The following is a 72,089-nucleotide window of genomic DNA, read 5'->3' as shown; positions in this document are numbered from 1 at the left end:
TTTCCCTTGTGCTGTTCTCATGATAGTGAGGGAGTTCTCATAAGAACTGATGGTTTTAAGTATGGCACATCCTTACCTCCCCCTCCACCCCTGTCCTGCCACCTTCTGAAGAAGGTACTTGCTTCTCCTTTGCCTTCCACCATGATTGTAATTTTCCTGATGCCTCCTCAGCCATGGAGAACTGTGAGTCAAATAAACTTATTTTTTTAATAAATTACCCAGTCTCAGGGAGTATCTTTATAGCAGTGTAAAAATGGACTATTACAGGAAATTGGTACCAGGACAGTGGGGTACTGCTATAAAAATAACCTGAAAATGTGGAAGTGACTTTGGAACTGGGTAACAGGCAGAGGTTAGAACGGTTTGGAGGGCTCAGAAGAAGACAGGAAAATGTGGGAAACTTTGGAACCTCCTAGAGACTTGTTGAATGGTTTTGACCAAAATGCTGATAGTGAAATGGACAATGAAGTCCAGGCCGAGGTGGTCCCAGATGGAGATGAGGAACTTATGGGGAACTAGAGTAAAGGTCACTCATGCTATGCTTTAGCAAAGAGACTGGCAGCATTTTGCCCCCACCGTAGAGATCTGTGGAACTTTGAACTTGAGAGAGATGATTTAGTGTATCTGATGGAAGAAATTTCTAAGCAGCAAAGCATTCAAGAGATTACTTGGCTTATTCTGAAAGTGTTCCATTAAATGCATTCACAAAAAGATAGTTTGAAATGGGAACTTATGTTTAAAAGGGAAGCAGAGAATAAAGGTTTGGAAAATTTGAAGCCTGAACATGTGATAGAAAAGAAAACTCATTTTCTGGGGAGGCATTTAAGCTGACTGCTTTACTTATTAGCATAAGTAATGAGGAGCTTGTGTATTTGTTAAGTGCCAAGGAAATGGGGAAAATGTCTCCAAGGGATGTCAAAGATCTTCACAGCAGCACAGGCCCAAAGGCCTAGGTGGGAAAAATGGTTTCATGGGCCAGGCCCAGGGCCCTACTGTTCTGTGAAGCTTTGGGACTTGGTGCCCTGCTTCCCAGCTGCTCCACTTCCAGCTGTAGCTAAAAGGAGCCAACATACAGCTTATGCCATTGCTTCAGAGGGGACAAGCCCCAAGCCTTGGCAGCTTCCACATGGTTTTGGGCTAGTGATGTGCAGAAAACAAGAATTGAGCTTTGGGAACCTCTCCCTAGATTTCAGAGGATGTGTGGAAATGCCTGGATGTCCAGGCAGAAGTCTGCTACAGGGGTAGGGCCTTAATGAAGAACCTCTGCTAGGACAGTATGGAAGGGAAATGTGGGGTTAGAGCCCCCACACAGAGTCCCCACTGGAGTACTACCCAGGGGAGCTGTGAGAAGAGGGCCACCATCCTTCAGACCCCAGAAAGGTAGATCCACCAACAGCTTGCACCCTGGGCCTAGAAAAGCTGCAGTCACTCAACGCCAGCCTGTGAAAGCAGCCTCAGGGGCTGTACTCAGCACAGCCACAGAGACAGAGCTGCCCAAAGCCACCCCTTGCATCAGCATGCCCTGGATGTGAGACAGGAAGTCAAAGGAGATTTGGGAGCATTAAGATTAAATGAGTGCCTAGCTGGGTTTCCACTATCTCCCCTCAGCATTATATTCAAGAGATTTATTTATGTTCATCTGTGCAGCTTTAGTTCATTTATTTTCATTAATGTATAGTATTTCATTTTATGACCATGTGATTATCTATGCATTCTTCTATTAATGAATATATAGATTGTTTTCAACTTCTTGTGATTACAAATGATGCCGACACAAACATTTTGATATATGTTTCTTATGTGTATACCTAGAAGAGTTGATGGGCCACAGGGTATGAACAGGTTCTATTTTACTGGGTATCACCAAGTTGCTCTCCAAAGTAATTGCACCAATTTATACACCCATTCCAGCTGCTATTTATTAGTAATATAAATGGTCAACTGATTATGGGATTCATTATGCACCAAATAACTTCTGTACATACATTAATGTATTTCATTATCACAAACTTATGAGCGCAGGATGATTGTTATCCCTGTTTTACAGATGAGAACACTGAGACGTAGAGAGAAGAAGTATCTTTCCCCAAGTCACAAAATTAGTGACACAGCCAGGATTTGAATCCATCAACCTGAATCCAGAGAAAATTCTGCATCACTGCACAACACTGACTCCTTTTTCTCCTTTGAAAACATGGCAAGATGCAAGAGAGAAAGGAAAGACTGAGTGGAAATCAGATGTGTGTCCTGCCCCCCTCCCACTGCTTTCCTCATCGAGACATTCTTGGGACTCCATCTACTGGAAGATGAGGTATAAAATCTTATCATGTAGGAAGAAAATTTCAAAATATGGAACAGTTCTGTGTAAATGGGGCTTCTGACCAGAGTCATGCCTACAAAGACACGATGCAATATCCTGAAGTCAAGTCAATCTCAACTTCTTATATTCCACTGCTAGCCAGGTGATTTTCTTCAGCAAGTCTTTTACCTGGTCCAAACCTTAGTTTCCTCATCTATAAAATAGGATAATGATAATATCTACTGAACAATATGAGGGTCGGTTGAAATAAGTGAAAACATCTGGCACTGAGCCTAGCATCTGATGGACACTCAGTAAATGCTGGCTAGTTGAATCCTTGGACGTGGGAGATTTTAGAACCTTATACGTTCTATTCAGTCTTTGAGATCTGAGGAAGCCAGCCCTCAAGGATGTGTGTGACCATTCATAGTAGGAATGGTCCAGCACTGTCAGAAGGTCCCAGGGGGGTTTACCATGTGGCTCCAGGCAGCAGTTACACAATTCAGGAAAGTGTGAGTCAGTCACATGGCACATGTGGCCATGGAACTCTGAGCAAGGAGGTGAAATACCAAGTGCTGTTAGTCCCAATCTGTGATCCATGTAACTCCAGCACAAAGAGATCAGATCCTCCAACACACAGGAGAAAAGCCATGGATATGGTTGTGCCTTATCAAGTAGGAAGGGATTCAAAAGCACCAAGAGCCAAAAGATAAAGTCATTGACATTTACTTCAGCCCGAAGTCAGAGATATGCTGACAACGTCCACAGGGCAGCCAGAGTTCAACTTATAAGGCAGCTTCTGAAAGACATGACTCAGAAATGCATACGTGCAGCTTTGTCCACTTACTCTGCCAGCAACCTCTCCTTAAAAATCAAGGTAGGCTGGGGGCTAGATCAGGCTAACTCCCCTGCACCAGTTCTGTGCTTAGTGCCACCAAGTCCAAGATAACCAAGCCCCGATCCTGGCTCTTGGGGACCTTGACTCAGGCTCTGTCCAGCTTCCTCTGCAATGGCATTCCACAGCTGTGTGCCCCTCACTCCAGTACCGTGGGTCTTGTTATTCCCCAGGACTCCTCCCCTCCTGGAAGAATCTAATCTCAGAAATAAATCCCGGTGAACTTGCAAGATAAATGGCCCATTATCTTGTCCTGGCTAAAATATATCCCCTCATTAAGGATCACAGCTAACACTTCAAGTAATCAAGGGAGATGATATTGGTGAGATAATCTCTTGGCACATCTCCAAGCATGCAGTGGAGCCCTGACAACTGCCAGACTGTAGAATAAACAGGTGGATCATTTTTATACATTATATTTCCAAAAGGGAAAGGCCCAGAACCGAACAGCACCCTCAGCCCAATGCCACCGTAGGTCTTAGATGAAGTTGGCCTCATCTGGAAAAAGCTGGCTCTGGGAGGAGTCAAAACTAGAAAGGAGGTTCTAAATGCCCCATACCCCGTTGAGGGGATGACAGCTAAGAGCATGGAGTGGTGCCCTAGCCAGAAGTCCAACAGTGAGAAAGGACTGGATCAGTTAGACGCCTAAGTCACGGGGATCATGGGAAAGGCACCCTTCTCATTCTGGCAATCCAATGCTCTTGAAAACTCTGAAAACTGCCAGTGAAGTTTTAAGCTGCATGAGCCATTAAAGATACTGAAAAAGGAAGATAGAGGAGAAGAAGGGGGGAAAGGGCAGAAGGAGCGGGGAGAAAAAGGGAAAGGGAGAAAGACGAGAGAGGAGGAGGAGGAAAAGATCTTGCTTCTTTCACACAGCCCAAGGAGCTGAATCTTTTAGGAAGAAAATCTTGCCTATTCATCTGACCTGTTTTGAATGAGAATGGAGAAATAGGGCTTGCTGTTTCCAAGCTGCAAGTACTAGAACTTTTCCTGCTGGGATTGTGCTAGAAGAAAAATCAAACCGTGGCAGGACTTTTAGATGGAGGAGGTTGCCCTCAACACCAGCCTGGGGGAAAATGGTTCTAAGTGATAAGCTACCTTGGGTATTAAGCCCCCTAACTGGGGAGCTTACTTGGTTCCAAACTGTTTCTTTTTGGCCCTATCACAGTCTGGCTGAGAGTGAGTCACTTCCGAGCATTTCAGTCTCCCATCTGCAAAACGCAGTAACAGTCCTAGACCTGAGCGTGGGGAAGGGAGGGGCAGAGAGAGTCTGGAAAGAGTAGATACAACTTCAGATTCAGCTTGGCTTCAAGAAGTAAGGCACCAATTCTTTTATTTAGGTGAGAAGTATTTGTGTCTATGTCAGGTGACAGATTTCGCCCCAGCTCCACCTAACTCTCATTTCCCTCCAGGGTTGAGCTCCATAAAAGGCCTGGCCTGTGTGTGAAGGGTGGCAGAGTTTGGAAGTGTGTCTCCTCCCTGTAGCCGCCCCAGGGCCCATCATGAATATATGTCTCAGCAAAATAAAAAATTAGCATGATATCACCCTTTGGGGTCTCTGGAAAAGGGTCAAAACTACAAAAATATTGACAATGTTTACGGAATTTTTGTCATTATAAATGTGATATATGTACATTTATAAATATTAAATGTTCAAAACCTATAAAGAGAGTAATAAAATGACCCATAAACAACTGTTAATATTCTGGTGTATTTCCTTCCAATCTCTCTATATGTAAATAAGATAATGGGATCACATTATGTGAATCCAATTTTACATCTTACATTTTATACTTTACACTATACTGTGGGCATTTTCCAAAGTCTTCATTCTTCAGGAACATGATTTGTAATGGTTTCATAAAATTTCTTCCTATGAGTACAATATAATTTATTTAACCTTCATCCATTTAAGGACATTTATATAGGCTATTTCCCATTTTTCTCTCTTATAAATAATGATACACTAAATTTTTGGATGAATTTATGATTATTTCATTAGGATATATTCTTAGAAGTGAAATAACTGCTGAAAGTCTAAAGAACAGGCTTTCAATGGTAAATAGCAAAAAGCCAAACTCAAACCAGGATGGCCACCAGCCACTATCATGGCTATAGATGTCCTCAGGCACATCTAATGGGAGAGGGTATATTTCTGTCTCTGCCTTCCAAACAAGAGTCTTAAGATTCACCCTGATTGGGATACAGGTCTGTGCCCATCCACAAGACAAACACTTTGGACCAGAAGATCAAAAGTTCTAATTGCCTAAGCCAATCAGAGACATCCATGTTAGTAGGGATGTCAACTCCCCCTAAAGCTCACGGCCTCTTAGAGAAGGATGGATATCCAGACAAAAACCTAACCAGTATTAGGAGGGAGAAAGGCAAAAATGACGGCTGAATAAACACCAACAAATATTAGCTGCAAGAATGAACTTTTTTGCCTGGCATGGTGGCTCATGTCTGTAATCCCAGCACTTTGGGAAGCTGAGGTGGATGGATCACCTGAGGTTGGGAGTTCAAGACCAGCCTGACCAAGATGGAGAAACCCCGTCTCTTCCAAAAATACAAAATTAACCTGGCGTGATGGCACATGCCTGTAATCCCAGGACTAGCTTTTTAATGCGTGGAATGCTGTAGTTAGCAGGAACTTTAGAGATCACTTCCATTCATTCTACTTTTCAGCCAAAAGTGCCAGCCTTGGGCTAGTTGCTGGAGATATAAACAAGAATCAGATATGGCCTCTACCCTTAAAATAGAAAAGCCAAGACAAATAAGTGCATGCAAAAAAAGTGATATTGGTGCTGTGACAACCATTTATTCAGCTGGGGCAGGAAGGGTTCAGACTAACTCCACAGAAGAGGTGCCTTTGGACTGAGTTTTAAAAGTGAACAAGAGTTCTCCAGCTGCACAAAATGGGAGAGGGGGGATGTGCCAAGTATGGAGAAAATTGAGGGAAAGCTAGAAAGCATGAAACATCCTAGTATATTCTGTAGAACTATAGGTAATTCAGCATTTCAAGGTCATGAGGACAGAGGGACAAGAGATGGCTATAGGAATTGATCAAACAGGCAAAAGAGCTTGGTGTTTATACCATGGGCTAGAAAGAAAAGGACATAGATACTTATTTCTGATATCATTATGGAAATTTAATGAAGCACCATACTGAAGGCAAGATCATTGTCATAGTCCAGGTATAAGATAGAAGAAGGAAGGCACCTGAGAGTTGGTGAAAATTAGAACGCTTTAAAATTAAAATTAAAATTAGAGCCAGACTTGGTTACCAGTGGGTTGTGGAGACTGGGGGATAATGAGCAGTATAGAAAGGCTCCTAAGTCCTCATTCATACATTCATGCATGCATTCAATCACTTATCCATTCAAAATCTATTTGACTACCTGCTTGTTGCCAGATAGGCTTAAGAAATACAAGCTAGTCATCCCTGTCTTTATAGAACTTACAGATAATTAAACAAATGATAACAATAAGAATGACTGATGTTATGATAAGGGAAGTACAGAGAGATTAAGGGCAATTAATCTTGTCTAAGGGACAGATAAACCCAAGTTGAGAGAATGATATTTACACAGACATGAACGATGAGCTGAAGTCAGCCAGGTAAGGGCAAGAGTGGGAAACAAAGTGTTGTGCATAAGGAAAAATAATTCACAAAAACCCAGAGGAAAGGAGCATGGCACACACATCTGGGAACTGAAAGAGGAAAAATATGGCTGTCATGTAAAAAAAAAAAAAGAAAGAAAGAAAAAGAAAAAGAGGGAGAAGGGCAAGGTATGAGGCCAAAAACAAAGCTGGATCCAGAAAACAAATGCTAGGTAAGCTGTGTTGCCCTTTACATCTGATCCTAAAGGCCCGCTGAGCCCTGTTGCAGAGCTGAGAACATACTCTAAGTTCTCTAAACCCTGCAATGTGGCTTATCAGGTGAGTGGCATGATTAGATATGCATTTGGAAAAGATTATCCTATCTGCATTGCAGAGAATGGTTTGACGAGGGCAAGACTTGAGGCAGGAAGACCCGATAGGAGGCCCATGACATCAAAAGCAAATTAAGGGGAGGCAGCTGGGTAGTGCCTGGAGTGTCCATCTAAGAAGGGAAATGAATTCTCACTAAGTTTCTAAAACATCAATGGAAATGAACAAGAAGGAGACAATTGTACGTTCCGGATGTCTTGCCAAGCAGAAACATTGCATGCAATCGGAAAAATGCTTGGTTAGCCACTGTGGTTGTGTGGGACCCCTTCCTGCCTCAAGGCATGGTAGACTTACAGCAGATGATTGCTAAATTATTTAATGAGGAAGAATACAAGTGCGAAGTCAGAGCTGAATTGTTCAGGGCAATAAAACAGAGGTCAGCAAACTTTTTTTTTGTAAAGAGCCAGATAGTAAATAGGCTTTGTAGGCCAGATTGTGTTTGTCACAACTACTCTACTCTGCCATTAGTGCATGAAAGCAGCCAAGTACAACACATAGACGAATAGGTATGGCTGTCTTCCAAAAAACCTTTATTTATAAAACAGGTGGTCAGCTCACTGGCCTTCATTTGCCAACCTCTGCAATAAAAAATAATTTGATTGCTCCTTCCATGGGTGTTGCTTTTCTACAATTTCCCTCTAAATAAATGATAAATATACACTTAAATAATCTTGCTGTGAAGGTGGGTCAAGAAACTAGTAATCCTGGAGAGCCCATACATCTTGCATCCTTGCCCCTTGAATGACAGATGGCTGTGATCTGGACTGAGGCAGTGGGAAAGAGAAGTGGATGGAGCTGAGGTCTCTTTAGACGCCGGCATTATTAGGACTCAGTGATTGATTGGATGTGGCATTAGGTAGAGGACGGAGTTAAGAAAGACTTCTGCATTTCTGGTCTTGCCAGCTGGTAGACTATGGGGGCAAGAGAGGAGAGGGAGCTGTTTTGGGGAGTGGGAATGAATAGAGCACTTTAGATGTTTTCTATTTAAAGTATCCGCATGACATACAGATGGAGTGATCTCTCTAGTAAGAAATGGGATTTCTGAGCCTGGAGCTCAAGACACACTTCCTGGCTGGAAATATAGGCTTGAAAGTCATCAGTAAGGATATGAGTAAAAGAGCCCAGAAAGAAAGAACAGCAGAGGGCTAAGAACAAGCCCTGAGGGATGCCAGCATTTAAGGGACAGGTAGAGGAAGAGGAGTCACAGGAGGAAATGGAAAGGGAGCTGCCTAAGAGAAGAGAGAAAAACCAGATGAGTATGGAGTCCCAGGAGTTCCAGAAAGAGAATTTCAGGAAAGGAGCAGTGGTCCGTAGGCTTCAATTTGTAAAGAAAGAGAGATAAGAACTGAAGAGAAAGGTGACCAAGAGGATTTTCTTAAAGTAGTAGAGACCTATAAACATGTTCCAATATCCTCCCACCTCCCCATGCAGCTTATTTTATAGAAAGAAAATAGACCTCCCTAATCCTGGCTGCTATCTTTGCCTTCCTCTTTCCCCAGCAGAGCCAACTAGTGGATAGGAATAAACATCCCAATAAACACCCCAGGTTCAACATCCAGGGCCAAGCTCCAATGGAAAGTAAAGGTAGGTATTAAGGAGGGATATTTGATTTCCCACCAAGAACACCTGGAGTGCTGGAGATAACTATTAAAACAAAGCAGATTTAGATATAGGAGAGTTCCTATTTGACACAGTAATCCCACTACAGAGCATCTACCCAAAGGAATTTGTTTTATCAAAAACACCCACACTCGTATGTTTATCGAAGCACCATTCACAATAGCAAAGTCATGGAATCGACTTAAGCGTTCATCAATGGTTGGTCGATAAAGAAAATGTGGTGTATATACATGATGGAATATTACACAGCCATAAAATATAATTAAATCATATCCTTTGCAGCAACACAGATGCAGCTGAAGGCCATTATCCTAAGTGAACTAACACAGAAACAGAAAACCAAACACTACATGTTCTCACTTATAAGTGGGATCCAAACAATGGGTACACATGAACATAAAGATAAAAAGAATCTACACTGGGGACTCCAAAAGTGTGCAGGTGTGAGGCTGAGCTGAAAGACTACCTAATGAGTATTATGTTCACGATTTTGGTGTTCACTATTATGTTTAGTATTATATATTAGTATTAGTATTATGTTCACTATAATGGGTTCACTGAAAGCCCAAACCCCACCATTATGCAATATATCCATGTAACAAACCTGCACATCTACCCCCTGAATCTATAATAATAAAAATAAAAGAAAGGGGAGAATTCCCTTTTCCTGCTAGGAACCCTCAGCATGTCCATCCTCTTCTCTCTTTCTGGGGTCCCAGGACATCATGGCAAGCCCAGGCTGGTATCTCTGCTGCCTCCCCATGTACCCTATAATTCCTTGCTGTCTCCTCCTCCAATGCCTCCTCTTCTAGGCTACCATCATCTCAAAAGTAGCCAAAGCTGGGCATGCCAAGGCAGACCACCAAGAACCATCTAGTGCATCAGAGAATCAGGAAAATCACTCTAATTCCATCCCCTGTAAGGTGAAGAAAAGGAAAGTTTGTGTTGGAGAGGCCCTGGCTGAGCAGCCCTCCCTGTCCTGGAAGGACATGTAGTGCTAATTAGAGCAGTGAGCCCCTACTGAGACCCAGCAGGATGAACATAACTGACTTCCCAACCTGCCAAGACTCTTCTCTCCCTGTCTCCATGAGGAAAAATGGTAGAAATCCTTGGTGCCCATTCACCCCAGAAAATCAGCTCACAGCCAACACGCTCTTAGGACTGTGCAGACACTTAACAGGGCAGCTCAGTGAGATATATTGGGAATGAAGACAAAGGCCATCATCCCAGATGAATATGACAGAGGCCACTGGGAATTGACTATCATAGAGATCCTTGCGGGTATGGAGCTTCTGGTGCTGATCTAGATGTGAAGGCAAGACATGAAAAGGGGTCTTCTCTCTAAGCTGCCTGCAAAGTAGCTCTTTTACTGAGGGAGTTCTGTTATTGCCCTTGGAGCACTCTCAGATTTCAGTGATTTATGGTCCCCAGGGCTCACTGTCAAACATCAGATTTAATCACAGAACATTCACGCTTAGAGCATTTAGAACTACACCTGGCTCCAAGTCTGTAAACTGGGGAAGCTACAGGACTGTTTTTTACCTATGTTGTCATGGTAATCAGCATGCAGCCTGAAAGTAATCCTGGCCAAGTTCCCAAGCATCTGGTGGGCAGAGGATGTATGAATCTGTATGTAACCAGTTTATTGAGCAGTCTGAACTCGGTGGGGTGTATGCATAAAATAATTGTATTTTTTTCCATCATGGCTTCCATCTCTGCTCTATAGAATCTCCCTTTTCTAATACATAGCACATTGGTCAATAAGATCTTGGGCAGATTCCATAACTTTCTGGTCATGTTTGGCTCTTCAAGTGCAGCCTAGGTTAAAGGTTCAATCTCTAAAGCACTCAAATCGCATCTCCCTCTCCTCCCTCCTGCACGGCTTTGAGCTATGTATTAGTTTTCTCAGGCTGCCATAACAAAGTACAACACATTGTGGGGCTTACGACGACAGAAATTTATTATCTGAGTTCTGAAGAAAAGAAGCCCAAAATCAGAGCTGTGATCTTTCTGAAAGCACTAGGGAAGGATCCCTCCTTGCCTCTATCAGCTTCCGGGAGCCCCAGAAACCCCTCGGTTTGTGGCAACATAATTCCAATCTTCATATGAAGTTCTCCTGATGTCTATTCCCCCATCTTCCCTCTGTGTATGACTCTTTCCAAATTTCCCCCTTTTATAAGGACACCAGTCACACTGGATTAGGGCCCACCCTGATGACCCCATTTTAACTTCATTGCCTCTGCAAAGCTTTCTTTCCAAATAAGATCACATTCTGAGGTACAGGGGATTCCACTCCAATCCATCATTTTGTGGGGGACACATTCAATTCTAACAAGCTGGAATCTGGAATTGCGCTCTGACTCTGAACCACCTCCTGTACCCTAACTCTGAAAATCCTGATTCTCCCAGTGATGTTGGCGGGGAGAGCACGTGCCTCTGCGTTCCTGGCCACTGTCTGTCCTCTCTCTGCTGACTGTGGCTGCATCTCCCATTTACCTAGACTGGCCATCAGAACCCTCCATACAGCAGGCTCCAACTGGGGTCTGTCTCTCCTCAGACACACGTGTGAGTTCTTTGGAGTGCCTGTGAGCCTCCCTGCAGCACAACCCTTTGATGTAAATGATTCACCTCCAGCTTGACTTCTTCTGCCCTTCAGTCCTCCAGCTCCCAGACCTGTAAACCACCTCCCAGCTGTCCAGCCTCCTGCTGCAGAGGTCCTGACACTTGACAGGCTTTGTGCCCCAGATACCAATCCCAGAGCAACAGGAAACATTTCACTCACCATCCTGTGTGTGTATATATGTCTATATACATGCCCACACACACATATATATATAGACACATACACATATGTAAGACAACTGAGATATCACTCACAGAAATCAACAGCAAGAAAATTAATGTCTTGGACAGTGTAGAAAACTTAGTAAGTTGATATCAGCCCAGAATTGTTCGTATTATCTATGGGACAAATTGGGCTTGCCTTTCCTTTTTCTCCTAAGGCTAATGATTGGTTTTAAACAACATTTTCATAAACTCTCCCTCACTGAGATAGTTAAAGAAATCATAGTTACAATTTGCTGATTACCGATGGACATTAGTAAAAAGGACAATGCATAATGATTGCTACTGCTTATTGATTACTTTCTATACGCCTGGCACTGAGCTAAATGCCTTTATATCCATGATCTAATTTCTCTCCAAGCTCTGTGAGCTAGAAACTGTTATGGCCTCTATTTTATAGAAAACTGCTCAGAGCTGTTAAGGGCCATGCCCCAGATTAGGCCGCTAGTGAGATCTGGAGCTGGCAGTTGAATACCAGCAGCCCGACACAAATTCCCGCCCTGACTGCTGTAGCCTCCTACCTTCCCTGGAATCCACACCATACACCCACTGCCACTGAATCCTGCTGACTTAGGGGACTCCTCTAGATTGTTTCTCAAATTTGCCCTCTCTCCCACCATGTAACTCTACCCCAAGTCCACAGGACGTTCAAATAAGTGCTCAGTGTTATCTGTCCTCCCTGTGTGATCCTCTGCACCTCACTGCCTCTGGCCTCTCAGGAACCCTGTGGATTTGCAGCCACCTGTACTGAACTGAGCTATAGCTCTGCCAATAAATGCTGAGCTTGAAGTAGAGCTCATCAATATTTTAGGTTTAAATAAGGGTGCAGGGGACAGGGAATAAAAATAGGCACAGACAGGGAGGGAAAGAATGTTCCCCTCAACAGAAACTGAACAGAGAGGGGGAAGGGAGGGAACTATGATCACACCCATTCTTTTTACCTCTTGGAGGTCAATTTGAAATATTCAGACTAGAAGAAAACTATGTAATATAACAAAATTCATGTGCAATTATAATTAGCTTTGGCAGTATTTTTGTTGTGTTCAAAGCATCTTTGAATATGAAATTGGGAAAGGCAATGAAATGGAAAAAAGAGAACAGGAAGCCAACAGAAGGGAAGAAGGAGAAAGTCCAGATTGAGGCCAAGTGGGAGGAGGGAGAGAATTTGTGTTCGAGTTCCTCTGGCGTTTTTCTCAGCAGAGTGTCACCTGTCAAGTGAGGATGGCCGTTGTCAAAGGCTCCAGCAAAGCGTCTAGTAAATGCCTGACCACAGTACAAGGTGATTTATAAGTGAGCAAAAACAAACAGTAAAGAGTAAGGCAAGAGAGATTTGGCAAAGTGAAATATAATGTACTCAAGTCCCTGGTTTCCATTCCCAGCGTATTTGGATGGAAACAATAACTCAAGATTCACAATAAGCAATGAGTCCGGGTCCTCTTATAAGGAAGTGTGAGGAAGCACATTTTCCCATGAATGGAAAGAGGGCTGACATAACCACAGGAAATGCACACACACACCATCTCCTCTCACTCACACTCATTGCTTATTGCTAGTGGCGCCTCACTCCCTGACATTCACAGTTTAATGTTCACTGAAGATACACTGAGTCATCTGCCATGGGGAATGCAGCAGGAATAATAGACTGACTTTGGGCCCTAAGAATGATCAATAGGTGGTTAGTATCAAAACTCCAAGAAATAGAAGATTCACTGGAGTAATGTTACAAGGAGAGAAAGTTTCTATGGAGGCCTGGATCACTGTGTTAGTGAAGGGAAAGGAAAAGGAATAAAATCTACAACATACATTGCTTTCATTTTTCAAGCACTTTCAGACATCTACCACTCACATCCTTTTAGCAATCTTAGTTCAGCCTCTATCAGTCTGTGTTGCCAAAACAGCTTCCTCATACCCAATCTAAGTCAGCCTTATCAAAGTCTAGGTATATTTCTAACACAATGACCATTCACAGATATGAAGGCTATTTCAAAAGTCATCCCCTTACATTTTACCTCTATTTTTTAATCCCTTAATCATCTTTGTGACTAGATACTGAAAAAGTTTTCCTGCTTCTCCGTACTTTTACTCCACTACCAAAGACCTCCGTCAGTTTATTTATTACATACTTACTAGCATATCGTAAGGGATACACATGCAGGGGTACAATACACATTCCCCCGCCCTTCAGAAGCTCCTAACCTATGACCGCTAATTGTTAATTCATAGTATTATAAAAATATTGAGTTTCAAGAGAACCTGTAGTGTACCTAACATACCATGACTATACACATTATTGCTAATGATATTAATATGAGCCAAAGATGTTCATGGACATGCCATGGACTGGGGGTTATGTCTGAATGCCAGGGAAGGTACCTTTCAGGTAAATTACCTTTCTCACTCAAGGAACTCTATCTAAATGCAAGTCATCAAATACAAAATTAGTATTTGGATAAATCTGATGTTCTTTGATTTATTTGTATAAAAAAAGGCAAATAGCTTATAAACTTCCGTACTTTGTTTCCATTTGTAACGCTTTTCTTGAAAACACCATAGTTGAACAATCCTTTATCTGTTTATGGGGTTTTCTGTGATATCCTTAACATGGTCATCCAGGCTTTGGTGAAAAGTCCCAAGAACAGAAGGTTCCTTGACAGCATAGACCCCCTTCATGGTCTCTTCTTAATCCTTCCCACCTCGACCTCTGCAAAGCAACTCCCAACCACCACCACGGTTGAATAAAGTCTCTCCTTCCTTTGAGTAATATACACTGTCCCAACTCTGCCCTGATTGTATTTAACCCATCTTAGTTGATCTAATTTGCCAACTCTAAATGTGACTGTAGCCTAAGGTTTGAATTTCTGCCTCTGTCTCTTCTTTCTTGATACTCTCTCTTTTGAGGCCATCTACTTTCACTAAGCCCTCTTTAATCTACATTCACCTCCCTGGGCTTTAATTCTAGCTTTGCTGTTGTCCTCTGTACATTTCTTTCTTTCTTTTTTTTTTTTTTTTTTTTTAAAGATGGAGTTTCACCATGATGGCCAGGCTGGTCTTGAACTCCTGACCTCAGGTGATCCACCCATCTAGGCCTCCCAAAGTGCTAGGATTACAGGTGTGAGCCACTGTGCCCAGCCCTTCCTCTGTACATTTCTATGTGAAGGTCCCTCCATGACACTGAGTTCCATGCACATAAGTTGAAGCTGTACTTCCCTTCCCATATAACCGAACCTACAGTTCCCTCTCCCAATTCCTAAACTTCTCTATATAATTTTGTCTATTATCTCTAGAAGATATTGGGCACTCTAAAACTGCTTATTGAATATTGTTATCCCACTCTGACTGTAAAAATTTAAAGTCAGGGGCCCTGTCTTATGTGTCTTTGCATTTTTAACATCTAAAGTAGTCTCTGGCCAATAGCAAGTACTCAATAAAGTGTGTGTATGTGTGTGTGTGTGTGTGTGTGTGCGCGCGCGCAGGTAAGCAGCTGTTACTGAATTCCTTTGCAATCCAGGCTGGAAACATTCAAAACCCTTGTTTGACCCATTTCTCTCTTCAACTTCATGTTCACCCAGCCGTAAACACTTGTGATTGTTCCCTTGCAGTTTAACTGTACATGTCTACCTATTTCCTTCTGGGAATGGCCACCACTTTTAACAGCCCCTTCTAACTAGCCTGTGCTTGCACCTCCAAAGTAGCCTCTCAGATGACCTTTTCTTTACCCTGCTTCCAGACAAATTCTAAAACATCCTGCCCCTATGCAAAATTTTTAGTGGTTCTTCATTGCAGGAATGGTGATATATACACTCAATAGTCTAGCTTTCATTGCCTTCATAACCTGGTCTTAATCCTTCTCCCCAGTTCGATTTCTAACCATTCAGTTTTCTAATTTTTTTATCTGTTCTTAGCCAGTCTGGCTCACTTATTTTCCTCTGATGTATTTTCTTCTGTGTCCTGCTCTGCCTGTACTCTTTTGTTTATGCCAACCTCCTCTGTTCCTTCCTGGTAATATCTCCCATCATGTTCTTAGCCAATCCCCATCCATCCTTCTAACTCATGTAAAGGCCCTGTGTCTTCTGAGAAGCCTTCCCAACCCACCTCCTTGGAGCTCCTAGAGTCATAATTATCAATATCATTCACTGGGTAATTAATCGCATAATGTCTATGACATCTCCTGTGCTGCTGTAATCTTAAGTCGCTATTTATCCCTCATAACGTTATTTAACTTTTCACTAATGTATGTCATGTTTCTACAACAAGATTATAAATGTGGCAGGTATAGGCACCTTGTCTTATAATCTTTGTATCCCCCATAGTATTTAATAGGATATCTTATGCACAGTAGGCACTCAATAAATAGGCTGATTTATTTTCCCCCTATCCTTCAAAGACTAAATTCTACCTCATCTAGAAACCCTTCTCTTAAAACTCCAGCACATGTTTATTTTCCTCTCCCACCCCACCAAGTTCCATTGTACTTACTGTCTGCCCTGCTCAATGCACACAGTATGGAGTATAATCCTATTTAGGGCATCTTGTGTATATATTGTGTTCGTCCTACTAAACAGTCTGTTTCTTAAGAACAAGGCCATTGTCTTTATATTCTTCTCAGGGGTAGAGGCTGGATAAGTTCTCAATAAATATGTATTCATTGATCTAAAATAATTTTCCATTTTTGTGTTAGAAATTAAGATAGAAATTAAGCAAGATACCTCAATAAGATATGAATATGTGTCATCACAGCTCGCTATACCTTACTTGCAAAAAAGGACCTACAATATGACATGTGATTTCTGTGTCTGAGTTTCAGCTGTGATGAAGAGATATCAAGTCACTTGCCCGAAATCTGCTTGACAAGGTAGAACTAGACCTAAGTGAAAACATACAATCATAGATGCCTCGCTCAACCTGTAGTTGGCTTGTGGGGCCTTTTACTTGCTGGCAATTATTTCTTTAAACATGGTCTATTCAAACAGCAGTGATAATGACTATTATGAAATAATGTCTAATCCTCAAGTCCTTTGCATTTCATTTGATAATAGACTTATTCATTGATTCATCCACTCAGACACTATGTTAGCATTGATTGTACAAAAGCGAACAAAGCAGAAATGGCCCTTGCTTTACAGCAAATAGTGACAAAAATTGTGAAGAAAATAATTGAAAATTTTGGTGTGGGTAATGTCTTAGTCTTTTCAGGCTCTATAACAAAATACCATAAACTGGGTAGCTCATAAATAATGAAAGTTTATTTTTCACAGTTCTAGAGCTGGGAAGTCTAAGATCAAGGTGCCAGTAGATTTGGAGTCTGGTGGAAGCCCAATCATTTCCTGGTTCATAGATGGTGATTTCTTGCTGTGTCCTCACATGGTTGAAAGGACAAACAAGCTCCTTCTGGTGTATTTTACAAGGGCACTAATCCTATTAGTGACCTAATCGCCTCCCAAAGACCCCACCTCTTAAGATGATCACATTGGGGATTAGGTTTCAACATAAGAATTTGAGGGACACAAATATTCTGACACGGCAGATAGGAAGGGATGGATTCTCAAGAAAGTATATTTAAGCTGAGGCTTGAAGGATGGAAAGGAGTCAGTCAAGGGAAAAAGCATTTCAGAGAATCACATGTGCAAAATCCCTGAGACAGATTTGAAGAACTGAAGGAAGGACAGTAACAGCATAGCTAAAGCACAGCAAATGAAGTGGCTTTCGTTAAGCGTGTACATTTAAGGCACTAAAGACGTTACTCTGATCCTTGCCAGTGCCAGACTCCAAACCTTCCCAGGATACGCTCTAGGAGGGCAGAGCACTGTGATTGTGGTTGATAATGCAGGAAGCTGGAGGCAGAGGAAAGACTCCAAACTGTGTGATGGAAACCCAAGTCAGCTTCCCAGTTTGACTCCTAAATAACTGTTTGACGTTGGACAATTCCTTTCACCTCTCTGGCCCATTCTGTTGTCTGACATAAGTTACACATTCATTCATTCAACTCGACAACTATATACCAGGTACCCGTTGTGTACCAGGGTGTATTCTAAATACAGGGGATATATAGTGAGAAAGGCAAAGGACAAAATCCCTACTGTCATGGAGTTGTACATTCTAGTGGGAGGAGGCAAACTATATTTTCTTGGGATAGTCAGGGAAAAGACTCATGAAGATGACCTTTGAGCAAAAACTTGAAACAGGTGAGGGTGAAAAGTGGAAATCTGGGAGGAGAGTGTTCCAGGCAGAGGGAAGAGCAGCAAAGCCCTGTGGCAGGAGTGTCCCCCTTGCGTTCATGGAGGAGCATAGAAGCGGGCATGGCTGTAGCAGTATGAGGAAGAAAATAAGAGCAATTATAAGTGATCTTCAAGTTATCTTTCCCTACGAAATTCAGAGATTCATGCTAATCTGCAAAGGGGATTGTCCACAGATGAATGATTGAAATTGACATACTGAAGTAACATGTAGGACAATGTGAGAGTCACGGGCTCCCTCAGTTCCGGTGAGCAATTAGTCTAACCCAGGAGCTGGTGGTAAAGGGGGACTAGAGTGTGATGATGAGACGTGGACCTAGGCCATCAGCAGCGTGAGGATCCAGAGAAGGAATGTTAGGGTCAGATGGGGAGTGAGAGCAGCAAGGCATGGGGCAGGGTGGGGGTTAAAATGTACGATGCGTGGAAGAAAGGTGGCCCAGGGGAGACCACCATTAAGGCTCAGAGTGGCAACTCCTTACAAACAGTGAAAATAACTGACTTCCTCCAGTGTGACTTCAAGGAAGAAAGTTAGGAGACTTCATATATGTTTTCTAAAATGAAACAAATGAAGGGAAGAAAAGAAGTTCTCAACAAAGAAAACTTGCCAGGAAAATGAACCAATATGGAGACTAAGACAAGGCCTAAACGAGGTTCCCTAAACACTGCCTGAGTGCCCAAGACTCTGCTTGCTGCTTTAAAGACATGATTTCATTTTATCTTAGGACAGCCCTATGAAATACGCATTATTTCCCTCTTTTTATAGGTGAGAATGTCTTCCCGATCTGCATGCAATGGCACGTGGTATGCACTGGGTAGATTCAGGATACAGTAAAATGTTGCCCCTTAGGCTACTGGGAAGCTGGAGCCCTGGGAAGTGTCCCAGCCAGGGCTAGCATCTTCAGTCTGTCATTATCACTTTTTACATGTAACATGAAAAAGGCTGGGATTTGTTTTAAGGGACTTTTAAAAGGAGAGAAAGGGTGTAGTTAATATAACATAATATTAAGGTTGGTGCAAAAGCAATTGCGATTTTTGCCATTAAATGTAATTACTTTAAAATTTTGACATTAAAAAGAAATTACTTTTAAACCGCAGTTGCTTTTGCACCAGGCTAAATAACTAATTGCTGAACTGCTTGTGTTTTCCAAGGTAAGGAGTCAGGATGAGAGGGAGAGAAGTTTCCTTGATTTTAGAGCACCTGATGGCTGCAGGTTTACAAGTTGAGAGGACCCCATCCAAGCAATGAGGAAGTAGACAGTGGTTTAGAGGCTTGTAGGGAAGGAGGATGTTGGGATTTACTCAGGGTGGTTGGCAAAATGTTAAAGAAAATATTAGGGAAAGTTATAAGATATAGTCTCAAACCTTTTGGAAGGCCAAAAGGTTTTCATAACTTGTAATAATGGAACAGGCTGAAGGTGGCCAGTTCTTATCTTAGAGCATTAGGTCAAAGTATAAAGATTAGGGATACAACATTATTTAAGAGACTGTCCTTTCCCTATTGTGTATTCTTGGCACCCTTGTTGAAGATCAACTGACCATAAATGTGTGGGTTTATTTCTGGGGCTCTCTATTCAGTTCCATTGATTTATATGTCTGTTTTTATGCCAGTACCATGCTATTCTGATTACTATAGCTTTGTAGCACATATATATGTATTTATATTTTGATATAATATATCTCACTCTATTGGCCAGGCTGGAGTGCAATGGCACCATCTCAGCTCACTGCAGCCTCCACCTCCTGGGTTCAAGTGGTTCTTCTGCCTCAGCCTCCTGAGTAGCTGGGATTACGGGCACCCCCAACCATGCCCAGCTAATTTTTTTGTATTTTTACTAAAGACGGGGTTTCACCATCCTGGCCAGGCTAGTCTTGAACTCCTGACCTCGGGATCCACCCACCTCAGCCTCCCAAAGTGCTGGGATTACAAGTGTGAGCCACCACGCCTGGCCAGCTTTGTAGTATATTTTGAACTCAAAAAAAAAAAAAAAAAAAAAAAAAGATTAGGGATAATAGAACCTTCCCCAGTTAAGTCTGTTTACCCCACATTCCTTTGTCTCTACTCTAACTAGCTTGTTTACTCATTTACTCATGTAAACTTTGTGCCAGATGGCCCTCTCTGGGGGAGGTCTACCTCGGAAATTACTGGTTAATGGTGTTTGCTCTGCTCCCCACAACCAAACCTTTTATCATTCACATAACCACTCTTTTAACCATGTTAATTATCCACAAGTGTGTTGACTTAGAACCTCTGTTATTAAATCTATACTGAATAAATGCAAGGAGGAACAGCTATTGGGGGGTCAGGTAGCTACAATCACCCTCTGAAAGCAGCTGATGACCTCTCTAGCCACTCATTCTCTGTACTCTGTGTTTGAATGTTTTTATTCATCTGTCACACAGTCAGGGTTTGCAGAACAGACTGCTGCAGGTGGTGATCAACGTCTCAGGTGGTGACCCTGATGTGATCATCGTCACAGGGGAATATATGGGAAGTGAGGAAGACAGAAGGTCCATCCAGTGAGTGAATCTGGGAACTGCGTGAAGCAGAGAGAGGACAAAGAGAAGCTGTTGATCAGCAGGGAGATGGAAAGACTCGGGAGAGGGGACCTGTTCATGGGAGCTCAGAAGGTTTTACTGTGGAGGTCTGCATGTAAAACCTTTTTCCATTTCTGTACAAAATCTTTAGTAAACACGACATAGCTCTAGAATCCTTGTGGCATGAGTGACCCCACTGGAAGGGCAGAAAGAGATGCTGAATCCTTCTGGCTGGGTTGAGAAAATGTCAGCCTACCCAGACAAGTAGAACAAGGAATCTGCCTACTTGCAGATTGGGAAACTGAGGCTCAAAAAGCCTGTAGGCTGCTTCCCAGAGCCACATGGCAGCAAGTTGCTGAGATCTTTCAGCTTTCAAAGCCGGAGTTCTTCCCACTCCAATGTGCTGTGTCCTTGATCCATTTTGGTTGGTATCTCGGCAGTGACTTCAAAAATTTCAGCCTTAAAATGTTTTGTGTTTTTTTTCACCAACTGGGCTGCTAGAAAAATGCATCATCTTCACATCCTTTTTATTCCTGTTCAAACACAAAATGAGTTGAAAACAACAGAAAAGGGAATAAAAGAAACAAGCAAATGGAAAGCTCTGTAAGAAAGAATATAATTGGAGCTAGGTCAAACACTGATGAAATCATGGACAAATGAACAATACAGGATGCTCAATTTTACTAGAAATCACAGGAGAGTGAGCAAATGCAGCCTTCCTTAGTCTTCCAGTTCAATAATGAGGAAAGCAGAAGCGGTTCTCCGTGACAGACGGTTCTGAGGAGTTGGGAAAGAAAAACCATGGTAAATCAGAAAACATGTACTTCCAGGAGTAGCATACTTAGTGATATAAACAAATTGTTGTTGTTGTTTTAATTTTAAAGTTGGCTTCCCTAAAATACTGCCTGAAGGCTGAGCAGGCAGAGAAATGAATCAGAACCGAGAGACTGAATACTTTTTGGTGTGCTCCTAACCTCGAGCTTCAGCTCAGACAGGGCTTATGCTTCATTTGAGGAGCAAATAGCTCACCTGGGGGAGCAGTTTCTGCAGCTGCTGGCCAATACTATTTTTCTGTATTGCTTATGTAGAAGTGCAAGAAAGTGTTAGAATTGATCAGAAGAGCAGGTATCTTCTGCAGTGTCTCTTAACTTTTTCTGGACTTAAACTGGAAGATCTAAAACAAGCAAAAGACCTTTCTTATCATGTAATGGCACAGAGGCACATTCATATAAAGTTTGCATTTAAGTCGTCAGGGAGTGGAGACGGAAGGATGGGGATGGCAGGGCACGGAACTCCTGAGATCTCCCAGGCAGGATTTCTCAGAGTGAGGTCCCTGGACCACCTGCATTTGAGAGACCCACGATGCAAATTAAAAACACAGACAGGCTCTTGGACTTCCAGTTTCCGGTATCTGCATTTTATCCCACTCTTCAGGTGAATCTTATGTACACTAAAGTTTGAGAATCTTGTCCTAGCATGTCTGTGAACCCAGGTTTAAAATTCCTGATTTAGAACCACCTAAGAGTGCTTATTTAAAATGCAGATTTATATTCAGAAACTGTGGTGGAGTAGGTATAAAATGGGATCCAGAAATCTTAATCCCCTGGGTGATTCCAATGCAGGGATTCCAACACCACACTTGGAGCAATGGCCCAAAAGAACAACTCAGGAGAAGTTAGTTTGGGAGCTTTTTGCCTAGTTTTGGGGTCCTCCATGAGCCTAATGCTCGAGCTGACTCTCCATTACCCAGGCTTCTTCCATTTTAGCTTCTCTTTTTTTTTTTAGAGCTAGCAATTACTTTTTCATTAGAGAAATTACACTAGACTCATTTTAAGACATTTAATGCATATGTTTTCATGAATATGCAAAAGTACAAGTTGCTTACGCAAAAGGTATACATTTTATTACTCCCATCACCAAAAATACAGGCTAAAGATGGACTCGAAAGCTGAGTTCCTTTTCTCAACTTTCAGAAGTACATTCTGTTTGTATTCCTGAAAGATTGAGTTTACCAGGTGGACTGATTTTGCATGCTTTGGTGTAGTATTATTCTGAACACAACGTGTTTCAGTTTCATAATACTTTGCCACCAGGAATGCAACAGAAATTATTGTCTCTCCAGTTATTTGTGTAGTGTCTTGGATCACTTAAATTATTTGCTGCATATTTAAGAAACCCACAACTAAATGTAGAATTTCAAACATCTACTTGAGTGTAGATTGCTCTCAGTTGTGCAATTTGATGAATTCTAAACTGTCCTAGTCAATTTTTGCATTTCTCTGAAGATCTTAAAGTGGCATTTTTTGCAGAAAACAAAATATATGACTTCACCTTCTATAAAATTAGAGAATTACAATGTGGTCTTTCAGGCATTGCGGGTATGACCTGAACGTGTGTGCTTACCACTTATTTTCCTGATAGGCTAACAAATACTTAGAGAAATTAAGAGACTTGACAAGAGTCCCACCCACAGAACATGCTTCAGTGATGTTTATGCTCTTTGTTGCTAAAAGAGTCATGACGTGAAGCTCTTCACTGTGAATTGCACTGTAGAGCCTATCTTCATTCCCTAGGCTTTAAATACCATCTATATGCTAATGACTTCCAAATTTATATCTCTCACACCACCCTCTTCCCTGAGCTCGAGACTTATATATCCAACTTGCTATTAACAGCTCCCTTCAGAAATCTTATTGGCATCTCAATACTGGCATGCCCCAGCCTTCACCATCTCAGTGAAAGAAACCACAAAGCACCCAGTTGCTGATGCAAAAATCTCAGAAGCCTCTTCCCTTTCTCTGGCCCCAACATCTGATAGAGACCCCCATGAATTGCCCAGTAGAATATATTTTAAACTTAAAAATGAAGTTATTTCATTGCTAACTTTAAGACCTATCCTAAATCTAACTTCCCACCACGGTCCAAATCACTCACATCTCTCACTTTCACCACTGCAGTCGCCTGTGGGCTGGCCTTTCCATTAACTATGTGGCAGAATATTCTGTATTTTCTGCTTTTCACATGAAGTTTTAATTTTTAATCGATGCATAACAGATGCATATAGTGTCAAAGTACATGTGATACTCTAGTATAATCATATACTCTGTAAAAATCAAAACTGTGTACTTGGGATATTCATCATCCTAAATATTTGTCTTTTCTTTATATTAGAACCATTCCAATTCTTCTCTTCTAGCTATTTTGAAATATATGATAAATTATTGTAAACTAGAGTCAACCAACTAATCTAGCTAATACTGGGTCTTAATTCTTCTATTAAACTGTATATTTGTATCCACTAATCAACTTCTCTTCATCCCCACCCTCCCCCAGTCTCTGGTAACCACCAGTTTACTCTGTATTTGTGAGATCAACTTTTTTAGTTTCCACATATGAGTTAGAAGATGTAATACTTGTCTTTCTGTGCCTGGTTTACCTCACTTAATATAGTGACCTCCAGTTTCATCCATGTTATTGCAAATGACAGGATTTCAATCTTTTGATGGCTTAATCAGATTCCATTGTATACATATACCATATTTTCTTCATCCATTCATCCATTGATGGGCACTAAAGTTGATTCCATATTTTGGCTATGGTTAATAGTGCTCCAATAAACATGAAAGTGCAGATGTCTTTCCAATATATCGATTGCCTTTCTTTTGGATATATGCCCAGTAGTAGAATTGCTAGATCATATGATAGTTCTACTTTTTGTTTTTTGAGGAACCTCCATACTGTTCTCCATAGTAGCTATACCAATTTATATTCCCACCAACAATGTACTAGGGTTCTCCTTTCTCCACATCCTTGCCAGCATCCATCATTGCCTATCTTTTTGATAAAAGCCATGGTAACTGGATGAGATGATATCTCATTGCAGTTTTCATTTGCATTAGTCCGATGATTTGTGATGTTGAGCATTTTTTTTTTTTTTAATATACCTGCTGGTCATTTGTATATCTTCTTTTGAGAAATGCTCCTTCAGATCTTTTGCCCATTTTTAATCAGATTATTTGGGAGATTTGCTATTGAGTTGTTTGACCTTGTCATATATTCTGGTTATTAAGCCCTTGTCAGATGGATGGTTTGTGAATACTTTCTCACATTCTGGGGGTTGTCCCTTCACTTTGTTGATTGATTCCTTTGTTGTGCAGAAGACTTTTAGCTTGATGTAATTCCAATTGTCTATTTTTGCTCTAGTTGCCTCTGCTTTTGAGGTCTAATACAAAAAAATCCTTGCCCAGACCAATGTCATAGAGCATCTCTCCACTGCTTTTGTCTGGCAGTTTCATAGTTTCAGGTCTTAGATTTAAGTCTAATCTATTTGACCTCATTTTTCCATACAGTGAGAGAGAAGAGTCTAGTTTTATTCTTCTGTAGAGGTTGTCCTTTTCCCAATGTATTTCTTGGTACCTTTGTCAAAGATGAGTGGCTGTATATGCCTGGGTTTATATCTGGGTTCTATATTCTGTTCCATTGGTCTATATGTCTGTTTTTATGCCCCTACTATGATGATTTAGTTATTATAGCTTTTTAGTAAATTTTGAATTCAGGTGGTGTGATACCTCCAGCTTTGTCCTTTTTGCTCAGGATAGCTTTGGCAATTTGGGGTCTTTCGTGGGTCCACATAAATTTTAGGATTATTTTTCTATTTCTGTGAAGAATTGTTGTTTTGATAGGAATTACATTTAATCTGTACATTGCTTTGAGTAGTATTGCCATTTTAATGATATTAATTCTTCCAAGTCCATGAGCATGAACTATCCTGGTTTCCAATTTTTGTGTTCTCTTCAATTTCTTTAAAAAGTGTTTTACAGTTTCCCTTGTACAGATCTTTTAATTCTTTGGTTATCATTGATTCCTAGGTATTTTGTATTCTTTATAGCTATTGTAAATGGAATTGCTTTATTGATTTCTTTTTCATATTATTGGCTGTTGGTGTATATTAATGCTACTGATTTTTATATGTTGATCTTGTATCCTGTGACTTTATTGAATTCATTTATCAGTTCTAACTTTTTCTGGTGGAGTTTTTAGGTTTTTTTTAAGTACAAGATGTCCTCTGCAAATAAGACTAATTTGACTGCTTCCTTTCCAATTTGGACGCCCTTTCTTTCTCTTGTCTCAAGAACTTCCAGTACTATATCGAATAAAACTGGTGAAAGTTGACATCTATATCTTGTTCCAGCTCTTAGAAGAAAGGCCTTCAATTATATCCACATTCAGTATGATGTTATTGTGGGTTTATCACACATGGCCTTTATTATTTTGGGATAATATGCTTTCCACACCCAGTTTGATAGAGGATTCTTTTATCATAAAGAGATGTTGAATTTTTAAAAATGCTATTTTGGCATATATTGAAATAATCATATGGGTTTTGTTCTTGCTTCTCTCAAAATGATCTATCATATTTGTTGATTTGCATATATTGAGTCATCCTTGCATCCCTGAGATGGATCCCACTTGATCATGGTAAATGATTTTTTTAATGTATTGTTGAATTCAATTTGCTAGTATTTTGTTGAGAGTTTTTTCATCTATGTTCATGTATGATATTGGCCTGTAGTTTTCCTTTTTGTTGTGTCTTTGTCTTGTTTTGGTATCAGAGTAATGCTGACTTTGTGGAATGAGTTTGGAAATATTCCCTCCTCTTTTAATTTTTTTAAAGAGTTTGAGTAGAACTGGTATTAGTTCTTTAAATATTCAGTAGACCTCAGCAGTGAAGCCATCAAGTCCTGGGCTTCCCTTTGATAGGATTTTTTTTATTACATCTTCAGCCTCATTACTTGTTATTGTTTTTTTGAGGTGTTCTATTTTTTTCATGGTTCACTCTTGCTAGGCTGTATCTAGGAATTTCTCCATTTCTTCTGGTTTTGCAGTTTGTTGACATATAGTTGTTCATAAGTGTTTAATTAATCTTTTTATTCCTGTGGTCTCATTTGTTATGTCTCCTTTATTGTTTCTGATTTATTTATTTAGGTCTTCTCTCTTTTTTTTTCTTAGTGTAGCCAAAGGTTTGTCAATTCTTTCTTTTCGAAAAAACACCTCTTCATTTCATTGATCTTCTGTATTATTCTTTTAGCCTCAATTATATTTCTTTTTGCTCTTTTTTTCTTTCTTTCATTCTATTAGTTTTGGGTTTGGCTTATTTTTGCTTTTCTGGTTTTTTGAGGTGCATCATTAGGTTGTTTATTTAAAGTTTTTCTACTGTTTTGATACACGTGTTTATTGCTATAAACTTTCCTCTTAGCATTGCTTTTGCTGTATCCCACAGATTTTGGTATGTTTTATTTCAATTTTCATTCATTTCAATAAATTTTTAAATTTCCTTCTTAATTTCTTCATTGACTCATTGGTCATTCAGGAGAATGTGGTTTAATTTCCAAGTGTTTGTGAAGTTTCCAAGGTTTCTTTTTTATTGATTTCTGTTTTTATTCCCTTGTGATCAGAAAAGATAGTTGGTATGATTTCTACTTTTTTGTATTTATTTAGACTTGTTTTGTGGCCTAAGATACGGTCTATCTGGAGAATGTTCCATATGCTTATGAAAAGAATGCATATTCTGCAGCAATTGGGTGAAATGTTCTGTAAATGTCAGGCCTAATAGGTGTAGTGTGTATTTTAACTCCACTGCTTCTTTATTGATTTTGTCTGAATGATCTGTCCATTTCTGAGAATAGAGTGTTAAAGTCCCTACTCTTATTGTATTGTAGTCTATCTTTTTGTCATATTTATTAATGCTTGCTTTCTATACTTGGGAGTTCTAGTATTGGGTGTATAGATATTTATAATTGTTTCCTCTTGCCAAATTCACCCTTTTATCATTATATAGTGATTTTATTTGTCTCTTTTTATGATCTTTGATTTGTAGTGTATTTTATCTGATATAAGTGTAGCTACTCTTGCTCCTTTTTGATTTCCAGTTGTATGAATATCTTCATCCAACCCTTCACTTTTAGTCAATGTATGTCTTTACAGGTGAAGTGTTTTTCTTGTAGGCTGCATATAGTTGGGTCTTATTTCTTTATCCAGTTTGCCACAGTATGCATTTTAATTGGATAATTGAGTACATTAACATTAGTATTGATGATTAAAGACTTACTACTGCCATTTTACTGTTTGTTTTCTGGTTATTTCATAACTCCTCTCTCTCTTCCTTTCTTATGACTTCCTTTGTGATTAAGTGATTTTTTCTTGTAATATGTTTTAGTTTTGTTTTTTTTTTAATTTCAGTGACTCTATTGTATGTTTTTCCATTGTGGTTACCATGAGGATTGCAAAAAAACATCTTATAGATGTAACAGTTTATTTTAAAGATACGACAACTTATCTTAGATCACAAAGAAAAGAATAAACAAAAAAATTTTTTTAAACTTCTAGACTGTAATTCCTTCCCTCTCATGCACATTTTAATTTTTGTCTCAATTTACATATTTTTATATTACCTATCTTTTAAAAGGTTGTAGGTATCATTTTTTTTGACAAATTTGTTGAGTTTTATATAGAGATATGAGTGAATTACACACCACAATTATAATATTAGAGTATTCTGGGTCTTTTCATGTACTTAATTTTACTGTGGGTTTTATGCCTTCAAATGTTTTTGTTTGTTTGTTTTTATTTTTGTTTTCATGTTAGTGTTTGTGGTTTTTTTTCTTTCAGATTGAGGAGATTCCTTTAACATTTCTCATAAGACAGGTCTGGTTGTGGTGAATTCTCTCAGTTCTTGTTTGTCTGGGAAAGATTTTATCTCTCTCTCCTTTATATTTGAAGGATAACTTTACTGGATACAATATTCTTGGATGGCAGTTTTTTTTTTTTCTTTCAGCAGTTTGAGAATTTCATTCTATTCTCTCCTGGCCTGTATGGTTTCCATCGAGAAATCCATTGTCAGATGAATTGGAGTTCTTTGATGTGTTATTTGTTGGTTTGTTTTTCTCTCTTGCTGCTTTTAGGATTCTATTTTTGTCCTTGAGCTTTGAGAGTTTGATTCTTATATGCCTTGGGGTAGTCTTATTTGTGTCAAATCTGTTGGGTGTGCTCTGATCTTCCTCTACCTGGATATTTACATCTTTCTCAAGTTTTGAAAAATGTTATTATTTATTTGAAAACATTTTCTACCCTTGCTCTTGCTCAAATCCCTCTTGAACACCAATAATTCTTAGATTTGGTCTTTTGAGGTAATTTTCCATATATTATTGATGCTCTTCTTTGCTTTTCATTCTTTTTACTTTTCTTTCCTCCAACTGTGTAATTTCAAATAGCTTGTCTTTGAGTTCACTGACTTCCTTGTTAAATTTCTGTTACACTCTGAATTGCTCATCTATTTTAACATAGAGACTGTTGAGTTTCCTTAAAACTACTATTTTTGAGTTCTTGGTCAGAGAGCTCACATATCACCATTTACTTAGGGTCAGTTATTGTTTCCTTGCTTTGTCTGTTTGGGGGAGATTATGGTTACCTGTTTGCTGTTGCATCTTGTGGATGTACATTTCTGTCTTTGCACTAAGGATTACTTATTCCAATCTTCTTTGGCATGCTTTGCTTTTTATTGGATATATTTCCTTAGAGGTTCTTTACTGCTTGTTTACTACCTCCTTTTTGGCTCTGAGTGGTGCCTTATGCTTCACCTTAGCTCTAGTAAACAATCAGAGTGCTATCCTTCCTGAATGTGGGGAATCCCAAAAGGGGATATCCTGGATACCCTGGCAGTATAAGAAGGCTGGCTAGCAGTTCGTGTCCAGGAGACCTGTAGGATGAGCCTCCTACGGCATGGTGTTGCTAAACAGCTATTCTGATTTGGCATTTCCTTTGGCCAAGTTACAGAGCAGAGTTTCTCGCACTGGGAATGCTAGTTCCACTTCCCTCTTTTGTCTCTGCTTTGCCTCAGGAATATGTCTTTCTTCTGGAACTCTCCATACCTTTCATGGGTTAAGGTAGGAACGGGTCTATTGCCAGAGAACCCAAGATGGTGGGGAAGCTGGTTATCCATCTCTATCTCATTTTTTCTGGTATAGAAATGGTGAGTTGAGGGAATATTTTCTATGCACTGCTGCTGGGCAGAGTGGGGGAAGAGGCATTGACGATGTGGAAGTCTGATTCTTTCATCATCTACTCAGAGCTTTTTCACTTCTCTGTGTTACCCCCCGCCCATGTCTTACTTTGTTACTCTTTCTTTCTTCTTTTCCTTTCTTTCTCCCTTTTTTTTTTTTTTTTTTTTTTTTTTTTAGGCAGGGTCTTATTCTATCACCCAGGCTGGAGTGCAGTGGGCCCAATCATAGCTCACTTCAGCCTTGTACTCTTGGGCTCAAGGGATTCTCCTGCCTCAGCCTCTCAAGTTGCTAGGACTATAGACAAGTGCCACCATGCATGGCTAATTTTTCTTTTTTGGTTTGCAGAGATGCGGTCTCACAATGTTGCCCAAACTGGTCTTGAAATCCTGGCTTTGGTTACAGTGGCTTATGCCTGTAATCCCAGCATTTTGGGAGGCCAAGGCCAGTAGATCACCTGAAGTCAGGAGTTCCAGACCAGGCTGGCCAACATGGTGAAACCCCATCTCTACTAAAAATAACAAAAATTAGCTGGGCATGGGGGTGGGCCCCTGTAATCCCAGCGACTCTGGAGGCTGAAGCAGGATAATTACTTGAACCCAGGAGGCTGAGGTTGCAGTGAGCCGAGATCGCATCATTGCACTCCAACCTGGGCAGCAAGAGTGAAACTCCATCTCAGAAACAAAAAAACCAAAAAGAAATATTGGCTTCAAGCAATTCTCCTGCTTCAGCCTCCCAAAGCACTGGGATTACAGATGGGAGCCACTGCACCCAGCCTGTCTCACTTTCATGTTTGAGTTCTGTGTATTCATGGTGTTAACTTGGTGCTATGTATTTGTTTTTGCTTTTCTGTGAGGCTTGAGTCAACCCAGCTTGCTTCTATGCCATCATTTTAGAACCAAAATTGTATATCTTCTCATTTTAATAACTCACCCAGGAAAAGTACTGGTTTCATATATCATTCTCTGATAACCCAACACAGCCAAGAGTAACTTGAAAAAGGTTAAAGTTTTATCATGCCAGGTAATATAATTTCAAATATATTTATATTTCTCAGGGTCCTCTAATATCTCAAGTCCTAGTAGGGAACAATAGTGAGGGTTTTTTGTTTGTTTGTTTGTGAGCTAGCAAAGATGGATGATCTGTCTGCTGAGTCCTACAGTTCCGCCACCACCAGCCTTGAAGACATCTGAGGGGGCAGGCTATGGCTCCTTTATCTTTAAATGGGCATCTCTGATCTAAGCCTTAGAAAATAATCATAGCTCAATAATTACGATTTCATCCTCAGATTCATTGAGCACGTGTAGGTACCCACCCATGCTATTGGCCTCCTTTTGTTAGACCCTTCTATAGCGTTCTGCACCTGGCTATGTCTGGGGAAGCAGATCTGGGTGTTCAAAGCCTTGCCCAAGGGAGACCATATGCTTTTTTCCAAACCCAGGCAACAATTTAGTCTCTGGTGTTACAGAAGGGAGCAGTTCTCAATGATGTAGTTCTCTTTCTACTTCTTTCCCTCAAGAAAAAGAAGATTATTGAAAGTAAAAAGAGATAAATGCTACCACCCTGAACAACTCTAAGTGCCAAATAAATGGTCTAGCAGGTTTGTGTGCTCCAAGCTGAGCAGCTGGAAGGACTGTAATAGAGAAGACAGTTTCAGAAAAGCAATTGGTCTCAAGAAAGTTTCTTTGAAATTCAGTTAAAATTGGCTGGGATGGGAACACAGCCTCATTGATTAAACAATGGCTGAAAGACCATAGGGTAGTGATAAATTACCAAGGAACCCATTTGAGGGTAAGTGTATAATTGGTGCCATGGGGTTTGGGGTAAGAACCTGTCTCCCTTCACGGCTTTATTAATGATCCAGAAGTGGCTGAAAATGGTATGTTCATGCTCGATTGGGAGCTTGTATAAGCAAGAGAATGATAGAATAATGATACAAATAGACTAAGCAAAGTGGAAAATAGCCCCATGACATTCAACCTAGAAAAATAAACTTTAATATTTTTTAATAGGGGGATAAAGGGAGGCAAGAGGGTTAGAAAGAAAATACTTAATGGATATAGCAAAGCTAGAAATACTCAGGTACAATAGCAAGTGTGCAAGCCCTTTGGAGTGTTGGACAGCCAGAGTTCAGGAAGAGCCCATGAAGGAAGGAGGAAGCAGGTCAAACCCACCCTCGCCCCACGTAATGCCAAAGCTGGCCCTAGCTGGCCCTACTGTGCACTCTTGGTGGAATTTTTGTGTGTGCCCCAGGAGAAGCAATGTGAAGATAGCTTTGTGGCTGGGATGTGAGTTCCTAACATTCACAAGCTAAGGGAAGGGAGAACCAGTAGATCAATACCTGGTTGGTGCTCAAGGAAGACACTCTGGCTGAAGCAAAAATTTCTTGGACCTAGTAAGAAAACGGAGCTGTACTTGGCACCCATGCATCATAGGAGGGACCCAGTGGGAAGCAATTGACTTATGGAGGCCGGTTTTTCCCATGCTGTTTTTATAATAATAAATAAGTCTCATGAGATCTTATAGTTTTATAAAGAGCAGTTCCCCTGCATACGTTCTCTTGCCTGCCACCATGTAAGATGTGCCTTTGCTCCTCCTTCACCTTCCATCATGAATGTGAGGCCTCCCCAGCCATGTGGAACTGTGAGTCCATTAAACAGCTTTTTCGTTTTAAATTACCCAGTCTTAGGTATTTCTTCATAGCAGTATGAAAATTGACGAATACAATGACCATATTTGGAAATAGCGTTTTTACAGATATAATTAGTTAAGATGAGGTCAAAATGGATTACAGGGGGCCCCAATCCAATGACTGGCGACATGTTAAGAAGAGAAAACAGAGACACAGGCACACAGGGAGAACCTTGTGAAGACAGAGGCAGAGACTGGACTGATACATCTCCAGGAAAAGGATTGCCAACAATTACTGGAAACCACCAGAAACCAGAAAAGGTAAGAAAGGATTCTTTCCTAGAGCCTTTGGAGGAAGCATGGCCCTGCCTCTTTTTGACTTCACACTCTTCACCTCCAGAACTGTGAGAGGATACATTTCTGTTGTTTAAACCATCCAGTTTGTGGTGTTTTGAGATGGCAGCACTAGCAAATAAATGCCGAGGGTGATCAATTGCATCCATACCAACAGTAGTTGAGACTAAAGACAGTGAAGAACCCTCCATCCTGGCAGACCAACAGGTCATGGGGAAATTCCAAACTGGAAACTTGGGTCTGTGGCTGAGAACACTGCTTCTGCTGGAGATGAGAAAACTCAGAGAAGAGGGAAACTCTTAGTCAAAGACATTTATGTTAGCAGCAGAATAGAAGTAACAATATTTTATTAAACCCTAAACAAACCCTAATTGGTAAATTCCCAAATCACAACACATAGTCTGACATCCCTTTTTTTTTTACTTTGGGAATTATTTAAATAAATGCCTTCAGTGATATAAATTAAATGATACATTTTCATTAAATATGTATTTAATCCCCTCTGTCAAATAGTAGTTATATTAACACATAGTGGTCCAAGAAAATCTAGATGTTGGAAATCAGTCTTTCTGTGGTCCAAGGCATTGAGCAAGGTTAGTACCTACTATGTGACAGGTACCCTGATAAGGGTGGAATATAATTGTTGAAGCCATTAGGTGGGATGTAACAATCTTTCCTGAATTCCAAGGCACTCTCTTAAAATTCCACCACGTACTAAACTTTTGGTAAAGTTTTGTCTCCCAGCAGCTCCCTGCTAAAACACAGACACTGTGTCCCTGAAGAGAGTTACTATGTCACTAAAATCTTAGCAGCCTCTTGAAAGCAAGTGGGCAAGGGATGAACTGAGGAGTGAGGATAAGGGTGGGCGGAGGAATTAGGGGTGGGGGCAGGTGGACTGTTGTGAAGGTATTTGTGGTGAGGAGCTCTGAGTATCTGAATCCCTGATGAGGACACGAACGTCTGAGAGAGGCAACACAAAGAGAGAGGAGGAGAAGCAAAGGAGAGGTTTGAGGATATCAAAGCATACTTCTCCAGCTGCAATGATTCTGCCATTTGGAGCTGTGAAATTTGAGGTGTGTGTAATTTCGAGAATCACGGCAAAGCTAGAGTGTTGTCACCAGAATGTCTGTCTTGCCTTGGTTTACTTACTAAGCTATTTGTCTCAGAAAAACAGCAGGCTGTGAATGCCGCAAGTTATTTATACATTTTTAAATTACATTTCCCTTCTTACCTGCACTCTGTTCTTCTCTCATTTTTGTTTTAAAAAATCCGACAAGAATAATAACCCTCTCCCTATCTTGCTGTGGCAGGTGCACCCCTGGTCATACCTCCCAGCACAGAATTGGCTGGTCTGTTGTAGATGAACTTAAACTGCCTGGTTGTCAGAATTCTGAACGGAACTTTGGGTTTGGATCCCAGTTCCAGACCCCAGTCTGGCTGGACTCAAACCATCAAGGTTCAGAAATGAAGTTCAACTGTCCAGATACAGAGCAGAGAGGTGGGTAGGGTCCACCATGTAAGACAGTTCAGTGTCACACTACAGACAGTGCTTCCCACACTGATCATGATTCCCAATCATGAGCTTCAACCAAGATGTTTATTTATATGGTAATTTCTAGGGCTGCATCCCTAACCTGCTGAGTTAGAATCTCAGAGGGAGGGGCCTATGAATCTAGCAACCATCTCAGCTGAGTCCTTGCTCAGGGAAGCCCTGAGACTTCTTCCATGGGCAACTGGGTGCCAGGGAAGATTTTAGGCAGCTGTAAAAAGAGATCAGATTTGTGATTTTTAAGCATCATTCTGGAGGGTGGGAGGAGATGAATTGGAAGGTGATGAGACCACAGGTGGGGAGACGATTTAGGGGGCTGTTTCAATAATGTAGGAGGAAAAAAGTGAGAGTTTGAATTAAAGCAAAAATCAGTGGGAGCTGGAGGCACATCCAGGCATTAGAATCAACAGAACTTAGTAAATGAGCAGGCAGCTCTCAGAGGTCCACCGACTCATGCTGAGCACCCCTCGAGGAAAAGTCTTGATCTACTGAGTTTATTAAAATAAGAACCTGTGGGAAGCAGGAGGTTTCGTGGCACTCTGCTGAAAGTCTCAATGTGCTGAAACATGTTCTTTAGCTTTATGACCCATTTCGTGTCAGCTTCTCTCTTTGGCTTTCATTCAGAATGGTGTTTCCTCCACAGTAACCCCTGCAAGTTTCTAAGCTTCCTTTGACTCCAGCCTGAAGCTCCCTCACTCTGCCTTACAGGCTGCTGTTTCTGTTCCTGCATGCAACATCCGTAGTCTCCAGGGTCAGGACTCTGGGTGAACCAGAGCATAAGGTTGTGAGAATTCATGCATGCTCCCCTGCGGCCCAGAGGCTGCGCTGAGGTTATGCAGGTTTCATTCTTCAGCCCACCCATTCCCTCTGTTCAGGGACACTCATGCTTCCTGGCAGCTTCTTTCTTGGGCTGGCTCAACTCCTGCACTTTCCAGTCGTCCCACGCACTTCTTTTCTTTCATGCCCATGCCTCATTGTTTTTTGTTGCTTCTGTTACTGACTTTGTGACTGAATGTTTTAATTAAATCACCATAAAAGGCCTTTGTGATGTTATTGTCCTTAAATTTCACATTCACTGGCCACCACCTGTGTTACTTAACCCTCACAGCACTCCATGCATCCTCCAAAGGTAGCTTGACCAAGGGAACGTGGGTTTCCCATTGGCTGGCTCTGCTGTTGTCGGCCAGGCAGGGTAATCTTGGGTAAGTGCTGCCTTCTGCACAGAGGGCAGATAGGTGTGAACACCATCTCACATCACAGAGGTGGAGCCTGGAGAGAGGGGCCAGGGGAGACTCTCCACTGCCGCTTCTCTTAACTTTTCTCACTCTTGTTGCTTTTGCTGTTGTTCTCCCTTTTCTGTGTAACTCCGATCTGACAGCCGCGTGGAGAAAGCATGGGGGAGCATTTCAGTGTTTGGAGAACATGGACCAGGATCGACTTCCCAGCACTTGGAAAAGAAGAGGGTGGGATGGTGTGAGGGGCGATCTGAGCGGGGGATAGTGGACAGTCGCAGGAAGACAGGACAGAGAAGGGAGGTGTCCTTTCTATTCCCTCTGGAGGATGGGAGCAAAGCAGCTGTGTTGTTAGTCCCACGGCAGAAAATCTGTCCTGGAAGGTGGAATCTAAGAGTGCATTCCATGCCATGGGGTGGCCACTGTGGTGCAGCCCATCGCTGCCTCATTTTGGGGCTGTGCCAGGCTTTCCTGCAACCCACCAAGGCGCTGAGAGCTGTCACAGCCACATGCTGGGTTCTTCACAGCACACTCGGGCTTCCTCTTGCTATGGACACAATTTGGCAGTGGCTTTTTTTTTCCTATAAACAAAACTAAACAACAAAAAAAGATCTATTTTTTTTTTCATTTATAAAACAAGAGATAAGGGCTTTCTCTCATGTCATCTTCCCATTCATCTTCCTTCCAAGTCTCAGAGAAGCAAGGAGTTGTTTTAATTATGTTTGCAGTGTGAGAATACAGGCTCTTCCTTTATGCAATGCCCAGAGTTCCCTTTGGGGCTGCTGGACTTTTCTCATGGGTCTGTTTTCTTGGAAAGAAAAGAGGCAGCTTCTCTGTCACTGGAAATGATGCATCCAGCCTCATTCAAAGGTCTGCGTCCAAGTCTGAGGGGTCCCACAAATAAGGCAAGGGCTAGTGGTTAGTGCCCAGTGCTATCCCTAAAAGAAGATTCTTAATTGCATATGGAAATTCTGGTCTCCTAAAAGTCAAACCTGCGGCTGAGGATGGGGACTCACATCTGTAATCCCAGCACTTTGGGAGGCCGAGACAGGTGGATCACCTGATGTCAGGAGTTCCAGACCAGCCTGGTCAATATGATGAAACCTCATCTCTGCTAAAAATACAAAAATTCGCCAGGTGTGGTGGCATGCACCTGTAGTCCCAGCTACTCGGGAGGCTGAGACAGGAGAATCATTTGAACCCAGGAGGCAGAGGTTGTAGTGAGGCAAGATCGTGCCACTGCACTCCAGCCTGCACAACAGAGCTAGATTCCATCTCAAAAAAAAACAAAACAACAAAAAAAACCTCAAACCTGAGACTGTATCCAAATACACATTAACGGATGAAACTCCATTATGGAATGTCTGTGGGCCCTAGGACTGCTGGTCTTGCCAGCATGACTGTTACTAATCACTACGCTGTATTTGTACCAACTTCTCACTTGCCAAGCACCTTCAAACCCATGATCTCCAGTGAGCCTCCTTGGGCATCTCTGTGAGATAGGAGGGCAAGCATAGTTATCCCTGTTTTACAGGGGGTCACAGAGAGATAAAGTGACCCCCCAAGCCCCCCTACATGTATGCACATGCACACACGTACTCACCAAGAAACAGTGACCCAGCAAACAGGGCCTGACTCAACCCAGCCTTCCAAGGCCCTGCCTGCTCAGCAGCCATCATATCTGAGGGCCAAATACCAAGTCCTTGGCTTGAAATCTTTGAGTTTCTCCTCCTGCTCCTCTTTCCTCCCCACAGTCAGGCAGTCACAGCCAGGTCCTGCTGACGCTGCCTTTGTATTATCTTTCTCACTCAGGTAAGGGAGGCAGAGTTGTTTTGGGATAATGTCCTCATTGCTTTTTCTGCATCTGGGATCCTCTTGTCTTGAATTTATCCACAGCACAGCTGCCAGATTCATATTCCTACAATACTATTTATGTTCAATGGCTTTTTCTTCCTTTAAGAGTAAATGCCCAAATCTCATCACCCTCTGTTTAAGGCGGTCACTGCTTGGCCCTCCTGCCTTCCCAGCCTAGTTCCCAGTTAGTTGCTCCATTAGACCAAACTTCCCTCCAACTGAACCACCTGCCTGTCTTGATTTCCTTCCAACATGTGCTCCTCCCTGCTTCTGGGTGATTGTTCAAATGTGCTGGTTAAAAGTACATCCTGGCTCTGCCTCTTGATTGCCACATAGTTGGGTTATTTAGAGTACAAAGAAATGCCTGAGACTAGATAATTTATAAAGAAAAGAGGTTTAGTTGGCTCATGGATCCACAGGCTGTACGGGAAGCATGGCAGCATCTGTTAGGCTTCTAGGGAGGCCTCAGGAAACTTATGATCGTGGTGGAAGGCAAATGAGGGGCCAGCGTTTCATGTGGCTGGAGAAGGAGGAAGAGAGAGGGAGGGAGGTGCTACACACTTTTAAACAACCAGATCTCTTGAGAACTCACTATACAGTACCAAGTGGGGATGGTGCTAAACCATGCATGATAACTCCACCCCCATGATCCAATCACCTCCCATCAGGTCCCTCCTCCAACACTGGGGATTACAATTCAACATGGGATTGGACAGGGACGCAGATCCAAACCATAGCACTCAGACTTTCTAAACATCACTGTCTGCGCCTGTAAAATGGAGCTAACATTTGTACTTGCCTCAGTATTATAAAGGCAGGTGCTTATCACAACGTTTACCTATCGGAAGCGCTTCATAACTATTAGCTATTTTTATTATCCTCTCTAACTTTCCTTCCTTGAAGCCCACTTTATTCCTGAAATCTTCCCTGAAAGTTCAGTAATAGCAATAACAGTAAGAATGATAGACAGTGACTAACACATAGATGGCCTTTCTTCCCTGCCAGGCATTATGATGTGTTTTGCAAATATTAACTCATTCATTCCTCACATCAACCCTGACATTATTATATCCATTGTAATCTAAGGAAATGGGAGTTCAGAAATTAAATAACTTTCCCAGTTGACCCAAGTGTGAAGTGACAGAGACTGGGTAGGCTCCATCCTGGGAACTCCAGACCCTTGCTGAGTACCTAACTCACACCCTGTCCTCCTGGACTTACGAAGGGCAAGGACCAGCCCCTAGCACATCCCCTTCTATCTGGCAGGTGCTCAGAGATGTTTTTGCCAGAGATGATGGTGTGCCTCCCAGCATCTGTCCTCTCTCCCACTCTAGGCAGGGCTTGGATTCATTCCCATCTCCTGCTGTGACAAATTACCACAAACCTGGTGGTGTAAAACAATACAGATTTATTATCTTACATTCTATACATCTGAAGTCAAATTGGGCCTCACTAGCTAAGATCAAGGTGTCAGCAGGCTGCATTTCCTCCTGGAGGCTCTAGGGGAGAACCCACTTCTTGCCTTTTCCAGCTTCCAGAGGTTGCTGTCTTTCTTGGCTCAGTGCTCCTTTCTCTGTCTTCCAAGCCAGCAAGGGCAGGCTAAGCCCTCACACCACATCACTCTGACCTTGTCTCCTGCCTTCCTCTTCCACTTTTAAAAATGTGTGCGATTTTGGGCTGAGACAATGGGGTCTTCTAAATATACAATCATCATGTCGTCTGCAAATACAGACAATTTGACTTCCTCTTTTCCTAACTGAATACCCTTTATTTTTTGTTCTTGCCTGATTGCTCTGGCTAAAACTTCCAATACTATGTTGAATAGGAATGGTGAGAGAGGACATCCTTGTCTAGTGCCAGTTTTCAAAGGGAATGCTTCCAGTTTTTGCCCATTCAGTATGATATTGCCTATGGGTTTGTCATAAATAGCTTTTATATTGTGAGATACATTCCATTGGTACCTAGTTTATTCAGAGTTTTTAGCATAAAGGTCTGTTGAATTTTGTTCAAGGCCTTCTCTGCGTCTATTGAGATAATCATGTGGTTTTTGTCTTTGGTTCTCTTTATGTGGTGAATTACATTTATAGACCTACATATGTTGAACCAGCCTTACATCCCCGGGATGAAGGCTACTTGATTGTATGAATAAGCTTTTTGATGTGCTGTGGCATTTAGTTTGCCAGTATTTTATTGAAGATTTTTGCACCGATGTTCATTATGGGTATTGGCCTGTAATTTTCTTTTTTAGTTGTGTCTCTGCCTGGTTTTGGTAACAGGATGATGTTGGTCTCATAAAATGAGTTAGGGAGGATTCCCTCTTTTTATATTGTTTGGAATAGTTTCATAAGGAATGGTACCAGCTCCTCTTTGTATGTCTGGTAAAATTTGGCTGTAAACCCATCTGGACCTGGACTTTTTTTGGTTCGTAGTCTATTAATTGCTGCCTCAACTTCAGACCTTGTTATTGGTCTATTCAGGGGTTCAACTTCTTCCTGGTTTAGTCTTGGGAGGGCGTAAGTGTCCAGGAATTTATCCATTTCTTCTAGATGTACTGGTTAATGTGCACAGAAGTGTTTGTAGTAATCTCTGATGGTAATTTATATTTCTGTAGAATTTGTGGTGATATCCCCTTTATCATTTTTTATTGCATCTATTCAATTCTTCTCTCTTTTATTAGTCTGGTTAGCAGTCTATCTATTTTGTTGATCTTTTCAAAAAACCAGCTTCTGGATTTATTGATTTTTTTGAAGGATTTTTGTGTCTCTATCTCTTTCAGTTCTGCTCTGATCTCCTTAAGATGATAAGCAATTTCAGCAAAGTCTCAGGATACAAAATCAATGTGCAAAAATCACAAACATTCCTGTATACCAATAAGAGACAGAGAGCCAAATCATGAGCAAACTTCCATTCACAATTGCTACAAAGAGAATAAACTACCTAGGAATATAACTAACAGAGGATGTGAAGGACCTCTTCAAGGAGAACTACAAACCACTGCTCAAGGAAATAAGAGAGGACACAAACAGATGGAAAAACATTCCATGCTCATGGTTAGGAAGAACCAATATCATGAAAATGGCCATACTGTCCAAAGTAATTTATAGATTCAATGCTATCCTCATCAGGCTACCACTGACTTTCTTCACAGAACTGGAAAAAAACAACTTAAATTTCATATGGAACTAAAAAAGAGCCCACATAGCCAAGACAATCCTAAGCAAAAAGAACAAAGCTGGAGGCATCACGCTACCTGACTTCAAACTATACTATAAGGCTACAGTAATCAAAACAGCATGGTACTGGTACCAAAATAGAGATATAGACCAATGGAACAGAACAGAGGCCTTGGAAGTAATGCCACACATCTGCAACCATCTTATCTTTGACAAACCTGACAAGCATTGGGGAAAGGACTCCCTGTTTAATAAATGGTGTTGGGAAAACTGGCTAGCCATGTGCAGAAAGCTGAAACTGGACCCCTTCCTTACACCTTATACAAAAATGAACTCCAGATGGATTAAAGACTTAAACATAAGACCTAACACCATAAAAACCCTAGAAGAAAAGCTAGGCAATACCATTCGGGACATAGGCATAGGCAAGGACTTCATGACTAAAACACCAAAGGCAATGGCAACAAAAGCCAAAATAGACAAATGGGATCTAATTAAACTTCAGAGCTTCTGCACAGCAAAAGAAACTATCATCAGAGTGAACCGGCAATCAACAGAATGCAAAAAAAATTTTTTCAAACTACCCACCTGACAAAGGGCTAATATCCAGAATCTACAAAGAACTAAAACAAATTTACAAGAAAAAAACAAACAAACCCATCAAAAAGTGGGCAAAGGATATGAACAGACACTTTTCAAAAGAAGACATTTATGCAGCCAACAAACATATTTAAAAAATGCTCATCATCCCTGGTCATTAGAGAAATGCAAATCAAAACCACATTGAGATACCATTTCACGCCAGTTAGAAAAGCAATCATTTAAAAATCTGGAGACAACAGATGCTGGGGAGGATGTGGAGAAATAGGAACACTTTTACACTGTTGGTGGGAGCGTAAATTAGTTCAACCATTGTGGAAGACAGTGTGGCAATTCCTCAAGGATCTAGAAATAGAAATACCATTTGACCCAGCAATCCCATTGCTGGGTATATACCCAAAGGATTTTAAATCATTCTATTATAAAGACACATACACACATACGTTCATTACAGCACTGTTTACAATAGCAAAGATGTGGAACCAACCCAAATGTCCATCAGTGATAGACTGGATAAAGAAAATGTGGCACATATACACCATGGAATACTATGCAGCCATAAAAAAAGGATGAGTTAATGTCCTTTGCAGGGATATGAATGAATCTGGAAACCATTATTCTCAGCAAACTGAGACAATAACAGAAAACGAAACACTGCATGTTCTCACTCATAGGCAGGTATTGAACAATGAGAACACATGGACACAGGGAAGGGAACATCACACCCTCCGGTCTGTTGGGGGGTGGGGGCTAGGGGAGGGATAGCAGGGGGTAGCGAGATTGAGGAGTGATAACATTAGGAGAAGTACCTAAGGTAGGTGACAGGGGGATGGATGCAGCAAACCACCATGGCATGTGTGTACCTATGTAACAATCCTGCAAGATCTGCACATGTACCCCAGAAATTAAAGTATAATAAAAACAATACAAAAATTAGCCCAGCCTGGTGGCATGCATCTGTAATCCCAGCTACTCAGGAGACTGAGGCTGGAGAATTGCTTGAACCCTGGATGCAGAGGGTGCAGTGAACCAAGATCGCACTATTGCACTCCAGCCTGAGTGACAAGAGCAAGACTCTGTCTCAAAAAAAAAAAAAGAAAAGAAAAATCCTGAAGCCTACCAAAAATGCCATTTGTCCTGCACAATAAGTTGCTCATGCCCCGCAAGTCCTCTCCCTTCTACAGCTTCCCGTATAAAAGGCCGGGATACCAACATCTGCCTGAAACAAAAACACATGTATTTTAATCAAATAAATAAATAAAAAGGAACAAAAGTCTGAGTAAAAAAAGAATGTGTGTGATTACACTGCACTCACCTGGAGGATTCAGGGTCGTCTCTCTATTTTAAGGTTAGCTGATCAGCAGCCCTAATCCTATTTGCAACTTTAATTCCCCTTTACTACCACACATTCACAGATTCCGGGGATTAGGATGTGCACATCTTTGGAGAGTGATTTGCCTGCCTACCACAATCCCACATGGAATTCAAAATAAAAGCAATATCTCATTATAAAATAAGTAAAAGAAATCTAGGTTGGGCGTGGTGGCTTACGCCCATAATTCTAGCACTTTGGGAGGCTGAGGCAGGTGTATCATTTGAGGTCAGGAGTTTGAGACCAGCCTGGCCAACATAGTAAAACCTCATCTCTACTAAAAATACAAAACTTAGCCAGGCATGGTGGTGCACACCTGTAATCCCAGCTACTCGGGAGGCTGAGGAGGGTGGATCGCTTGAACCAGAGAGGCAGAGGTTGCAATGAGTCAAGAGCTTGCCACCACTGTACTCCTGCCTGGGCAACAGAATGAGACTCTGTCTCCAAACACAATAAAAAACAAAAAGAAAGAAATCTAACAACATACTTGGTTTTTCCTATAATTACCATATCAGTGGCTTTTAGAATAATAAAACATATATTTTTCTACAACCGCCTCCTTGGCCAGCCCCAATCTGGTGGAGGCCTATGTGTGTTTCTTCTCTGGTGCTGGATGCCCATCCCTGAGTGCAGGGAGGGTGACTGAAGGGAGGGAGGCATGGTCATATCCAGCCTTGACCCCTACTCTCCCACTTCCATGGCTGGCCCTTGAGGAAAAAAGAAGGAGACATGAAAAGTAAAATAGAGGAGAAAAATAACGCAATGACCATCCAAAAAGGAACGGATGGGTTTCTGCTGGCAAAAAAGGTAGTGAGTGAACTTCACACCTCTATGCAGGCTGGTGGCAGTGCAGCCCAGGCTTGTGGGAACCATCAGAGCCAGGGCACGGAGTTGTAAGAAGCCAGTGACAGCCAGGAGAGAGTGACTGGTGGGATGAGCACATGGAGGAGATAAAGCCAGGGTCTTATTCATACTAAATGCTTTTCAGTTTTTATCATAATTAAATGTTTTAAAAATGTTAATGGAATAAATTGAACTTGACTTCCCCATTTTCTCCAGATCCTGCAATTATGCTCAAGGCCTGTCTTGAAAGGATGCCAGAGGGTGATGGATTAACTCTAAAATAAATCAAATTTCCCTTGCCACAGAGTTAGGGCGATACAATAAGCATTTCATCCTGCCTCTGATGATGGAGGAGTTGCATCGCCTTTTCCCTGGCCATTCCATTCAGCTAGGAACAGCCTGAGGCATAAGCTTACTAATGTAGTGTCATAAACCAAACTCCATCAGGGCAATCACCCTCTGTTGCCACAGCGCAGTGGGTGAATGGGCCTGGGCAGCATTTCTGCCGAGCTGCTACCTCCTTGCCAAGGCTCCCTCCCTGCAAATATCTAGCTAGCAAGCTCTTGGAAATGAGCTGGGCATGATGCCAGCCAGACTTCCAGCTTGCCAGCATGGGCGGGTACAGAGGGCCAGGCACCTGCTCCCTCTGCTCTCGCTGGTGGGGCTTTCGTGCAGGGCTTTGCTGACAAGGGGATCTCTGGGCGGGATCCAGGAGGGCCAGCGCTCCAGCAGCTCCCAGGACTGAGTCAGCAGCAGAAACTCCTGCCTATGCCTGGAAATACTAAATCCAGGACCTGGGCAGGGAAAGAGGCCAAATGGAGCACTGGGCCTCTTCTGGGATCAGGAAGTGTGGGATCATCTGAGTTTATTGAAAGGAGTATTCAGGAGTCACAAGAGAGACAGCCTTAAGTTCTGCAGTCTGCCTTAGACTGCCACAGCATCTTCACACATGGAATGGGAATAAATGTGAGAAAGCTTCAGCCCAGGAGTCCCCAGTACTGGAACAGGGCCACACAGCAGGAGGTGGGCAGCAGACAAGCCAGCGAAGTTTCATCTGTATTGACAGCTGCTCCCCACCACTCGCATTACCACCCGAGATCCACCCTTGTCAGATCTTGCTTCCACCCACCAGCTTTCGGGCAGGCAAACAGAAATGAGTACAGGTTTCCTACACTTAAAATTCCCAACTGACATCCATCCTCCTGTCTTCACACCCTCTGTCTGCTCCTGAAAACTTTTCACTTTCATTCTTTATTCACATTTATGTGTAATTTACTGCTGTCACTTCCAGAGGCATTGGTATAGGATAGGAATCAAAGCCTTAGGTTATAGGGACAAAGAGCTAAATGGTGAAGTTTCAGGAAAAGGCTAGGAAAGATTTTTCTAATCATTAAGCCTTTCAGGAGTTCTGAAACCAAACTGAGCATAGAGTTTCCTATTCCAGCTACATATGAGGGCTTTTCTGACAATATCCACATGCTCTGTGTGTTCTTTTGACTTCTCTTTGGTTCCATTGTGGTGCTGGGATTATTCTGAACCCAGAATTCCATCTCTAGTGAGTTTCCTTTATATGGACCCCCTAACCTGGTTCTCTAGAGCAGCTATCCCCAACCTTTTTGGCACCAGGGACTGGTTTCATGGAAGACAGTTTTTCCAGGAACCAGGGTGGTGAGGTATGGTTTCAGGATGATTCAAGCACATTACATTTACTGCGTACTTTATTTCTATTACAACATTGTAATATATAATGAAATAATCATACAACTCATGATAATGTAGAATCAGTGGGAGCCCTGAGCTTATTTCCCTGCAACTAGATAGGCCCATCTGGGGATGATGGGAGACAGTGACAGATCAGTGACAGATCATTATCATTAGATTCTCATAAGGAGCTCGCAACCTAGATCTCTCGCATGCGCAGTTCACAGTAGGATTCGAGCTCCTATGAGAATCTAATGCCAGGCTGATCTGACAAGAGGTGGATCTTAGGCGGTAATACGAGTGGTGGGGAGCAGCTGTCAATACAGATGAAACTTCACTGACTTGTCTGCTGCCCACCTCCTGCTGTGTGGCCCTGTTCCAGTACTGGGGACTCCTGGGCTGGAGCTTTCTCACATTTATTCTCATTCCACCGGTGAGGATGCTGTGGCAGTCCAAGGCAGACCGTAGACCTTAAGGCTGTCTCTCTTGTGACTCCTGAAATTTCTCATCTCCATTTCTTCCATCTTCCTCATTGAGAATGTTTCAGGTTATTTTTATTAAACAGCTTCCCACCTCCATTCCAGCCTGTTCCAGAGTCTTAATGTGATGTCCAAAATTAGGAAGGCAAAATTCCTAATGATGGAAGTACACTGTAGAATGGAAGATCACTTCCTCAATTGCAGACTCTCTACTTCTATTATTACAGCCCATGATCCAAGCAGCATTGCAGAAGACCTCACAACACAATTGCATATTTTGTTGATGCAGACTAGTAAGCCTCTTCACACAGCTACTGCAAGCCACATTCTCTTATAGCATGCAATGAGGCACATTCGATAACTACTATCTTGTGCAATTCTACTCTTGAATCCAGCCTTTCAAAAATCTATCTGTGTGTATAGAGAAAAACAGTTTTACTCAGTTCCTATCTTCTGAAAATCTCTATTTCTAAGTCATAGATAATACATTTGAATAAAGCAAAAGAAAAGGAGAGATTCTAAACCAGAAAACTGTGGATCATTTTTCTCCACATTCATTAAGCAGTACCTGTGGTGCCCAAATGTTTAGCAAGTTACCAATATGCCTATACGTGTCTATATCCAATTCATGTGTTTCTCTCCTATCCACAACTAGATATCGAGTCCATGTCATTCCGCAGCTGAAGTCCACATGTTCTATGTGATGTGCCTGTTCTTGATTTACCAGTCTAACGTGACCTTGTCGGCGAAAGAACCATGGTTAGCCTGTTCCAATTTGTTTGCCCTCATGCTGGATCCAAGTGACCCTATTGTCTTTAACAAATCCTTCAGGAACCTGGTGGAATTGTGAATGTTTTAACATGAAGCTCACAGGTCTGCAGTTTGTAGAATCTGCCTTTTTAGTCACTTTGAAAATCAAAGTCCTGTCTAGGGACAGAGGTGACTGAAAGGACTGGTGCGTGCTGCCATTGCTCGAAGCTGCCGCCTGCGCTGTGGTTAATTAGAGACTGGCAGACACAGGGCAAGCAGACTGTTGATTGCTTCTTATCCTCTTTGAAGCCCAGTGCCTTTTCCAACATACATCTGATATTTCCTTGGGAGTCAACACAAACTCCAAGTTGTATGTTAGCCTTCAGCTGCTTATATGAGCCCCCTAAACCCCAACAAGCATCAGTGAGGCAAACACTATGGGAAAAGGTAAGGTTGTAAGGCTGTGCCCATGAGTTGTCCTCGGGGGTCCCGGGGCTTACCACTGGACTTCGGTATGTTTGGTGGAATGGATGAGAATAAGGCAAATAAGAATCCCAGAAGCCTGTAGAGTAGCATTTTCCATTCCCTGTGGGATGATTCTGTCATCTTCTCTGTCTTGAACCAATGCTCACCTTGGCTCCCTCTTCTGAGGGCTTGAGTTAATGTCCTCAGTAATATCTTTGCTTAGTCAGATCACATGATAGAAATGTGAACCCCTAAGCAGGGAATGAAGTGGGGCAAATCTCATTAAATAATGCGGAAAAGATAAAAGGAACTGTCCACCCCAGAAACAAAACTCTTGAACCTTATTAAGTTTGCACTCAGATGGGGATAATATAATAATACCTGTTCTACTTCCCTCATAGAAAAATGAGTCAATGTTTGTGCACAAGAAACTGAGGGCTATTATCAGATGGGAGGGGGAGAGTGGGAAGAGTCATTCCTAGAGTTTTCAAGTCATGGAGCAATTATCTTACTGCTTTAGAGAAACAGCTTGGGGAGAAAGAGGCAGAGGACAAAGGAACTTGCCAGTTGCTTCTGCAAAAACCAAAAAAACAGAAACAAAATCAAAATGAGTTCTCCTGCAGGTAGGAAAATCTGTCCATGTTACTCTTTTCTGCACTTCCCTTTGTGGGACCAACTGCCATATTTCCTGCCTCTTTGTGATCAGAAGAATCCTTGGGGGCTTGTGTTAAAAGCAGAGGTCCCTAGGCAGGGTTTCTCTACCTTGCTTATACAGTAGAATCACCCAGGGAGCTTTTAAAACTCTGATTTCTAAGCCAGACCAATTAAACCAGACTCTCTGGGGCTGAGACCCAGGTATTAGTAATCTTTAAACCTCCCCAGGTGACTTCAGTGTTCAGCCAAGGCTGAGAAGCACTGTTCCTGAATCACCCCCAATCAAAAGAATCAGGCTCTCCAGGCATAGGGCCTAGAAATTAGTATTTTTAACAAGTGCCCAGTGATTATAATAATTAAATAAGCTGAGGAACACAGTCCTTTGAAACTTCTTTCTTGTTTTAAGACTGCCCACCCTTTGTTTCATTTGCCAAAAACTAAGGGTGGAAAGGGTTGAGTGCCTCTCTGTACATATTGGGAGGGGCTGTGAAGACTGTGGCTCATGGACGCCTCTGGAATTCTGTAAGGGTAATTACTTGGGAGTCTGACAAACTGACAAATGAAGTAATTTCTATTTCAAATATAAAATGGAGACAGATCAGATGCATTTCCTGACTATTGGAGTAGGCAGCACAGTTACAGCTGCTCTAAGGACCAACCCATTGGCCTATCCCTAAGGATTGCAGGGCCTGGGGAGAAGGGACAAGGAAGGTTGCAGGCCCATGGCCCACACTTCTCTTCCTGCCCCCACGGTCCACCCTATACCATGCAGGGCCCCAGACACATGGCTGTGGTTTTAAAGTCCGGGAGCCATTATCTTACCACTTTCACTGACACCCCGGCCCTCAAACAGCCACGTCTCCAGCCCAGATGCACGATCCAGTAGCTCCTTCTACCCTTGAGAGGGCAGACCCCCGGAAGAGGTCAGCAAAAGCTCTGGAATGAGCATGATATCATTTGGGCCACAAATTCTGGGTCTTGGGTATATAGCATGACAGAGCACGGTGGTCTAGAAAAGGGTGGTAGGTGTTGGTTCCAGATGGGAACATCCTTCGGCCCAGTGAAAGATAAGCTGAAGTCCATGACAAAAGACAAAACGAGAGGAGGGCTAGAGTGGGGCCTTTGAAATCACAGGGCCCAGGACAAGAGCCCAGTGTTCCAGTTCGTAGGATGGCCCTGCCAATGCATGCACAGAAAGGAAGTCTCTGTGCCCAAAGACTCAGCCTACTCTCCTGGAGGGGCCAGAGCTTCCTACCAAGTACTTGAGCTTCTTTCTGGTAGACCTCATTCTCTGGCAGGAGGTCCATGCAAGACCTGCAAGTCCTCACCACTCAAGCCTCAGAAGGGACCAAGACCCAGCTCCTCTTGTCTTCTCCTTGCCAATGGATGGATCAAGTGTTCTTCCTCTCATTCTGAATTCTTTTGACAATATCCTCTAGATGCTTCTATTTCCCCTGCTGTGTCCCTGATCCAGGTGGCCCCACACCCCACCTGATTTCCTTTGCAAACTGTCTTTCTCCTCCTCAGCTGGGCTGTTTCCTGCAACAGACCTCTTCCTGCCTGACAGTGTCCTTCAACCTTCAAAGGTAACTATGGGCCAGGCACAGTCGCTCATGCCTGTAATCCCAGCACTTTGGGAGGCAGAGGCAGGCAGACCACCTGAGGTCAGGAGTTCGAGATCAGCCTGGCCAACATGGTAAAACCCCGTTTCTACTAAAAATAAAAAATTAGCCAGGCATGGTGGTACATGCCTGTAATCCCAGCTACTTGTGTGGCTGAGGCATGAGAATCACTTGAACCTGGGAGGTGGAGGTTGCAGGGAGTGGAGCCCACACCACCACACTCCAGCCTGGGTGACAGAGTGAGACTGTCTCAAAAAAAAAAAAAAAAGTGTAAGTATGTACCTCAAGGTTCTTAGATAAGCCTACCCTCTCTTATCTTTTTTATTAATATAAGGGCTTCATCTCCACTGCCTTGACCTTCTCACTTTACCTTTCCTCCCATCATATAAGAAGAGGCTACTAGAAAATGTACCTGATAGGGTCTCTTATAAACAAAACCAGAACTTACAGTTTCAGATAACTGCAATTTTTAAGCTATTGACCTGGGAAGAGGGCGCACTTATTTCAATAACACTCCCGTTGCCCCAGTTGTCACTGCAGCTTCTCTTTTGAAATTGCCTCTGGAGATTGCAGTATGTACTTTTATTATGCTGGTCCTAGCCAGGCTCCGTTCTCTGCTCTTGGGTCCACCATTTGGAGCTAGCCCTCTCTTTCCTTTGGAGGAGAGCTGGTAAATGAAGGAAGTGCTGGGTAATCAAATTAAGAATTTTTAAAATGAAGGATGAGTTCTAGGAATTCCTAGGTTAATAATTCTCAATGTAAGAGAAAAATTAAGTAAAGTGAATCTCCAGAATAGCTTTTTAAAGGATGCATCGAACATACAATGGAATATATGTAGCCATCCATGTGATATTGTGAAAGACCATGTAAAACCATGGGAATGTAAGGGAGAGATGGGTAGGCTGGAGGGCATGGTCATAAAAGGAAACATGGGAATCCTGATGGAACTGCTCAGTGTATGAATGCGGTGGTAGATGCATGACCTACATATGTGATAAAATTATAGACCACTAGTTATAGACCACGTGCACACACAAGTGAACACAAATAAAACTAGGACAATCAGAAAAAAAAAATCTATGGATTTTCTCAATGTCAATATTCTGGTTTTTATACTAAACTACAGTTTTGCAAAATGTACCATTGGAGGAAACTGAGTAAAAGATAAAGGAGTCTCTCTGTACTATTTTATAAAACCGTATGTAACTTATAATTATCTCAATAAAAATTGCATTTAAAAAAACACATTTGGACCAACATAGCATGATTTAAATATCATTATATGAGCACCACTTATTTAATTTCAGGAAAAAAATCATATCCATAGAGAGATACAAATAAATGATTTGATATAATAAGTTTTAGGGACTCATTTATGTTTTCATAGCAATTAGACCCTCATTTTTCTAAAGCTGACAGAGTAAGTTTCTTTTGGAGCAGAGCCAGGACTAGGATAAGGCCAGGAAAGCAGGGTGCAGGCCCCTGAGAATGAGTGGCTCCTTGAATTTTGTACCCTTGAAGCAGGAAAAGGCTGGGAAACAAACCTCTCGAACACTGAACCGGGAAGGAAGGGGTGATTTATTTGGCCTGGAGCAAGGCGGCATAGCTGCCTAACAGCCAAGCTCGAGCTCACAGAGAAAGTCCCTGCCCTTTTAAAGGCTTACAACTCTAGAAATTACATGTGAAAGGGTCTTGGGCTTACAACTCTAGAATTTACCTGTGAAAGGGTCTTGGGCCATGGAGTAGGCATGGGGTATAGTGACTTAGGTCGGGGTTTGATAAGTAAAAACAATGCCTTCCAGAAAGATTCCTCCATACCATGCCTGTGGATCTATAGGAGGGCGATTAAAGGTGGTGCCAGGTCTGCCAGCCTTTACTTCTCCTATTGAAATGCAATGTGGAACTTAAGGGGAGGTGGGCTTAGATGCTTAAAGGAGATTAAAGGTCTCCTTCCTCACTCTAGGAGCCATTCTTCCCTTACCCTAGCATAAGTGCCCAACAGGTTTGTCCTATCCACTGTACAGACAAAACTAATTCACTGTGACTGTGCTATTGCAATAGAGAAAGAATTTCATTAATGCATGGCTACCACGTGAAAGGACTGGAGTTATCACTCAAATCAGCCTCCCTGAGAACTCAGAGGCTAGCATTTTTATGGATAATCTGGTGGGCAGGGGTCTGGGAAATGGTTGGGGATGGAGTCATAGGTGAGTGGAAAATGGTCCTCATGTACTGTTTGCCTCTGGGTGGGGCCCCAGGACGAGATGAGTCATGAGTCATGGGTCCAGGGTCCAGGTGGGGTCAGACAATGGTCAGAATGCAAAGGTCTGAAAAACATCTCAAAAGACTAATCTTACATTCTACCACAGCGACATTATCTATAGAAGCAATTGGGGAAGTCACAAATCTTGTGACTTCTGGCCACATAGCTCCTGAACAGTAAGGGATTATTGAAACTATGCCTACATTTTAGCAGAATCGAGTCCCCTTTCATAATCCTAATCTCATGGCCATTCATTAGTTTTGGTCTCTGAGCAAGGAGGGAGTTAGTTTTAGGAAGGGACTTTTATCAACCTTGCTTTTAAGTGAAATTATAAACTAAATTCCTCCCATGGTTGGCTGGGCCTATGCCTAAGAACGGGTGAAGACAGCCAGCCTGTGAGGCTAGAAGCAAGATGGAGTCAGCTATGTCAGATTTCTCTCACTGTCATAAACTTTGTAAAGGGAGTTTCACTAGTCACATTCTGTAGGGATAGAGTGTAAAAGGAATATACACTCTCCTGACCCCAAACTCACTAAGCCAAAAGAAAAAGTTAAGCTTGGAAACTGAGTCATGCAAAAACTGCTTTTCTATGTGTCTCTAAACAGATATCTTCCCACCCTGTAAATCAATAGTTTATCTTCATGGCTATGGGACAAAAGGAGAGTAGAAATCACCCCTCCACCCACCCCAAGGCAACACATATTTGACTTCTCCCTCTACTCTATGTTCGTCTTATGTAAAGGGTAGGTTTACTGAGTGCAGGATGAATACATGATGGACTGTTCCTCTACCCCTCCTTTCACATGCAACATGTGGACTCAGTGAGCATTTAGCAAAGCCTCAAAAGAATGTAGCCGCTGTCCTATTTCTGTACCCTTCCCTTTTTCTTCCCTCTTTCCTCATTTCCCTCCTGCCCACTTTTTCCCCTTTAAATGCAGAAGCCCTCAAAACTTGCTTTGAAAAAAAGTGTGGGCCACAGATCCTATCGTGGGCTTGTTTCTCTTTTGCCTGAGCACATCCTCAAGCTTGGCAAAATAAACCTCAAAATGGATTGAAATCTGTCTCTGATACTTTTCTGGTTTATAAGAGGCTGCTTGGAGAAGCAGGCAGCTCTGGCCTCTGACTCTGAAGGTCATGTAGACTCTACTATGGTTTTTTTCACTGGGTTTAGAGAGGAGAAGTTATTCCTGGTATAAGTATGGTTCAAGGGAATAACAAATATGGCATTTAAAAACTGCTAAAATGTGAGAGATCCAAGATGGCTGATGATTAGCAGCTCGGGCACGTACCTCCCAGTGAAAGCGCAAAGAACGAGAGGACGCCACACTTTCAGATGAATATTAGTTGCTCACGGACCACGAGATTCCCAGTGGAGGAGCTCCACGGGTCGCCAGGGCGACTCTTGTGGCCGGCGTGGCGGTTTTGCTGGTGCCTTAGCACGCCAGTTCTTGGTGCAGAGTCCGGATATTCCCGGGCAGAAAAGCACCATCAATCTTAACACCGCTCTTTTGGCCGGCTCAGTGGATTGCTCAGATTTCGGCGCAGGGAATCAACAAGTTGGACGTCAGAGACCCAGTTATAAAGTCGGTAATTATAAAGACGACAGACGGACAAATATATAATGAAGGGAAGAAACCAGCGTAAAAAGGTAGAGAATACTCAAAATCAGAATGCCTCTCCCTCTACAGGGGATTGCAATTCCTCATCAGTAACGGAACAAGGCTTAATAGATTACACCGGTATTCCAATAACAGAAGCAGGTTTCCAAACGTGGGTGATAAGAAACTTCTGTGAATTAAAAGAACTTATTCTAACCCAATGCAAAGAAACTAAGAACCTTGAAAAAAGGTTTAACGAAATGTTAATGAGAATGGACAATTTAGAGAAGAATATAAGTGAATTGATGGAGCTGAAAAACACAACACGAGAACTTCGCGAAGCATGCACAAGTTTAAACAGTCGAATTGATCAAGCGGAAGGAAGGATATCAGAAGTCGAGGACCAGCTCAGTGAAATGAAACGAGAAGACAAGAATGCAGAAAAAAGGATGAAAAGGAATGAGCAAAGTCTCCAGGAAATATGGGACTATGTGAAAAGACCTAATTTACGTTTGATAGGTGTACCTGAATGTGATGAAGAGAATGAATCCAAGTTGGAAAATACTCTTCAGGATATCATTCAGGAAAATTTTCCCAACCTGGCAATGCAGGGTAATATTCAACTCCAGGTAATACAGAGAACACCACAAAGATATTCTTCAAGAAGACCAACCCCAAGGCACATAATTGCCAGATTTATTAGGGTTGAAATGAAGGAGAAAATACTAAGGGCAGCTAGAGAGAAAGTTCAGGTTACCCATAAAGGGAAACCTATCAGACTTACAGCAGATCTCTCAGCAGAAACCCTACAAGCCAGAAAAGAGTGGGGACCAATATTTAACATCCTTAAAGAAAAGAACTTTCAACCCAGAATTTCCTATCCAGCCAAACTAAGCTTTATGTGCGAAGGAAAAATTAAATCTTTTGCGAACAAACAAGTACTTAGAGAGTTCACCACCACCAGGCCTGCTTTACAAGAGCTTCTGAAAGAAGCACTATACATATAAAGGAACAACCAATATCAGCCTTTCCAAAAATATATCAAAAAGCAAAGAACTTTAACACAATAAAAAATTCACATCAACTAATGGGCAAAACAGCCAGCTAGCATCAAATGCTGGTATTAAACTTACATATATTTTAATTGGATAAAAAGCCAAAACCCATCGGTATGCTGCATCCGGGCCCATCTTACATGAAACAATACACAAAGACTCAGAGAGAAGGAGGAAGATTTACCAATTGAACAGAGAGTAAAAATAAACTAATAAACAAAAAGCAGCAGATGCAATTCTCACCTCTGATAAAGTAGACTTTAAAGCAACAAAGATCAAAAGAGGCGAGGAATGACATTACATAATGGCAAAAGGATCAATGCAACAAGAAGAGCTAACGATTCTATAGATCAACGAGATAGAAAATTAACAAGGATATTCAGAACTTGAACTCAGACCCGGAACAAGTAAACTTAATAAATATTTTTAGTACTCTCCACTTCCAATACACAAAACATACATTACCACCTCACACCTATTCCAAAGGTGACTATATAATTGGAAGTAAATCACTCCTCAGTAATCGCATAGCATTTCATAGGTTTAAATTAAATATTGGTTGGCTGTTTGTTTGTTATCTTCTTCCCTTACTCCTTCCTGATTACATCATTAAGTATAATTATCAGTATAAAAGAGGTTTTCAATACCCATTACTAAATTGCATTCTAGCCTGGGCAAGAAAGCAATACTCCCATTCTCTCTCCCTCTTTCTTTTCCTTCTCCCTCCTCCCCATTCTCTCTCTCTCTTTCTCTTCCTTTTTTCTCCTTCCTATTCTCTCTCTCTCTTTCTCTAAAAAATAAAAAAAATAAAATAAATAAAAAAATAAAAACTGCTAAAATGTTTCTGTGCCTACCATCCATGGTATTCTTTATGTGCCAGGAATTTGCTAGATGTGGGGAAGACAGCAGGGAACAAGAGTCTCTCCCCTTGCTTGAGTCTCTTCATTTTGAGACTCTGTAATTCAGTACCGAAAGTCTCCCGCCTAAGTAAGTTGTAGGCTGAAACAAAGTTTCTGACTTTAGGCAATTGTTTAATATCTGCTTTTTATCTCATTTTGTCCAACTTGATAGGCCTTGATGTGCAGACAATCAGTGGGATTGCAAAGTGTTAACAAACGGAGAGGAAGGACAGGAGTGGACAGAGCTTCCCTCCCAGATGGGGTAATTGATTGATATTAACCACACGGGGTTAAGGGCAGTAGGTCACCATGGGATGACAGCCTAGAGCTTTGGCAGCAGGTGGACTTTGCTGTAAGTCCTGGCTCTGCCTCTTAACAGTTTCCATAGGATTTAGTATTCTCATATGTAACCTAGGCACAAGACTATACACCACCCGAGGTGGTCGTGACAGCCAAATCACAGGTGTACAGGTAAATCACAGGCCAAAGCATTCAGCACAGTTATAGCCATGGTAGGCACTGAATGGACCGTAGCTGCCTTCATTATTACACTGAAGCCCCTTAGGGTTGCAAAACACCCTTTCACAATTGATATCCTGTTACCATTGAGGAGCAGAGATCTCATGTATTTGTCCATGATTATGCACAGTTAAGTGCTAAAATCATTGGAAGGACCTTAAAGATAAGTACAACTCTTAAATCTCTGATATTTTTCTCAAGTACCTCCTTCTAGGGTCTAAGCAGAACAGGGAGCTCAATAAACATTTGTGAATTTGAATTCAATTCAAAGAGTATGCATAGACTCCCAAACCTGTGTGCTGAGCTATTGGGGCAGAGGATGGGGAGTTCTGATGACTAATATAGTTCTCTTTGGGTCCAAAAGAATTAGACTGTGAACAACTAACAGTCCCTTATGGAATAATAAAATACATGTCAATGTAGATCCATAAAATGAGCTGTGAAAACCATCACCAATTTTCCAATCCATCAATTAAACACACACTACAGTAGTAGTAACTTACTGAATGTGTATGATGTACAGGCACTGTGTGCTAGACACTGGGCTTTCAAAAATAAATGTTGATGTCGTTATTCACTTCACAGAACAACAGGAGAGACAAATGTATCATAAAAGTCTAGCATAAATAGGTGCAGTGAGAGAAATACATACAGGGAACATGAGTAAGAGGGATGAGTTAGGAAGACTTCATACATGAGGTTTAAAGGATAAGTAGGAGTTTCACAGATGAAGAGGGGAGGGGCACAGTGGGCAGACAGAGCTGCATGTGCTAAGTGAGGAGTGTGCCCAACAGCTTGGCCCTTTGGGAGAGGGGCAGGCAGATCACTCTGGCTCCAGCTCAGTCTGAAAAGCAGAGAATGGTAGAATATGAGGTGGATATGGAGGGAAGATGGAGATCATGGGTGCCCTATCATGCCATGCTTAGGAACTTATGCTTTATCCCGTGAGCAATAGGCAACACTGAAGCGTTTTAAGGAGTGATGATCAAATTTACCTTTTAAAAAGCGTGGAGGATGATTTGGATGTGGGAGAGGAGATGAAGTAGAGATGGAGAGACCAGGTTTCTGAGTGGCCTGGAGCTATTGCCATGGTGATGATAAGAGCTTGAACTAAGGCAATAGTAGTAAAGAGGGAAAGAAACAAGAAAGGAAGGGAGCGGGGGAAGAAGGGAAGGCAAAGAAAGGCAAGGCAAGGGAGAAGAAAGGAAGGAAAGTAAAAAGAAATGGAGAAAGGACAGGACGGGACAGGAAAGGAAAGGTAGAGAGGGAATTAAGAGATGTTTAAAAGTTGGGATTCCAAGGGGCTCAGTGACTGACAGGTTGCGGGCAGTGGGAAATTTGAGAATGATTTTGACTGAAGGTGTGAAAGGTGGCCACAGATGAGCTGATGAGGATTATAGAAGGCAGTGGAGCAGAGGAGAAAACAGCTGTGGGGCAAAGAAGCCTATGCGTTGTAAGGAGGGAGAGAAGACCTGGGAGAGAGGTGTGCAGGTGTTTGGGATGAATGCTATCTCCATCACAGGTGCGTAAACCGCTCCAGGACCTGTTTTGTGCAGTCACATGAGAGCGGACACCTGTAACAGCTTATGCTCGGTACAGGCAGGGCACAGGCACATCCTGTGCGCATGGCCCTCTTCCCTCTCTCTGTCACGCTTTCTAAAGACTCGCACAAGAGCCCACTGTTGGCAGAGCCACATTCAGAAGTCAAACTTGGTAATTGATACTGTAATCCCCTGGATTCCCTCATTAGCAGCTGCTAATGGCTGGTGTGTTAATGATTCAATTAGGGCTCTAATAGGCCCATTGTAAACTGCATCCATTCGAAGGGAACAGAATAGCTGGGAGAGAAGACTGAACCTGGCAGTGAAGGTCCCCGACAACACCAGAGGCCTCCCACTGTCTCTGACTGGGATTTCCTAGGTCTGGATTAAGCCAAAAGGCCTCTCCAGAAGGCCAGCCCAGTGGCCAGATATTAGACTTCAGAGAGAAAAAGTGGGCCTGGGGTGGCCTCCAGCCAAAAATCCGGAGACTTTCTCTGTTGCAAAAAGAGGGTCCCTCCAAGCGTGACAATCTAGGTCTGGATGTCCTGTGGTGACTTACCCTTTTCCAAGCCTGCACCTGTGAATTCTGTTTTTACCTCTACTCCACCTAGCAACCTAAACTCAAAGGCATATTCAAATCATCTGATTCAGAGAGAATGCTAGTGCAGCCTCCTCCTCCAGCACCTGCCCTAGAGTCCTGGCCCACTTCCATCTCTCCACCACCTTTTCCCCCCAAGACACTCTTTTTGGAGAAGAGACAATCTGAGAGGTGGACCTTGCAGAGTTGTTTAGTGGGGTGAGGGTGTTGCCAATGCTCACCTTACACAATTCCAGAGACCCAGGGGGAAGTTCTACCTGTGGCCCCCTTCTTGTGGTTTATGGCTCTAGCACCAGAGAGATCTGACTTATGAGAACCAACTTCCTCACCAGCAAAACTGGGATAACACTGGCAGCAGGCATCCCTCACTAGAGGCCAGCATATATTTTCCAGGACTCACTGGAATGGAAGTAATTGCAAAGATTCTCAACCAGCCCCTTAGTTGGTCAGTGGAAACGCAGGGAGGCGGGAGTTACTTTAAGAATTGGTTGTGCATCAACCTCAAGACCACCTGGCTGCTCTACGTGTCACATTATTTCTTTTTTTTTTTTTTTTTTTTTTTTTTTTTTTTTTTTGAGACGGAGTTTCGCTCTTGATACCCAGGCTGGAGCGCAATGGCGCGATCTCGGCTCACCGCAATCTCCGCCTCCTGGGTTCAGGCAATTCTCCTGCCTCAGCCTCCTGAGTAGCTGGGATTACAGGCACGCGCCACCATGCCCAGCTAATTTTTTGTATTAGTAGAGACGGGGTTTCACCATGTTGACCAGGATGGTCTCGATCTCTTGACCTCGTGATCCACCCGCCTCGGCCTCCCAAAGTGCTGGGATTACAGGCTTGAGGTGTCACATTATTTCTTTTGTCTTTCATTGTTTTAATTCTCACTTCTGAAAAAATAATCAGATAACATACATGTAAATGTTCCACAAAGCATAAAATAGCCTATCTCTTATCCACCTGCCTTTTAAGGTCCTGCCCCCAGAAGCCCCCAGAACCCCCCCCACAAGCTCCCCACAAGCCTTGGAGCCTCCAGTCTCATGTACAGACCTTGATCTGACCTTGGGATCCACATTGCAAAGCCAGACCCATATTCGCACACAAAACAACAATAACAACAAAAAACAAACAAATGAAAACCAGAAAAAACAGAAACCAGGGAACTTAACCATACCACTTGCTGCTCTTCACATCTTTTCAAACCCTGCCTGTCTTCTCACCTCTGTTGTCTTCTACAGCTAGTGGGAGGCAGCTTCTCTGGGGTGCTCTGTCAGACTCCGCCAGCATGATGCTTTAGGCAATTTCTCATACTTTCTAGGCCTAGAAAATGTAGTCAGCAATCCTACCTGCTGGGCCAGGGCCAGGAAACAAACAGGAGACTCTGTGGAAGACTTTCCTGAGATCATCTAGAAGCCAGGGCTAATAATCAACAGAGAAACCAGCTGACTCTAGTCTTGACTGAGTAGCAGAAAGAACACTGAACTAAGAGCTCCAACTAGTCCTGCTAGTGAGTTTTGGTTAAATCCTGTCTCCTCTCTGGTGTCATCTACAAAGGGAGGAGATTGTTCTGATCATTTTGTGAGTGCCGCCAGAGGAACAGAGACCCCCTGCCTTTTCTGTTGGCCCCAGGATTCTCGGCCTGCCTCCTATCTTCCTGTGTGTGGACAGAAATAACCTGCAGAGAGGGCTAAGGCTGGAAGCACACTCTACAGAGTCTAGTACCTGCTTTGCCTCACAAACCGTGTTAAATAAGAAATGACGCGTAATCAGGCTGTTTTACCTACCCAGGAAGCTAGCAGAAAGAATTTGGCAAAAGCTGTTAGGAGGTCATAGGAGAGAGCCATGTTACCATTGTTCTCAGAGGGCCCAAGAGAAGGTGATGTGTTCTGGAGTTAGTTGTAACTATGCAAACATGGCAGGCAGATTTCTAAACTGGCCCCCATGCCCTTCACCTTCTGATGTCATTCCTATGATTATGCTACACTGCACATCAAAACGGATTTGCAGATGTAATTAAGGTTACTAATCAGTTGACTTTGCTATGGGGAGATTGTCCAGATAGGTGTAACCTAACAAGCTAGAGAGCTTTCTTTGGCTAGTGGCAGAAGGGGAAGTGAGAAATATTTAAAATATGAGAGGGATTTGATGAGAAAGAGGTTCTCCATTGGTAGCATAGAGGCAGTGGCCTCAGGAGAGCAGTTTCCAGAAGGCAGGAGTGACCAGGAGTCAACAACCAGCAAAAAAGCAGAAATTGCAGTCCTACAACCACAAGGAACTGAACTCTGCTAACAACCTGAATGAGCTTGGAAGTAGATTCTTCTTAGAGCCTCCAAACTACAGCCTAGCTCTGCCAATACCTTGATTTCAGCCTGTTGAGACCCTGAGCAGAGAACCCAGCATGAGACCACCCAGACTGCAGATCTCTGAGATCATAAGAAATAGATGTTGTTTTAGCCATGATGTTTATGGTAATTTGTTACACAGAAATAAAAAAGTTAATATAACAAGTGACTCTGACCCTTCTGCCATTCTGCCTTTGCTGGGCATCTTGGATCTAGAGCTGGTTCAAGGGCTGGTATCTCAAAAGAGGAAATCCAGTTGTGATGGTTAATCTTTTGTGTCAACTTGACTGGGCTAAGGGATGCGCAGGTAGCTGATAAAACATTATTTCTGGGTGTGGCTGTGAGGGTGTTTCCAAAAGAGATTAGCATTCAAATCAATGTGCTTAGTAAAGAGATCATCCTCACCAATGTGGGTGGGCCTCATTCAATCCATTGCAGACTCGAATAGAACTAAAAGGAAGAGGAAGGACAAATTCGTTCTCTGCTTGAGCTGGGTTATCCTTCTTTCTCCTGACCTTGAACACCAGAACTCCTGATTCTCAAGCCTTTGGGTTTGGACTGGAGGCACCAGCTTTCCTGGGCCTCCAGCTTGCAGATGGCATGTCACGGAACTTCTTAACCTCCATAACCATGTGAGCCAATCCTTTATTATTTGTATACTATGGTATATTCATTACATTCTATCTATCTAATCGCCTATTAGTTCTGTTTCTCTAGAGAACTCTAATACATCAGTACAATGGAAAGATTTCTAAATTCAAAAGCCAGGAGGCTGGGTTCCTGTTCCCACCCTGCCATTTACCCTCCATGTGGCCCTGATGAAGACATTTCATGCTCCACTATTTACTTGCCTCTGAAATGAAGAACTGATCTAGATCAGTTGTTCTCTGACCTGCTTCAAGGGACTCAGGGGCTGTGGAGGTGAACGGAAAACAGGCCAGGTTCCAGGCCCACACTTCAAAGAGACAAGCTCTGATTTGGACTGTTTCACACACAGGGTTTCTGAGTAAGATTTCATTAGAAGTGTTTCTGTTGCCAAATGAAATTTGAAAACCACTGAGCTGGGTGATTGTTAGGACTCCTTCCAGCTCTCACATTCTTCCAGCATGAAGATCAAGTTCAGCAGTGCAGCAACTAGAGCTATGGAAAGAGGTGGTATGAATGTGAGCTTGGGTTAGCGGACATGGTAGCCAAATCAGAGATTCCATTCTCATTCAAGCCATCTACTGCTACCTCTTTTTTCTAGAGGTCTGAATGCCTGGGAGATAAAGGTTTAAACCAAACAAACTTCAGTTCAAATAATGATTCCACATTCATATCCTGACATTGAATAAAAAATCTCCTAAATTTCCAGAGCTGCAGATTCCTAGCCTATACAATGATGACATCACCTACTGTACCCAGTTGTATGTATTAGTCAATGTGGTCTAAACTGTGCCAGTGGGAAGACCCAAAATGCAATGGCTTGAGAAGAGTAGAAGTTTTTTTCTTTTTCATGTAAATAGTCTAGAACAGGCCAGGTGGTGGGCCTTCTACACCAAGTATTCTTCGGGGGGACTCAGGCAGATGCTGGTTCTATCATCTTCAGTACGTTGCTCTCAAGGTTACTGCGAGGTTGGTATTCCAGCCAATCAGGAAGGTGGGGTGGAGGTGGGGTGGTCTGAGGAGCCTGTGAGCCAAGTTTCGCCATCAGGTCTGGAAGTGGCTCACATCACTTCTATTCACATCCTACCGGAGAGAGCTTAGCCATACAACCACACTGAGTTCTGAAAGGAGGCAGAAACGAGTCCTTGGCTGGGTCCCTCCCAGCTAAAATTCTATTACCTTGGGTATGCTAGAAAGTCCGCAGTGGTTTCCACCATATTATACATAGAAAAGCGCTTAACACCTAGGAGCCTGGGGCTCAGCATCTCCACATAGGCCCCGCTCTGCTAATTAAGTGTGTTTCCATGCAGGTGTACGTGGAGGTGGCCAGCAATATTCCATATCCTCATTTCAGGATTTTTCATGGCTGCTTTCAATCTACTTCCCCTAAATGACTCTCTTTGGCTACACCTCCCTTTCCTAGAGTGAATATATCCATCAGCTGATGCCTTTCTCAGGCCTCAATCTCCCCTGGTTTGCAGACTGTGGCCCTCCCTGGCCTCTCTGGAATCTGGCCATTTGAATCCTGTCAGTCCTGTTCTCCATCACCAAAGGACTCCAGGGAAACTGTGCCAAGCAGGCTGTCAGCCACAGGCAAGCTTATGAAAAAGACGTGCCAACTGCAGCAACAGAAAGTCCATTCCCTTGAATAACTTTGTTAATATTTGAAAATCAGTTCCCTTGCTCCTGATCGTGCTACTGGGTATTTGGAGATAAGAGCAAGGACAAGGGCAATAGCGAATTAAAATCGTGTTCTACTCATATAAACTGCACAGATATGGAAGGGTAAGTCCTATTACCTACAATGCTGGGATTTTTAGAGACTCTCACTTTCATTGGACCAGAGTTGCCTTAGGGACAGTAAAAAAATAAAATGCTGGGAATTGTTTTCATCAAGCAACTACTGATAGTGCACATTTAAATCAAAATTCTTCTAATCCCTAACCCAGCAAACAGATGCTGTGAGCTTAGTTCTGCCCCTCTGGCTTCAGATTTTACCCTACAGGATGTGCCCAATTCTGAGATGACAAGAAGCTTCCAGCTTCCCCATGGTTGCGATTTGGCTGTAGAACTGGCATGAAAGCACGTCACCGTGTCAGCACCTGGGCCACCAGATGAATAACCTATGAACAATAGCTTTGGGATAAAATATGAAGGGGTTGTTTTCCTTCAGTCTCCCCCTACCCTCCTCAAAATCTGCTACAAGGAAAGATTTATAGACTTGAAAGAGTCAACGACTGATTAGACCTACATGATTGCTCTCATAGTTTCTGATATTTTAACAAATTATCTTATAAAGAGGTAGAAATAATCAATGGGAAAACTTTTGGCATGGGTGAGATATTTAGAGAAAGAAGTCATTTCAGCCTCCCCCAATACACAGGCACACATACACACACACACACACACACATACACACACATTCTGTATCACACAATGGAGGTCATGACCTGCTCTATCTAGGCTCAGGACTGGCTCCATGGGACCGATGGGTGGGACAAGTCATCCTGCTGCAGTCGGGTAGCAGGGAACACCAAGGAGACTAAGATGACAGAGACAAAATAACCAGAGAAAAGGTATAGGAGCTTGGGGCGGGGAGTGGTGAGGTTTGATGAAGCTCTCTGTTCCCGGTAGGGGAGAGTGGGAAGCCACCGATATAGTTACAGCCCCTTGTTTTCCAGATGAGGAAACCGAGGTGCTGTGACGCAAAGAGCCCCCAGTAGTGGTCCATGTAGCCAGTGACCTATGTCAGCTGGGCTCTTACTTTCATGTGAGAGGTGCCACCTTCAAATGTCTGAGTTCCACTGACCTTCTTTTAATAACAACTGAAGTAAGAAAACACCATGAAAAGCTCATGCCTCCTTAGTGCCATTTTCATATTGATTTTCCGTCTTTCTCCGTGCAATCAAAGGGCAACATTTTCTCTGTATCTTCCCACTCTTGCCTGATGCAAATAAAATGTGCTGCTGTTGCCCTTTTCTCCTTTTCCCTTCAGTATTCTTGATTTTCCCCTGGATACTCAAGTAACGCCCAGGTCTCAGGAAAGTATAATCTCTTGCTTATCTCTAGCAACAGATATTGGAATGAGGAATCATTCCCTGGAAGAGTCAGAGTGCTCTTAGACACATTCTGCTTGGTTGCATGAGCTCCTCCCCCAGGAAATCCACTAAGACTAGAGGAAAGAATTGCTGAGAGGATTCAGAGGCTGAAGAGTGGACAGAGGACTTTAATTGAGAAAAAGAAGCAGAAAATTAAGGAAGAGGTGAGGCATCAATGCCAGCAGATGACATGTGACAGGTATAAGCTACATGGATCACACTAAATTTCTGTCAATTATATAGATAAAAAAGAATTTCCAAAGAGCTCTTCCATAATTCAGCACTAGCAGCTTTAAATCACTACCTTTCTTTACCTTTCCAAGTGCTTTTATCTAGCTAGCTTCATTCTCAGAGTGGGCAATTCAGGATTCTCAATCCTGTTCTGCAGCTGAGGAACTCATCCTCAAAACGGCTAAGAGTTCATTCTCCTGCATCCAAGCACCTTGCTTTTGCAAATCTTGTGCTCATTTTACCTACCTGTTTTGATTTTTGGGGGATGATGACAAGTTAGACATGCAGACTCCTCAGGCTCATTCGCAATCTGCTTACGCACTACAGGCCATGCAAATTTAAGAAAAGGCTAAAAGGTGCCCATTTGCACCCAACATGTTTGAAAATGCCCTGATAAAGCGGAACATCGGTTTCCACAGCCTCCTCGCTCTGTAGGTTTCCTTGGAATTGCAAAGGCATAGGACTCTGCCACGTATTTATTTCTATAAGGCAATCAGGATATAGAGGAACAGACTGCAAGGAGAAAGGAATTTTAAATGCCATGGAAAGCTGCCCTAAATGTGGTTGGACACAGAGAGGAGAGTGCTGAAGGCGAACAGCTGTGCCCTCTTTGCCTTTTTGCTGAGGAAGGGGATTTAAGCCAAAAGAACACACGTATATGTAGATTTCTTAAAGTTTTCACTGTATTTATGAAGCCTTGGGAGATGAGGAATTGTAAAGTAGATGCTGGCTTAAACAAAGGATAAATGCTTGAGGTGATGGGTACCCCATTTACCCTGATGTGATTATTACACATAGCATTCCTGTATCAAAATATCCCATGTATATAAATATATATACCTATAAATATACATACCCATAAATGTATATACCTACTATGTATCCAAAACAACTAAACATTTTTGTTAAATGGGCATTTTCCCAAAAGGACATTGTGTCAGTTTATCTTTCCCCTTAGGAAAAGAGAAACAGAAATCATATTAATACTGCCTTTAAGACTCAGAGAATGAGAGTGTTTTGACTTAAAATATAGCAAGAATAAGAGGCAGTCCTGGCAAGGGTGAGCAATATAAATAAAAAGAAAAATCTTTTTATTTCTTCTATTAGTTAAACACTATTTTCTTAAATAAGATAAATAATTGGGTCAATACTAATAATGAGACTCTGACCTTAAACTCTGATCTTAAGATTAAAAAAAAAAAAGGTAAAGAGACTCTTATTCTGTTGAGAGTCTCTGCTCCTGATTGGACTGGAAACCACCTTCAGAACGCTGCACTCCTTCGTGGAGTTAGGATACCACACCACACATCTTTGTTCTGTTGCTCCTTTCAGGATCAACTCAACTCTCATCATTTTCCCTACAAAACAAAAACTGCGACTCTACCTTTCTTAGAACTCCTGGATTGTAAATATGCTTTAATAGCGGAACCAGACGTGGGAGATTAGGAGGTAGGTGGGTGATTATTGCTGTTTTTCCTTATATTTCCAACACCCAAGTGGTTAGGCTGCTTCCCTTCTTTTGCTCTGAGGTTTAAAATATTCAATGTAATTTAAACATCGGTGGGCTAGAGAGGATTTTGATGAACAGGTTCTTAATTTCTGAGGCTAATCTTAAAGCCACCTGCACCTGTGTGAAGACACCCGCATGGGTTTCCGCCTCCCCTCCTACCCTCTGGCCTCACAAGCTCCCTGGGCTCTCCCGGTGGGGGAGGGAGAGGGAGAGTTTCTTTAGGTTCCTGGTCAGGATCTCTGAAGACAATTTCTTAGGCATGAATAATTCTCAGACATTTGCTAAAAAGCAGCATCATCCAAAGCCTTAATTTGGACCACAGGAAAATGATGCTCCACCTCAGATTCAAACACAGTGTTATCTCACACTGCAAGCTCCCTGGCATGGCCAAAGTCATCGGTGCCCTTCCTGGTGGTTTCCAACATCAAGAACATAACTTTTCCTCCTCCCAACTCTCTCCCTCAGCCAGGTTCTTCCTTGTCCTCGCAGAACTCCCTCTTAAGCTTGGCTTCTGGGCAGAAGCCCTAATTTCTGAAAGGGCGTGGGGACCGTCGGAGCAGAAACTGGACTCAAGCTCCCAATTAAGGAGCAGACGTGGTACTCTGCCTGCACCAGCCATCTCTGGATTCCCTCAGCTCCAGGGCTCTCTTCCAGCATCTAGACACAGCAACTCTCATTCCTACTTTGTGTCCTGTTTGATGCAAAATCTTTATTCTTTCCTCTTTCAATCCCTGTCACATATTCTGTATGACAAAGCAACAGGCTAGAAATTGAGTTCTGAGTTTTATACCCAGCTCTGCCACAAATGTGCCGTGACCTTGAACAAGTCACATGACCTATCTGGACCTGGATTCTCTCGTCTGTAAAATGAGGAAGCTGAACTACACCACTTTTAAAGTGTCGCCAGTCTTAATTTTATTAGAATATCAGCTGCTTCCTCCTCTGGTTTCTCATGGCACATTGTTCATTCTTCTCTGGAGACATCATATTTCACTAGAGTATCTCTCCTTACAAGTGTATTTCCCCACTAGATTGGCCCCTCAAGAACAAAGATTGTCTTTTACTTACATCTGTTATCTCTGTACCCGGGGAGGAGGGAGAAGAGAAGATCAGGAAAGGGAATGGTATCGAATCAACATTTGCTAAGCTTCTATTATAAGGAATTGTCTGTGCTACACATTGTACATAAAGTATGTACAACTCAGTATAGACGTTATAATCTGGAATAAACCTAAATGTTCATCAGCAGATGAATGGATAAAGAAAATGTGGTATATATACAAAATATAATACTATACAACCATTAAAAAAAAAAGAATGCAATCTTGTCATTCACAGCAGCATAGATGAGCCTGGAGGACATTATATTAAGTGAAAAAAGTCAGAAACAGAAACACAAATGCCACATGTCCTCACTCATATATGGGAGATTTTAAAAAGTTACTCTCATAGAACTAGAGTAAAATAGAGGCTACCAGAGGCTGCGAAGGGTAGAGGGAAACGGGCCATAGGAAAAGAGGGTTAATGAATATAAATTACAGCTAGATGGGAAGGGTAAATTCCAGTGTTCTATAGCAGGATGGGTGACTATAGTTAATGATAATTTATTGTCTACTTATTGTATATGATTAAATATTTTCAAATATTGTATGTTTTCAAAGAGGATTCTGAAACCCAACACAACAAAATAATAAATATTTGAGGGATGTATATGCTAAGGACCTTCATTTGATCATTACACATTGAATACATGTATTAAAATATTCCTCTGTACCGCATAGATATGTTCGATTATTTTTTGTCAATGAAAATAACAAAAAAAAAATTATAATCTCATATCTGCTGATGAAGCAACTGAGAAATTAATGTAGCCAGGTCACACAGCTGTATCAGAAATAAAATGCAGGTTTTCCCGGCTTTGCCTACTGTCCAAGGACCCAGCCTGGAGCAATAGGGCTCTGCCAAAATTCTCCAGATATCTAGTAGGTGCTGAATAAATACTCATTAAATAGATGTGACATATATTCTTTTGATTGGCTTTTGGTCAGACTAGGATGTGTCTTTGATCCTTATCTACACTGAGATGGGAGGGGAGCAGAACTGGGGCAGGAGATGAGAGCCCCAAACATAATTTTATTTCAAGGACTTCAGATTTCTTTAATTAAGAAGGGACAGGGCAGAGCTCTTACTGGGTATTAAGAAATAATGATGAAATATTATCAAGGTAACTCAAGGTCTCAGGTGCTTCACCCTGAAGAATAAGCTAAAGCCCTAATTTGCATCATCACTCAACCTGCAAGTTCAGAGAGGACACAATTGTTTTCACAGCCCCTGAAGGTCACATTACTCTTTTTTGCTCTAATGCCCCTCACAATTATATACAGGCGAGCAGGCAGAGAAATCTATATTAAAGCCTCAGAGTGTGAGGGGCTCCCAGCTCCAGAAGCCTGCAAGGTACTTGGCCCGAATACCGTGGCAAACTCTGTGGGCTCCCATCATGTGGCCTGAAAGGAAGTGATATTGAAATGGATTGCTGTCTTCAGGGCACTCTAGTCTGGTACCAACACCTGAGAAAGGCTCTTTGGTTCTCATTAATTTATCTTAAGCACAAATAAATTCTAGGAGCCAGCTGAGTTACTATTTGCCTAAGGGAGAAAGGAAAAAGAAAAGAGATCATCTGTTTCTAAAGGTGCCTCAGGATCATGCCTGGAGCTCTTAACCCATGCAGGGTCCACATAAATCTCACTGGAGTGTCTGATACTGTTTCAGAAAGGAAGGCAGTCCAGTAGAGGGAAGAAGAATGTTCATTCCTGTCTAGTGATGAGTTAATGCCCGTTTATAGGCAAAGATTCAAATAAATAGCACACTGCATGTATTTCTTTTTAAACAGAGTATTGCTTTAATAGCTGTTTGGAGGTGGGGATGTTTGAGATCTGTTTATGAAACAAACATATCCTAACACTGCAGAGAGGTAGACTGTTCTATAAGGTGTCCTATCATTCCAAAACACCATATAGTGGTCCTAAACTCTGACTGGGCCTTTCTGCTTAATCAAATGCTGTGGTTTAAATGTATCCCTCCAAAATTTAGGTGTTAAAACTTAATGGTCATTGTGATGGTATTAAGAGAGGTAGGGCCTTTAAGAAGTGATTAGGCTAAGAGGGCTTCTCCCTGGTGAACGGGGTTAAAGTTCTTTTAAAAGGGGTTTCACGCAGCATTCAGGGAGCTTGCCCTCCTGCTGTGTGCGGACACAGCTTCTCCCTCCAGAGGACACAACAGCAGGTGCCATCTTGGAAACAGAGATCAGGTCCTCGCCTGCCAGCGCCTTGACCTTAGACTCCCAGCCTCCAGAGTGTGAGGAATCAATTTTTGTTCTTCATAAATTACCCAGTCTTGGGTAATTTTGTTACAACAGCACAAAATTGACTAAAACACCACATAATGGATTTAGGACATTCATTCCCTCAAAAAATCCTCATTGAGTGCTTGCCATTAGAGAGAGAACAGATCAGTTTAGACCCCCAGCTTAGCCACTTATTACCTATACGACTTCGGGCAACTTGCTTACATTCTCTGTGCTTCATTTACCTTATCTGTGAAATGGAGATAATAACAGTGCTAATGTCAGCGTTGTGAGGATTAAATTAACTAATGTGTAAAGCGCTTAGAGCACCTCTCAGACATAGCAAGTGCTGTGTAAGTGTTACTCCTGCATGCCAAGTACTGGAGCCAAACGTCTCACCCAGGCTATTAACACCCATAGGATGAAGAGACACTTACTGACTGGAGTGCATTTCTTGTCTGGGTAGAAAGGGCAAGAGACACCTACACAGGCTGCCCGCCCACCTCATGCCCTCAGCTGCCCTTCCACTCCCTGCACCCAGTCCCTGGCAGTGCCAGAGAGGCTACCGCTGAGTGAAAATGGGGCGAAGGTGAAAAGTGGGTCCTGGGGAAGAGCTCACAGTACTCCTAAGGGAAGCGGCGACAGGATAGTGGCACTGAGAGCAAGATGGAGGCCGACTCGCTCTGCTTGTCACAGATGGCCGTGCTGCTGCCTTTCTAATGTGACCGTCCGCACTCAACTCTCACCTTCTCCACGGCTTGCACCCCTTCAGGCCCGCTGTTCACACAGACCGTGGTGTCTCAGGGAGCAGAATCCTGGCCGTCCTGGCGTCCTGTCTTCTTGGAAGGAGCAGGCCTGATCACCGGAGCACAGTGTAAAGATGCCTGCCAGGGAACAGGATTCCACGGCAGGCACTCATCCCAGCAGCTTCAGGCTCTTGCTTGTCACTGTGTTTACACCTGTGACAAATGACATGGCCAGTCACTCCATAGTGTCTGAAGAAACCTCTGCAGAGGAGTAGGATGCAGCTGCACCCCCGTAATGTGGCCAAAGAAGTACCGAGACTCTCCGTGAAAAAGATTTCCAGAAGCTGTTGTGTCAATAACAAAGTCTCAACAAAACAAACAACAATCAAAAAAAAACCATGAAGTCACCAACACTAAAGATTATTCTTGAGTCTGATTTGAAAACTAGGGTCAAATTCTGCAGAGGCATTCAAGCGGCAGGAGACCACCCTAATAGCCAGATCCAGAGGTCCTCCCATCATGCCGGGGGAAATGCTCTATTCACTGTTCCTCAGCTTCTGGTTCTGGCTTCAGAGTTCTCTCTATATTGGAGGGGCTTTAAAGTTAGAAGGGCCTTTACCTACTTTTTTTTTTTTTTTTTTGAGATGGAGTCTTGCTGTGTCACCCAGGCTAGAGTGCCGTGGCTCAACCTTGGCTCACAGCAACCTCCGCCTCCCGGGTTCAAGCAATTCTCCTGCCTCAGCCTCCCGAGTAGCTGGGATTACAGGTGACTGCCACCATGCCTGGCTAATTTTTGTATTTTTAGTAGAGGTGAGGTTTCACCATCATGGCCAGGCTGGTCTCAAACTCTCGACCTCGTGATCTACCCACCTCGGCCTCCCAAAGTGCTGGGATTACAGGTGTGAGCCACCACTCCTGGCCTACTTATTCTTATTCACAGTTCTGAATGTGGAAGTCAAGAGGGGAAAGTGCCATGTGCTAAGTCAGAGTGGAGTCAACAAGAAAACAAGACGGGCTGGGCGCGGTGGCTCATGCCTGTAATCCCAGCACTTTGGGAGGCCAAGACGGGTGGATCAAGAGGTCAAGAGATCGAGACCATCCTGGTCAATATGGTGAAACCCCGTCTCTACTAAAAATACAAAAAATTAGCTGGGCATGGTGGCGCGTGCCTGTAATCCCAGCTACTCAGGAGGCTGAGGCAGGAGAATTGCCTGAACCGAGGAGGCGGAGGTTGCGGTGAGCCGAGATCGCGCCATTGCACTCCAGCCTGGGTAACAAAAGTGAAACTCCGTCTCAAAAAAAAAAAAAAAGAAAAAAAAAAGAAAACAAGACAAACAGTGACTGAGCGCCTAGTGTATACTGGATATTGGCGAGCTACTGGGGATAGGGAAACAGAGTTCCTTTTTCAAGGAGCTCAATCTAGCAAGGGAGACATACTCTTTGCAGACAAGACCAGTCTGGAGGCCAGTCCTTGACTGCTCTGAACCCTCTGCTTAAGAGTTCTAAATGAAACGAGCAGGTCTTCCCATCAGGATCTAGGTGAACTTCTGAAAAAAGCACAAAATGGCAAATCTCCTGAGCTTCCCCAGTGACTGATCCAAGGCACATCCCACATGCTTCACAGTAGAGTGGAGAAGAGCCGCACCAGGAGCATGTGATGGGGCCTCGCTGGAGCACACGGAGGAGGAGCCCGCCGCCGGGACCTCGGCCAGAGACTTCGCAAGGTCCGCAAATACTTGAACCGCCGGTGTCAGACCCATGACTGCTACAAAATGTCCCAAGACCTGGCCCAGGAATTAAAGAAAGAGACTTCCAGTCTTCAGAGGGAAATCTCTTCCATGAGAAAACGACCCAGGTGGGCTGGATGGCTGCTTGCTGTGTCCACAGAGAGTGCTCCAGGCACTCCGGAAAGAATGACTACAACAGGCAGAAGCCGGCTGATGGTGAGGACAAGTTCCAGCCTTTCCTGAGGGACGTTTCGGCCCCTGAGGCTCTGCCCTCATCCCACAGGGCCCCAGAAGTGCCAGGGGACCGTGGGCCACCTGGGTCCCCAGGAGGGAGGAAGGTTGTGACCTGAGGGCTTGAGTCCAGAAAACAACCTGACAGATATTTTCCCTGTAGTCGGGTTCTAAATACCCAGAGACTCAGCAGAACATCAGCCGATGCTGCTCCCTTTAAAGCACTTTTGATTCATCTCTTGTAAGTTGAGCTACTGTTCATTAGTTGATGCTAAAATTTCTCTTATTGAAGTTTGATAGATAGTGTTAGGATTGTAAGGTGCTATTTTTCAAATAGAGACGGTTCAACATTAAAAAAAGAAAAATATATCTTACACATTAAATCTTTGATTTAGGGATATTATTACTTGGGGCCAAGTAAAGGAAAAAAAAATGCTTAAGTTGATTTAAACAGAGAACTTCTAGGTTTGCACAGGATAATGGCAGTTGCCTGAATCTAAATTTCTCATACACCCTCTAAAACCAAATAGACAAATGGAAAAAATACAACTAAAACCTGTGCCGCAGTAGCATAACCAGGAGACGGATTATAGTATACTGAATGATTAGGTTAATGCTCAGCAACTATTCACTCTCTCCTTCCCACCTAAGAATCACAAACACCACCTCTGAAATTAAGAGTGGGGATGTGAATTGCTTTGACCAGTGGCATATTGAGAACCGATGCAGGCAAAAACTTGAAATGTGCCTGCATGGCTGAGCATGTTCTTTTGTACTCCTGTATTTTGCCTTGAGAAGAGTAGGGTATGCATCATTTAGCAGCTGGTTCATAAAGGATAAAAGACATTTGAAGAGGACCTGAATACAACCTGAGCTTGTAAACAAACCTTATAAGCTAGATGAGCTAAATCCCAGTCAACGTGCAAAAATGTAAGTGAAAGATGAATGTTTATTGTTTGACGCACCTGAGTTTCAGGGTTATTTGTTTTGCAGCAATA

This window comes from Aotus nancymaae, unplaced genomic scaffold (genome assembly GCF_030222135.1).
Source record: "Aotus nancymaae isolate 86718 unplaced genomic scaffold, 86718_ANA_hifiasm-v0.15.2.pri h1tg000016l, whole genome shotgun sequence".
In the NCBI taxonomy this organism is placed as follows: Eukaryota; Metazoa; Chordata; class Mammalia; order Primates; family Aotidae; genus Aotus; species Aotus nancymaae.
The sequence above is the reverse complement of the archived record's forward strand: the minus strand, read 5'-3'. Positions refer to the sequence as shown.